Source organism: Lepidothrix coronata, unplaced genomic scaffold (assembly GCF_001604755.1).
Source record: "Lepidothrix coronata isolate B3197 unplaced genomic scaffold, Lepidothrix_coronata-1.0 Scaffold45, whole genome shotgun sequence".
In the NCBI taxonomy this organism is placed as follows: Eukaryota; Metazoa; Chordata; class Aves; order Passeriformes; family Pipridae; genus Lepidothrix; species Lepidothrix coronata.
The window spans coordinates 717,447-789,535 of NW_016690225.1; the positions used below are offsets into that span (position 1 = coordinate 717,447).

The 72,089-nt window shown below is 38.1% G+C and overlaps 2 protein-coding genes across 5 annotated transcripts in view; one reads left to right on the plus strand and one right to left on the minus strand.

Annotated features, from left to right (window-relative positions):
• The first annotated feature begins 11,509 nt into the window (after positions 1–11,509).
• On the plus strand, positions 11,510–41,087 carry FBXO25 (F-box protein 25). 3 transcript variants are annotated; one of them, XM_017814563.1, is made up of 11 exons: positions 11,510–11,586; positions 14,407–14,550; positions 20,584–20,690; positions 21,153–21,202; positions 24,175–24,267; positions 28,344–28,437; positions 29,103–29,287; positions 31,126–31,308; positions 33,435–33,578; positions 37,338–37,364; positions 39,839–41,087. In XM_017814563.1, exons 1-11 carry the CDS (start codon positions 11,516–11,518, stop codon positions 39,926–39,928), a joined length of 1,188 nt encoding a protein of 395 aa, XP_017670052.1. In that variant the 5' UTR covers positions 11,510–11,515; the 3' UTR covers positions 39,929–41,087. The 3 variants fall into 3 exon arrangements, with proteins under 3 accessions (XP_017670052.1, XP_017670053.1, XP_017670055.1); XM_017814564.1 differs by lacking the exon at positions 37,338–37,364; XM_017814566.1 differs by lacking the exons at positions 33,435–33,578; positions 37,338–37,364.
• Positions 41,088–50,939: 9,852 nt separating this feature from the next.
• TDRP (testis development related protein) overlaps positions 50,940–72,089 on the minus strand; it is a 27,461-nt gene continuing 6,311 nt past the window's right edge. Inside the window, exons 2-4 of one of the 2 annotated variants that reach the window (XM_017814591.1) lie at positions 65,746–65,805; positions 54,313–54,416; positions 50,940–52,029 (exon numbers count right to left, since the gene is read on the minus strand). In XM_017814591.1, the coding sequence (XP_017670080.1) occupies positions 51,684–52,029; positions 54,313–54,416; positions 65,746–65,805 (510 nt within the window). In that variant the 3' untranslated portion in view covers positions 50,940–51,683. The remainder of the gene's footprint in view (positions 52,030–54,312; positions 54,417–65,745; positions 65,806–72,089) is intronic. The other variant, XM_017814590.1, reaches the window with a different exon arrangement.

Consider the following 72,089-nt stretch of genomic DNA (forward strand, 5'->3'; position numbering starts at 1 on the left):
TGTGGGGCCCATTTCTCCCCTGTAGTGTTGGAAGCCATGAAGGTTTTGTTCTCTATCTCCTGAGGTATGTTATGCCTAAAGCATGTACATACTACATAAAATTGTAAAAAATAATAATAAATAAATCAGATTCAGTATCTGGTACTGCATTAAATTAAATGCATGTCCTCAAGTAAGGTTTAATAATTTCAAGTTGGTTTTAATTGAGTAACTTTTCTGACATGAAAATAAAATTAATTCTCCAGATTGGCACAGACAGCATCCCGGGGCCAGTTTCCACTCTGTCAAATCCCAGCTGAAGTTACTGAGCCTCATTCATCTTGCAGATGTAACCTCTGCAGCACCACTTTATTACACTTTATTACTGCCATGGGATTAACACTCCTTAAAACCGGTAGCTTCCACAACAAGTATGGAACTGACTACCAAAGGAATAAACATTCAAAATGGTAGTAATAGCCAGGTGAAACTTCATCTGTCACTATAGTGATTCAACCTAGTCCAGTTTTAAAGGTTGAAAAAACACTTTTCCCCTTATCTCTACTATAGCGAAAAAAATTTGTACTGATCCCAACTCTGCAACTGAAAGATCTAGTATTGAAGTAATAAATTACTCATATTTTGTATTTAATTAAATGAATAAAATATAACCATGCTATAAAATAAAGACACAAAAATAGTACATGCTATGCATTTACATTTTAGAACTGTCAGCAAATTCTATCAGGAAATGATCTCCTTAATATAAATGAACACAGGAAAGCAATTAACTCTTTTTAATTTAGCAACAACAAATTGTAATATCTTTCACACAAGTAAATCAGAATCATGTCCTAACTTTAATGACCAATAGGTAGCTGCTCCATCCTCCCAAAGCTGAAGAATTAATACAAGGGCAGAGATTAACAGCAGCAATTAATTTTTAGTACAATCATAAATATGTTCTTTTAAGCATATTGATTTAAATGTGATAAAGATCCCATTGGACAGAATTCTACAGAGTGCAAGCCTGCTGCCATTACCTAGACCAAACTCCTTTGTGTCAGCAGTTTTGACAACTGGTGACATCTGAGAACTGGAGCTTTATAGAAATCATAGAATATAAAGGAACTGACTTGGCCATCCTTAAACAAATTACCTGCATCTTTAAACAGATTGGCTACATGTTTACTGTACTTTACAGTGCTCTAAATTCCAGTTTATCCCAAAGATCTACTGCTAGTGATTAGCAGTGACTGCTAACCTCCTGCACTACAGGACAGTGTGAATGCACTTATTAGATACTGATTTGTTTTCTCAAAAAGTCCACAGGAAGATTCAGATGCTAAACACCACCAATAGAGCTGAGAATGCGCACAATGTGGAGAGACACCACCTGTCCAGGGCACCCCTTTTCTCAGGTCAAAACTGGAAAGAACAAAGCCTCCACAGAACCCACAAACCAACTGAAAGGAAATAGGCCACTAGACCTCAGCTGTCTGCTATATGAGTGCAAGTCCTTTGGTTTTCTGACGAAGAGCAGTGTGGGATGTGCGCTGTCTGAGACCTAGAAAGTCAAAGTAGGAAAGAAGTAGAAGAAATGGAAGGAAAAAAAAAATCTGTGAAATGTGGTTCCTGTTCCATTCTCAGAGTTTTAAAGACATTTAGTCATCCTTTGAGTATGGATAGACAACCACTGCTGCAGTAAATGCTATGTTCTTTTAACCAGGGTGCTTGCAGGAGAAACACATCTAGTGATTCTTGCCTCCAGTTGGTAGGATAACTGTACACCTGGCTATGCAATGTCAGCCTAAATAGTATTTCCAATGATAACAGCAAAACTATTCACATTTTTAATTGGTATTTGTTAGCATAAATTTCTAACTTGAAAGGCACATTGCTCACTTGCTGTTTCTCTAGTCTGTGTGTTAATGAGGCAGTGTGATCTTAATAGGTTTTAAAAATTATTTAATTCTTTGCATATTGTTTGTGTTCCAATAATATATGAATGAAATCTTTGTGTCTTCCAGCCCTATGTGCTTAGTTTAATGGTAATCCTCCTTCTCCTATCAAAATACACCAGGAAAAAGAATTTTGCCATGCACAAGGCCTTTAAATGTTTTCTAAAAATTTCTACCCATGTCCATGGATTTTATATTTAAGATATCTATAAAATCATAATAAAAATTTCCAAAAACCATGTGAAAAAATGTACACTCAGAATTAATAGTTCTAAACCTTGCTGAGAATTGGATAAATGGACTGCCATGGAGTTCTCCTTTGTGTAACAGAATGGTCGCAAGAACCATGCAGAAATCTAGTAGTGACTTTGAATAAAATGTTGCTTTTATTTCTTCCTCCTTATCAGGAAAAAAAACCCAAAACAACACAGCAACAACAAACACCAAGAAAATGAACCTGAAATTTGCACAGCTTTTTCAGGACTGCTTTTAGTAGTAGACTGGCACTGAATTTAACTATAAAGTGTAAAACTTCAATTGCATATACGCAGTTGCTTTTCCTCCATACAAACAAGCTTGATTCATTTCCTTTGAAATAAAGGTCAAAATCCTCCTTTACTCCCCTGGGGGTTGGATGGCACTTAAGGAAGGCTGTCACACAAAGTGGTGTTCATATTAATACAGTAAGCAGAGAACAAATAACCAAATGCAGAAAGTTTAACCCTCAAACCTTACTGGACAAACTCACAAAGAAAAAAAAAGACTGATTCTTCAGTAGGAAATGTGAATTTAGGGATTATAATTACATGGTGAGCAAGACTATAAATAACAATCCCAGAAGTATATTGTCCTGTTTTTTCACAAAATACATTATTTTTTAAGACTTCCTCTGTTTAGTGCTTTCAAAGTGAAGTCTTTACTACCACAGATCACACTGGATTACAAATCATGAGGATTATTAATGATGAGGCATAGAATTACTGATCATGTATTAATCTCTGATATACTTTAGAATAGTTAAATTAGTTGTAAACATGCAATGGATGGACCATATATTATAGAGTAACCTCTGTAACAGTCAACCTTCAGGTTTTTGTTTTCTTCATTAGAATCACTTAAATTTGCACCTTTCCAAGAAAGGATAAAATTATTCTGAACCCATCATTCCAATACCTTAACAACTAAAGGCTTTGGCAGCTTCCTTGCTGTTTCATCTCTGGGTCAGATTCGCTGTCCATTGGTGTCACTGTCATTCAGCAGCACTGCAAATTACTTTATTGAAAACAAACAGTATTATGTTACTTATAACCAAAATTTATATCTCAAAAAAAGTCTAGTAGACAAGCTTACATGTGCACAAAAACTAGATAAAAACACTAATTTCCAGCTGCTGAAGGTGGTTCATTTTAAATATGACAGTGACTCCCTCTGGCCAAAGCCATGAAAAGCCTCAGCTCAGGAGTGAACAAGGGCTTTGAAGCAAAAGCCATCACAACTCAGAACCTCCTGGGAAAGGAGATTCTGTTTTTATTTCAGCATCTCCTCTACCTCCTTGTGCCACTATCTCATTCCAGCCTCTTTCTTGTCTTCACGTTGTCATAAATTGCTTGAACACAAGATGTGGAAACTGAAAACTACAAAACCTCGAAAAATTAAACATTCAGTTAAACATGCAAAATTTACTGGAGAAAAATTACCAAGAGGAGTGGAAGATTTTCCAGTTCTGAAAATAACATATGCATAGTATCAAAGTAGTTGAAGTAAGAAATTGGTTAGCTTGTTTTAGAAATTTCTCTGGGGTCTCTTATGCCAGTGGAAAGACACTTGGTCTTTAACAAACTTCCATCAGAATTTTTATTGTACAAGACCTTTTCTTTTTTCTTACTATGCAGCTTCAGTTCTCTTTAGAAAACAAAGCTGGAACAGGACATTTAGTAAGCCAGAAACACATTTCTTTGACACCACTGAGCTAAAGTGCAGTAACTGAGTGCAACTGTAAAACAAAAATATAATTATTTTTAACTTGAATTAATAAAGTTACGATTCTGCATCCCATGTAGATGAAAAACTTAGATTAAAATGTGTTTGTTGGCTTCCATTAAGATTTTGATAAATCAGAAAGCCTGATTTGATTCTCACACTTCCATAAACCCCAATATAAATTGACTAACACAATTATTATTTATGGGTGTTTCATCTGTATAAAAAAGTATATATAAAAGCTAAGTAAGCTTCAGTCTTGTTTTTTTTTTCTTTCAGCATACTTTCTTTTTTTATTTCCTCACTGGTCAGCTATATCCAAATAATGCTGCTATGATATCAGATACAGCTTCTGCTGTTGAGATAAAAACAGTTACTGATCACACTAGTAATTGAGTTTGTTTTATGCAACTCCATTAAGTCACGGTTATATCATAGGCACAGCTAAATGAGATAGAAGCACACTATGGACAGATGTTTTAATTATGAGTAGATACAAAAAAGGTCTCTAGGGAATTCCATTCTGTTTTTCAGACCACTTCTCCAAGGTCATTTTTAATTCTTAGCATATTTTTCCACATTCTTCCAGTTTCCTACCAGCTATCAATTTGACATTCATATTCTTTATTCTTTATTCCAGCTCACTTAAGAGATTATGTTAGTATCAAATTTTTCCACCAGAAGCTATTTAAATTTACAAATTATAATTGATTGTGTGTATTTTTCCTTTTTTTTTTTTAAATAGTTGCTGTATTTGGCCTTCTGCAGTTCTGTCACACTTGTCCAATCCTCTATATGTTTTCCAACAGAACTGCTGGTAACTCAATTTATCAGGTCCAGCCAAACTGATTAAGATCTAATTTCTCTAAACGGTCCAGCTATCATTCTCTTTCTCTTTCAACCCATATTTGTCTCTGGAAACTTACCCTTTGCATCTAGCACTTCTGTCAGCCATCTCCTTTAGCTGAGCATTTTAGTAAACAGCAGGGCATTTAATTTTGTATCACAGCATACTAATAGTTTAGTTATTTTCTTATTCTTCTCAGTATCTCTAGTAGTTTGCATTCAGTTCCCTGCAGTCAGATTCAACTATATCAAATAGTTGAATCTTCCTCTACTGATTAAGTTTCTCTGTAAAATTAGATTTCTTTGTTCCAATTCTCACTCTGAGAAAAGCTGAGAGAAACAAGAGAGAAAAAGAAGAATCTTTCTCCTTTAACAGTTAGATATCTTCTCATTTACAGATTAATTTTATCTCTATTTTAATTATCACAACATTGTCTTCAGTTTCAATCCATTTTTAACTTGAGCTGTATGTCCCCAGCTTTTGCTGCAGTAATCACTTTCTCTTAGAAACATATTTGAAACCACTAATCCAAATGAATTTATAGGTTCTATGGATGCATAACAAATATAGTGAAAACAGATGGTAACTTAACAATATGGGAAAATAAATCCCAAATTGGTGTTTGTTCTGATTAAAGGTTTCAAAAAGACTAGAAAACCTGTCACCATCCCTCAGCAGCAAAAAAGCCGTGAACCTCACTTTGGTAATACCAGTTTCTGTAGCTTGGATTGCCACGAAATTCCACCCCATACTGCAAATTCCTAAACTAATTAATTTTCTTTCTTAGTTATCTTTCTCTAATATAAGCCAGACCATATTTCTTGAAAAATGAAAATCTCTTCTCCAAACCGTAGTTTTGACCTCACATTTCCCCTGTTGTGAATGAGTTAGTTGCCATATCCAACTTGTCATTGATCAAATGGTGTAATTTCTGTTGGTGTCCCAGCACTTTCAATTAAAGATTTGTTTCAAGATACGGTACCTGCTGTTTTTCAGATCGTTTCTCTGGAGTTATCTAAAATCATGTTTTTTACTACCGCTCTGAAACTGCTTCTATTTCTCCCTTAACATTATTTCCCAGCAAACTGTTACTGATCTTTTCTCTAGAATAATTGTTTTCAAAATTCTTTGCCCTATGCTACATACTGTTTGTTCCAACCAAAATAAACCTGGTTTTACTTTCAACAGAAAATTATTATAGAAGAAAACACCTTTCACACTAAAATTCTGCAACCAGCACTGATTTGCTGAAAACAATTACTTCTCTGAATGTAGTTGTTAATAACCCACTGTATATCTGTGAATTCCTTTTTCACAAAGCTCCTATACAATGTTTCTCTTCATAAAGTCTTTCCATTCCCCATGGTCTTTGTAGAGCAATTTGTTTGATGACATTACATCCCTGCAGACTGGGGAGCTGAGAGGGATGGCAGGGCTTCTCTGGATAAGGCAAGTAGACGGGGCCCAGATTCAGCCAAGAGTCCAGATCATCAGGTAAGTGGTAAGGCTGGTCCAAGGTCAAGCTGGGAAGCCAGTCTGCACATCTAGGCAGGGTCCGAGTTCAGCAGGCTACATGGATAGAACATCTGGTTCCCCTGGCGCTGTCAGGGGCCTCTCTCCACTGTTCCTAGGAGGAAAGGGGCTGCCCTGAGCTCCATCACTGCTGAGCTGGTCCTCATTCCCAGCAGCCAAGTCTTTAGGAAAGGGGATGCTGTCTTACACAACTCTAGTTTCCCTAACACACTTAAATATTTATCTTCTCATATTGAGGAGAGTAATAAACCTAATGAAGGAAGAGGAGCAGTATTACCTCGTTTTGACAGCGCTGATGATAAATATTTAGAAAAAAAACTATGCCAACCACAAAAGAAACTTCTGAAGAACTGTGTAATACACTGAAAATCACACATTAAGTAATATTTAGGACACTGAGGCTTTTCTCCAAGGGTTGTTGGGGTTTTTTTACAGGTTGTGAGTTTTTTCCTGAAAAAATGAAACTATAAGCAACTGGCTCCTTGGGAAAAGGCCAACTGTTTGGATTATGTGTTCTTTTCCATTTTTATTTTACTTATTAAATGAGTTTTGTCTTCACTATTACCATGCTATCTACCCTTCTGCTATCTAATGATTTTATTGCTGCTGCATCACTTTCCTGTTTCTTTTTGTTAGCATTAAATGTTGCTAAGTAACTGAATCTGGATGTGGTATTCTTTGGCAGAACTGTTCTGTTCTTTGAAATATGTATAGAGATTACTCAGCAAAATGAAAACTACTCTCCCAAAGGAAAGAAGGCCATTTGCATGTACCATAACCTTCATTTTCAGATGATTTTTCAGAAAAAATTGAAAGTGATTCCTATAAAAATAATGCATATTTCCAAACCAGGTAGTTAAGGAAATATGAATATTCATGAAAAATTGCTTTTCCTTCTCCATGAGGTTATCCTTAGCTACACCAAATAACACCATTCATTTTGCTTTTTAATAATGTGTCTCAGCTCTTACAAGCTAAGTAACTTAAAGGCAAAATAGCTTGGCTTCCCAACAGTGCAAGCTCATTTAGAGAACTCACCTTTGCTGTGAATTATTAAATAGAAATCCTATTAAGTAATTTAGTAGCAAAGAAATGGGAAAGATGGAATTTACCATTTTATCTAGGTATCCTAATTTCATGTTAACGTGGCAGTGACCTTGTGTCTCATCTGTGCCACTCACATGGACCTGCAATCAGCAGTAAGGGTAACTATCCCAGCTCATCAAGGTTTAATGCAATTTTCACTTTACATCTTTCTAAAACAATCAAAAACACTAACAGTCACACTGCAGACCAGTTTGTTCGATTTCCGCTGTAAAGGTTTAAACCATTTTAGTACTAAATAAAACATAATAGACGACTGTGACACCAGAATAAGAAAATTACCATAGAACTTTATGAAGAATGTCTGAAACAGAACAGTGTCAATCATTATTAAATTATTCAAGAACTGCTCGATCTGCTCTGTGTTGAGTAGAATAGTCTTAAAAGCTTCCACATTCTATTTTGCTATTTTAGAGTTTTAAATCCCCCCAAAGTGAACAACATGTTTTCTTTTGTACATTTTTAACAAATACATCTTCGAATACCTAACAAATACTTGGAATGAATAAAAATATTTTAAAATAAATTTCACAGTCATAGATGAATTTTTTATAGGTCAGAGCTTGGACTATCAAGATAGCAAATATACATGGGAAATATGTCTAAATTTGCTCATTTGAAAATTTATCATATTTTGTTAAAAAAAAGGCAGACGGACAGGCATGATAAACATCAAATAGAAAAATGACTTCATAAACATTAAATAGAAAAACTATTTTGGTTATGAAGTACAGAGACATAAAATTAGGCTTGCAAGAGAGGATGGCTCAGTACTAACTATGGGCAACAACCACTTTACATCTGCTTGTTGAATATCACAAGATTTTTAGACATTTGGAATGAAACCTCATATACAATAAGTCTTATAATAAGTGGGTCTGTACTAAAAAAAAAAATAAATTTAAAAAATCACATTCTTCCTGCTCCCTTTATTGTATAATTAATATAAATATGCTGAAGCCAGCAGGTGAAATATTGTAATAGCTAGGCATGAGTAGCAGTGAATATGCAGGAAAGAGAGTTGTCACAGAAAATCCAATTACTTACATACCTTAGCTATTAATAATTTTATTAAATTTGAAGCACAAGTCGAAAAGTGTGACTGCCCAAGCTGGGAAGGCACACTTGTCCTTGTCCTTCTAGAACCTTACCAGAAAAAAAGAAAAAAGCTACAGGAAATACATTACTTTCTCTGTGTCCTCCTTCCCTATTGTATCCTTCCTAAAGTGTGAGGTATTCACCCAGGGTAATATTCCCTAGATCGGCTTCATATCAGCAGGTATGACCAGCAGGTGGAGGGAGGTGATTCTGCCTCTCAGCTCCTCTCTCATGAGACCCCACCTGGAGAGCAGCATCCAGCTCTGGGGACCTCCAGAATAAGGACATGTAGCAAGTCCAGAGAAGGGCCACAAAGATGCTCTGAGGGCTGGAGCACCTCTCCCATGAAGACAGGCTGAGAGAATTGGGGTTGTTCAGCCAGGAGGAGGCTTCAGGGGGACTTTCTACACCTATCAATACTTGAAGGGAGCCTACAAGAAAACCAGAGAGGGGCTTTTTACTAGGGCATGTAGTGATAGGACAAGGGGGAATGGCCTTGAACTGAAGAAGGATAAGTTTAGGATACATATTAGGAAGAAATTCTTCCCTGTGAGGGTGGTGAGACAGTGGGACAGGCTGCCCAGAGAAGCTGTGGATTCCCCATCCCTGGAGGTGTTCAAGGCCAGGCTGGATGGAGGTTTGAGCAACTTGGTCTACTGGAAGGTGTCCCTGCCCATGGCAGTTGGGGTTGGAACTAGATGACCTTCAAAGATCCTTTTCAACCCAAACCATTCTATGATAATTAAGGAAGTGTGGTGGGTTGACCTTGGCTGGCTGCCATGTGTCCACCCTGCTGCTCTCTCACTCTTCCCCTTCAGTAGGATGGCGGGAAAAAAAAAGACAAAAAAGTTCATGGGTCCAGAAACGGACAGAGAGATTTTTTCACGAATTACCATCACAGGTAAAGCAGACTCTACTCAGGGAAAATTATTTTAATTTATTGTGAATTAAAAGTAGGGTATTTTTAAAATAGGAGAGAGAGAAACTAAAATAAAACAAAAACTACCTTTTCCTAAATCCCCTTCACAAACTCAACTCCGCTCTTTGTTCTTGACTTTTCTTCCACCCCCTGCCCTGCACAAGTGTCACAGGGATATGGGGAACAGGGCTTGGGGTCAGTTCGTAACAGTCTACGCCACTCCTTCCTTCTCGTGCTATTCCCCTGCTCCAGCATGGAGTCCCTGTCATAGGACAAAGTCCTCCGCAAACTGCTCCAATGCAAGTCCTTCTCAAAAGGCTGCACTTTTTCAAGAAGCAATCCCCTGGTTACTTTCTCTCAAGGTTTTAGTGCTGCTTAGTCCTCAGATAAACACAAGAGAACTGCATAACTTTTTCTGAACTGTATCACTTTTGGATTAGATGCCTCACTCATGATGTTTTTCTACTCAAATCCTACCTGCCCTAAAGGATCAACCCCACCAGAGCTATGAGGTAACATGTATGTCCATACATGACAGGATACCTCAAAGGCAGAAAGAAAGTATAGACAGAACCTAGAGACAAAAGGATTTTTGCCACATTACGAAGTAATTTTGTAGATTTCCATGCCAAAGAGTAAAAAAGACCCTTTCATGGGCTGGAAAAGGAGCTTTACAAGTTCCTGATAGTGTGATAGAACTATTAATATTGACTTATATCCTTTTCCAATGTGAGGCTGTGGCCTACAGCCTTTTGCTATGCAAAGGCAGCACCTTTGTCTTAGATGTCAGGACAACGGGGTCTTGAAAAAGATTATGGTACTGTATTTTTTTCTCTCTTCATTACAAGAAAGGAATCCAATTTGTAAAACAGTAGTTTAATTATTAAGTGACATACTGATAGCACAATGAATCTCAGGCAAAAAATAAGTACTCATGTAATTTTTTCAAGACCAAAGACTGAAAAGAAGCCCTTCCAATGCGAGCCTTCACCTAATTCTGTGCTCTTACAGAGCTGAAATTATTTTATAAGACCAAAACCTCCAGTTTCTTATGGCTAAGACTGGCAAAAGGATTAGGGAATGCTTTCTGAAGGAGACAAGTTTCAGTAATTGCAGTATCCTCAATACCAAGCATTCAGATAATTGAAAGTCTACAGCATATGTTCTACAGCATAAAATTTAAGACTGATTACCATGCTTGAAATCACAATTTTAATTTTCTTTTTAGCTCCTTGACCTTCTATTTTTTAATCTTCTCTACATTCATATGAGGGAAAATGACTGATTTTAAGTGAAATCTGAAATGTTTATACAATCACATATTAATGACTTAAAGTTTAAATAAGGCACTCCATGAGTTTGGTTTTCCGGGCACACCAGCACACCCAGGGCACAGAGGGACACACCGGTAGATCACCCGGGGGTACATGGGGCACACCAGAGCACACTGGGACACACTGGTCACACCGGGAGGGGGTCTCACTGGGAGGGTCACAGTGGGTCATACTGGTGGGGTCACATGGAGGAACCACATGAAGGGGGTCACACCAAGGCACACTGGTCACAGCAAGGGGTGTCACAGCGGGGAGGGGTCACACCAGGCATACCGGAGGGTCACACTGGAGAGATCACGCCAGAGGTGGAGTCACACTGGAGCAGATCGTGTCACGTCGGGTGGTCACACTGTAGGGAGTGGGAGGGGGTGTCACACCAGGCACACCGGTCAGCCTGGGGGGGTCACGCCGGTGTGGGATCATATTGGGGGGGGGAATCACACTAGTGGGGGAAGGGGTCAAACTGGGGTACATCAGGTTACACCGAGGGGTCACACTGGGGTGACGTCACACACTCAGGGGTCACCCGGGGGGAGTCACCCGAGGCACGCCCCGCCCCGCGCGCGCCACGCGACCCGCCCCCGCCGACCAAAACATTGGCACGTGCGCGCCGCGCCCGCCGGTCACGTGACGCTCCGGGCCAGCGGTGGGCGGGGCCAGAGCCGCCCCGCTCGGCCAATGGCGGCCCGTGCTGCCGGGTAGCAACAGGCGCGGCAGGAGGGGACCAATCAGCGCTGCGTGGGCGGGCCCGGCGCGGCCCATGGTACTTCCGGAAACAGCGCCGGGCCCGGTCCGAGCGCCGGGCGGGGAGAGGCGTTGCTGGGAGGGGAGGTGAGTGAGGGGATCCCGGCCGGGAATGGTGCTCGGCTCTGTGTGTGAGCCCCGCCGGCACGGGGCTTTGAGGCTGAGCGTGGACAGTCGTGGCTTGGGGGGTTGGGGACTCGCTCTTAGGGGCATGTGGAGCTGAAGGAGTTTGGGACTAGCTGTTGGAGTCAGGATGAGCTCATGGGCCTGGGGCAAGGGGCAGGACCGAAGGGTGTGGAGTCTGCCTAGAGGAGTGAGGTGTTGGGATCTCAATAGGGTGCGTGAGGACGGGAGCCGGCGTGGCTTTGCTAAGGGCAAATCCTGCCTGACAAATTTGGTGGCCTTCTACAGTGGGGTTACAGCGTTGGTGGATGAGGGAAGAGCAACTGATGTCATCTAACTGAACTTGTGAAAAGCATTTGATGCTGTCCCACACAACTTCCTTGTCTCTAAGCTGGAGAGACATGGATTTGATGAATGAATCACTCAGTGGGTAAGGAATTGACTGGATATTTGCACTCAAAGAGTTGAGGTCGATGGCTCAATGTCTAAGTGGAGATTCTTGATGAGCGATGTTCCTCAGGGTTTGATATTGGGACTGTTTAGCACCCTTGTCAGGGACATGAAGAATGGGATTGAGCGATGAAGAATGGGATTGAGTGCACGCTCAGCAAGTGGATGACAAGCTGTGTGGTGCAGCTGACATGCTAAAAGGAAGGGATGTGACCCAGAGGGACCTTGACAGGACAGAGGTGGGCCCGTGTGAATGTCATGAAGTTCAACAAGGCCAAGTGCAAGGTCCTGCAGCTGGGTGGGGCAGTCCCAAGCACAAATACAGGCTGGGTGGAGAATGGATTGAGAACAGCCCTGAGAATGACTCAAGGGTGTTGGTTGACAAGAAGCTCAACGAGCCAGCAATGTACACTTGCAGCTCAGAAAGCCAAATGTGTTCTGGGCTGCATCAAAAGAAGTGTGGCCAGTGGATCAGGGGAGGCGATTCTCCCCCTGTACTCCACTCTCCTGTTACCCTACCTGCAGTGCCGTATCCGGCTCTGGGACCCACAGCATAAGAAGAATGTCAGTCTGTTAGAGTAAGTCCAGAGGAGGGCCATGAAGATGCTCAGAGCACTGGAGCACCTCTGCTATGAACGCAGGCTGAGAGGTGGCATTGTTCATCCAGGAGAAGACAAGGCTCTGGGGAGACCTGTAGGGCAGGCTTCCAATACTTGAGGGGGGGCTACAAGAAAGCTGGAGAGGCACTTTTGAATGGCATCAAACTGAAAGAGGGTACGATTAGATTGGGTTTTAGTAAGAAATTCTTTACTGTGAGAGTGAAGAGGCACAGGTTGCCTAGAGAAGTAGTGGGTATCCCATCCCTGTCAGTGTTCAAGCCCAAGCTGGGTGAGGCTTTCAGCAACATGGTCTAGCCCAGGTATCTATACCCATGGCAGGGGGGTTGTAACTAGGTGATCTTTAAGGTTGCTTCCAACCCAAACCATTGTGTGATCAGTCAATGTGAGGGCAGTTGAAAACAACTTGGGAAAAAAGTATATTGTGTTCATATTACTCCTAGGAAGCAATACAAGGATTGGAAATGCAGATAGGCATGAACAGAGTTTGTAATAACTGGGGGAAAGGATGTGGTAAATTTTGGAGAAGGTTCTTGTTAGATGCAGAGGAAGGCTGAGTTATGAGTAGGAAGGGGACTTTAGTCAATGCTGAGGCCTAGACAATGCACTTTGTTTTGTGTAGTGAACAGATTTTTAATTAAAGAAAAACTCATTTGGCTCACTCAATTTGTATTTCTTCTGGCTTTTTATGTGTCTGTGCCCTCTCCTGTTGTAACTAATATATTGGGCAGATGCTGGTCAAGAGTGCAAATGGGTAAATAAATTCAAAGTGATGCTTGACTGATGTGGCCTAATATTTTTTTCAATTTGGAAAAGTATTAGAAAATGCATACTGGTTAGGACCAAAGCTGTTCGTATTATATATTAACATTGTTTCAAATATGATAATGTTACCTTTCCTCTATAGCCTGTATGTGAAATCCCTTGTTAAACTAAGGAGCAACATGTTTGTGTGACTAATGGGAAAAAGACAGCAAAAGCTGGCAAGGTCATACTCTTCAAAGTATAGAAAACTGCTTTGTTCACATTCTTAATGTGTCAGAAATGAATCTCACTTTTGAAAAAATGTAGCAGAACACTGTTTGAATGACATACCTTGCATCTGTTTGTAGAGATTTTTGGGAGACATGTCACAATGGACTTTATGTTGCAGTCTTCTTTTGTGCTGGTATCTGGTCAATAGCCTGGCGTGGGAGGTGACCTTCAACAACAAGTGAAAAAATGTTTGGAAAAATGAAAATTCCCTTACTGAAACATCACTACACAGTGTAGCACAAACTCAGTATATATAAGCCTTAGAAAAAATAAAAGGATCAACATTGAATTTGTGGGCTCTCAGTCTCTTTAACAACCATTTATTAGTCATGTATAAAAATCAGTAATCTGTTTGATCATGGCAGAGCAGATTACACAGGATACAAGTTTGCTTCTTTTGGAATATTTTTTTTCCTGGACTACCATTCTTTTCCTGTTCTCTAAAGAACTAGGTAGGAAACCTACCTTGATCTAATAAATGCTTAAAGACAAGAAGAATGAGGTTAGAGAATAAGAAATATACTTAAACCACTGAATCTGTTTCTTTAAAGGATACTCTACAGAGAACTTTCATCAAGGTATATTTTTTTTAAGGTTAAACAGAAAACTGAAATAATGGCAAGAAGTTTTGCAACTTTTATTAATAAATAATACACAAGGAATGTCTTCTTGCTGCTTATAGAGAAACCATGCCATTTTTGGGCCAAGACTGGAGATCCCCTGGATGGAGATGGGTTAAAACAGAAGATGGATGGAAACGATGTGAGCCCTTTACTCCTGCACTTGAGGATGGGAATAATCAGCTGAATGATATCAGCCACACTGTGTAAGTTAAAAAAAGAAGTCATTCTGTGTGAGTTAATGGCAGGTGGGAAGGCAACAGGGTGCAACTGTTTGTGGTAGCTGATATCGCCTGTATACAAATGCATCCATGTATTTTGTTTAGTTAGGCAGACAGGAGACCCTTATGGATATTGTCTGTCTTTTGTCATTGCTTCCTGAGTTGCTTATTGTAGGCAGCCAGATCCCTTCTTACCTTCTATGTCTTTAAAAATAACGAAATAAAAAATATGTAAAGAAACCCCAAAGCAAACCAACCGATCAAACAAACAATCAAAAAACCACCCCAAAACAACAACAAAAAACCCCCCAAAAAACAAATGAGAAAAACAAACCAGAAAAACAAGAAACCAAAAAACCCCACCACAACAACAACAAAATCCCAACAAAAAACCCCAAACCAAAACAAAAAAAGAAAAAAGCCTGTCTAGTAGTATTTGAAGGTAAAAGTAATACATATAAATTGCAAGTGCAGCAGGCATATTGAACTGTTACCAGGAAGTGAATGAAGACTTTCTGATGAGTGGGCGTTGGATTAGTTCTGTTTATAGCAGTCATATAAGACCTTTACTCCAAATATACAATCAGTAGTAGCTTAATGCTCATTGTCTTTTATACAATATATGACTGTATGTGCTCCTGTAAAACGGGTGAGAAAGAGATTAGATAAATAAAATAATACTTGTGGCAAATGCCCACAGACTGGTGTGATATAAATAGCTTTGTCAAAACAAATTTCTACTCGGTTTCTCCACAAAGAAGTAATTCTGAGGGATAGCATTCTTGGTCAAAAATTCCGTCATAATGTGCTCATAGTCCAATAAATGATAGGATAACTCATCTGATTTAGAGGGAATTTACTGACAAGCTGGGGCTTGCTGTAGTCATACACCTGTGTTTTCTATTTGTGAAATAATCCTCAAGGGAGTTATTAAGCAGTGAAGAATTATTATTAAGCTTGTCTCGACCTATTGTTTTCTTCATGCCCTTTTTCCTTTTGTGCTCATCTGTCACCGATCATATTCGGGCTTCTTTTTTCACACAGTCTGGCCATTGTGGATACCAAACACTGGAAGAATGTTCAGTAAGCCTCCAACATAAAAGTTGCCTTAAATACCTTCAAAAAAAAATCTTTTCTTTCCTCTTTCATACCTTTAATAATATACTTGGCAAATTAGAGGAAATCTAATTTATTTTTGAAGCTATTTACACAGTTGCTAAATAATTACATCTTGTGCGTTGCTTTAATTAATATTGCTTGACAAGTATGAAATAAATTATCATTGTCCTTGTGAATACCATTAAGACTTCTGCTCCTCTGCTTGTAATTGTATGTCTATATTTATATATCTTTTCTTCAGAGAGCAAGGTGAGGTATTTTTATTGCTTCTTTGAGCAAAAATACTGGATTTTTAAAGTTCAGGACTAAAATAAATACTTCAGTTTGAATGGACTGGCCATGAAATGCACTAAGGACGCAAATATTTTCCATGCAATCTGCAGTGTCTCATGATTTAGGTTTATTAGTCTAGCTTGCCAATTTGTCAGAATCTCAGACTTAGGGGCCAGCTTAGTCTGCAGCAGGCATCCTCATCTGCAATGGTTCCCCATCTTCATCTTAAACATCTCCTACTTAGCAAAGCCAAACTTTGCAGCTTTAATTTTTTTTTTTAATTCTACTTCTGTCTATTCAGTTAAAAATGCACGTTGTCCAAATTTAGACTAAGGAATTCAAGTTGATACTTCTTGGCATAGTAGCACTACTTTGGAATAATTTCACTACACCTTGAACTTTGAATCTGACTGCAGCTTGAACTATTTGTCTGTGAGTTAACTTCTGCTGCTAAGCAGCAATTAATGTCTATTTGCACAACTTTATAAAACAATTTAGGGTGTAAGTGACCTCTGGGCGCCATCTGGTCCAAACACATATCCAAAGCAAGGTCAACCTTTGCCCAGTTCAGCTTTGCCCAGTTCAGCTTTGTGTATTTCCAAGAATGGAAATTCTTCTCTGGGCTCCTGTTTTAAGTTCTGTTACTCTCAAAGTTATTTTTTTTGTTTGCTGTTGTCCTGTCCCAAGTTGTGTCATCCCTTCTTGCCCCCCCCTCAGTCTAGTAAGAATTTCTTATCACGGATTGTGTCCGTTACCACTTGACTTAGCACTGCCCCCTTCCCCATACCTTACAGTCCAGCTCTATCTTATTTATACCCTCAGATTAGAAATTGTCAGCAAGCAGATTTCCCTGCACCACCAGCTCTTAACACCGAACAAGGTCAGTTCTCTTACCCTCAGGCATCATGTGCTCCAGTACCTTGGTAACTCCCCACTGGACTTATTCCAGTATGACAATGTTTTTATTGCATTGGGGAGCCCCAAACTAGACAGTACTCCAGATGCAGTTTCTCATGCCAAATAAAGAGGGATGATTACTTCTTCCAGTCTGCAGGATACACTTTCGTTAACTCAAACCAGGGTGCAGTTGGCCTAATACAACACAAGGGCACACTGCTGACCTGTTTTCAGCTACTTAACCATAAGACTTCTGGCTCCTTTCCTGCAAAACTGCTTCCTATCCAGTCTGCACCCAGCATATACCCAGGCTTGGGGTTCTCCTATGGCATGTGCAGACCTTCATATTGTGGTACGCAGTGTAAAATATTTTGGCAGATACATTGTCATGTTATTTGGTGCAGACGCTTATTTCAGAATTTGCCATGCATGGTCAAGCTGTAACTGGCTTTGAGTCTCTTGTAAAGCACTTAGTGTGTCTCTGTATGTAATTGTGTGACTTGAGGGCCATGTGAAAAGAAGCAAGGGGATAAGGAAGAATAGCTGGAGCTCAGATAACCCTGTCATATGTTCCATCATTTAAGTGTCATACCCAAAAGGTTATTTAAATACTGATATGAAATTATTTTTTTTGAAAAAGCTGAAGTTCTTACATGCTTTATCTAAAATATTATAGTTCTAAGAACACCAGATACTTTGCTTTTAGAAGCTTTAGAATAATTTTTTTTTAAGTGCATCATCAAGACAAGAAAGTAAGAATAGCTGTAAATTGGCAGTATTATGTATGTATTTAAATCCTTCCAGGTGCAGGCAGATGTCACGTGCAGTATTATAATAAAAACATTTCATTAAGGCTTCTGTTACACCATATGGCACATGCAACTTTTGATTTGGTTTATTGGATCTTAGCTTGGTGTTTGAAGGGGGCAGGGGTTGCTTTTGTGACGGTAGAGCAGCTTTATTACTCGCCAAGCAGCTCTGCAGGTTTCTGGAAAGAATGGACGCTCGTAGTCACTGGGGAACTGCCTCTGTTTCTGTCCCATTCTTCTTAATGTCTGTGGGACTCTTGCTTTCATTCCTTGCTTTCAGACTTAAAGTTTGTCAAGAAGAGTGGTGGTGTTTACAGATAAGTAGGGAAAGACTCTCCACATGAAATGGGACAGAACATGAGGAAATAAACCATCATATCAGGAGATCCTCAGAAGGAACAGTCCAATTTGTCTTCTCTCTAAAAAGACGTGAAGAATTCCAGGAACGTCACAGGCAAATTTAAATGTTAGACAAAGGTGTTTGAAATATCCTCTTCATCTTCACAATTCCTTCCAGAGAGGTCCCAGCTGACTGGAAGCTGGTGAATGTTGTCCCGATTTTCAAGAAGGGCAAGAAGGAGGACCCTAGAAACTACAGGCCTGTCAGCCTCACTTCAGTGCCTGGTAAAGTTGCAGAGAAGATTATTTTGAAAGAGACTAAAAAACACCTGAAAGATAATGGAGTCACTGGTCACAGCCAGCAAGGCTTCATGAGAGGAAAGTCCTGCTTATCAAACCTGATTTCCTTATATGACAAGGTAACCCACCTAGCTGATCAGGGGAAGTTGACGTCATCTTTTTGGATTTCAGTAAAGCTTTGGATACTGTCTCTCACAGGATCATTCTGGACAAAATGTCCAGCACAGAGCTGGATAAACACATCATGTGGTGGGTGAGCAATTGGCTCACGGGTAGAGCACAGAGGTAATAGTGAATGGGAGATTATCAGACTGGTGACCTGTCACTAGTGGAGTTTCGTGGGGCTCCATCTTGGGCCCTGTGCTCTTCAACATCTTCATAAATTACTTGGACACGGGACTGGAAGGGATACTAAGCAAGTTTGCAGATGACACAAAACTAGGAGGAGCTGTTGACTCCCTTGAAGGCAGGGAGGCCCTGCAGAGAGACCTTGACAAATTAGAGGACTGGGCAATCACCAACCACATGAAATTCAATAAGGAGAAGCCAATATGTTGACACATAATGAAATTAATTTTTAGTGATCTTAAAAAGAGATTTCCTTTATGAAAGCTTTGGATAAAAACCTCAAACCTGATGGATTGGAGTGCTACATAATCAAATAACTTGGTGGCGATGTTGTGCTTTTGTCAGTTGCTTTGCTTTTGCCTGTTGGTGATTTCTTCTCTCTGAACTCTTGGTGTTTGACCAGAGGTGATATTTGGCACTGTTGCATAGAATACTGAAGGTGTTGAGTCTTTATCCTCTGCTTTAAAAATATTAAGGCATGAACTAAGGTCCTGACCTTGGATTGAGCAGTGTCTGAATGCAGGGATATGTTAGGTTTAAATCCCAAAAGAGGAAAGCTAATTTGAAACTAACTTTTGATTTCTGAGTCTTCTCAACTTGTGTATCTTTAAGCTGAACTAGCATTTACTGATAGGAGCAATCGAAAATCCAGAGCTTTTTTTACAGTGTTGTTTAGTTATCCTCCCTAACAGATGGTTCAGGCCTGAAAATTTTAACTGCATAAGCTAGTAGCAATAAACTAAAATAATTTAATTTTTGCCACTTAATGGCCAAATAGAGGTTATTTTTGAATAAACTGATGTCATTCATTTTATAGAGTTCATTTTTTTTAATTTGGAGTTCAAACTGACATTGATAAATAGCTTCATCTGGCAAACTGAGATTAAAAATAGTAACAAATGTGAGGGGTTTTGTATACAACTTTGTTGTCAAAGAACAGTAATGGGGAAATAAAACAGTCTTACAGTTAAACTTCACTACCACATATCCTTCATTATTCTGGTTATCTGGGCAAGACCATAGCCTTCATATGAAGTATCTTCCTTCTCAGTGCTAGAAAAATGAACACCCATTCTTATCTGTGTTGCTGGTCCTTACAGATATCTGCAAAAATGGAAAGAAAATTTTATGAAACTGTGTAGACTCCCTGTAGCATGGGCAGTTTTTAAATGTATGTAAATTTTAGAAAGGTTATTTTATCAAAGAACCCTATTTTAATAGTTTATTGTCCGTATATTTTTTCATGTATATTCACATTGTCTGTGCACTATATACATAATTATTTGGTATAGTCCTCAGTGTTGGGTTACATAGTTATCTGTCAGAAGTGACATAGATATAATTGAGTCTCTCTGGCAGAGACAGACCACTTGGTTCTTGATGCTGTACAAATCATGTACAGCATGACACCTATATTATGTACAGTGTTGTGGTTCAAGCATTTGTTAAAAGAAAGACTTTCCCTCAAAAGTGACAGCAGTAAGAGATGTCTTTCTTCGCTGGCTTTCTGCCTATGCAAGGGTGTGAAACAATTCTGCACTGACTTTTATACCTGTGTGCAGTTTTTCAAGATTCCATCCATTTCAAATAATGAGTTTTTGTACACCAGAGCTTTGGACAGCCTTGCAGTTGTCCAACTGGTACCAACTTCTTAGTAGTCCTTCCTAAATGTCAGTAATGACTTAGAAGATACCTATTAGGAAGATACTGTTGTGTACTTAATCACTTTGACACAAAATTCAACTGCACTGGGAAGAAAAGAATACGACAGCTTCTCTCAAGACACACATTGCTATAGACAATCAGGTAGAGGATCTTAATTAAGAATATGGTGGGTTTTTTTCAGCTGGTAGATTTTAATGCAGAAAACTGTAAGCTGTATGCATCTTAAATATTTAATCACTGCTGTTCTAATTAGATTTTTTTATTTCAGCATCATAACTGGGGATGATGAGAAAGAAGTATACAGTACTGAAGACTGTGAGTTTGCAGCCAAGAAAAGGAAAAAAGATCATTTTAGGAATAACACGGATTCACAATGTACGCCTGAGTTTTCTCATTTATTTTAGAAGACTCATGTAGCTTCAGAAAAATGTTGCTATAGTTGTTCATTTATATTCACCCATAGAATAGCCTTCCAAATTATGTTTACTTCTGTATTGGTAACAAATTCTCATGTCAAAAGTGATATGTCTCAATTGAAGCTGTGGTATTGATCACTTCTTGGGTTTTTTTTCAAAGATCCGAAGGTAATTCACTCCTGTGTTTTTTGTGGTTTTTTTTTTTTTTAATTATATAACTCTTCCCTTATTTTCTTGAAGTACGTAACTTGTAAAAAATTTTAGTCATCCTTTTCAGCCTTTATAAATTTTCTTCATTAAAACTGTTCTGCCATCTCTCCTATCTTATGAAGCATTTTATTGTCTGTTTAGTTCAATTTCTTTCTAGAAGGCATTAACTAATGTGGAAGCCTAAAATCCTTGTATTTTGATTTTATTTTAGGTTTTTATCGTGAAAAGTGGATTTATGTTCATAAAGAAAGCACCAAGGAAGTAAGTCTGCATGCTCTGGGTCAATTCCTGCGATATTTGTGCATCTTAATTGACAGACTGTATATTCAAAAACAGCGTTTGTGCTGTGTGTCTTAGGGGTTGTGTTTAACTCTTCACTGGCAACATAGCACACCTGTACGTGGTGAGGCAAAGGCAGCTGGCAAAGTGGGAACTTCAAGGATGGACATACAGTTCACTACTTATCCAAGCCCATCTGTCTTTGTACTGTCTGTCTTTGAACTAAAATTGAAAGTGCAAAACCAGATAATTGTCTCCAAAGAAGGTGCTTGCAGGCAGCTACCTGATATTTTTGAATTTTGGTGTACATTTGAATGTAAGTAAGTAAAAATTCAGTCTCAAACTTTACAAAGAGGACCTTTATATTCAGTGCTTTCCATTTGGAATATAAACTGTATCATGCAACTGTGAAAGGAACATGAAAGATCTTGGAATAAACCCTTGGAAAGCCATCCATTTTATGCAGAGATAAACTGTCTTGAAGTTTGAGATTCATTCCTATGTTGATTCCTATGGTTGTCTGGGATCGGTGGAACTTGAACACCAGTAAGGATGTTTTGCACCCACATAGTAATGCCATGGAGAGAAGGAAGCAGGTGAGTGTAATGACTGCAGTCATGCAGGCAAAATTTGGCTTTGCATTTATGAGCTAAGAGAGACCATACAGAACTTTGTACTCAGGAAGAGCGTGGTATTTTGGAGAGAGCTTAGGTAGAGGACACACCTGAAGACTTCACCTTGTAGTTCAGTGACCCAGAGACTGCCCTTCTACATCTGAAGGTAATTGTAAAGCCTTTCACCAGATTCAAAGCCCTCTTTCTGCTCTGTCTTCTAGATAAGGTTACTTACACTGGTCTACAAAAGTCTCAAGCATGCTCTTTCCCTTTGTGCCATCTCAAATTTAGGGTAAGAAGGAAGGAGAGATGACAGACTGTCACCAATCATTATGGTGTTTTGAATAATAAGGTTGTTAGGCTGAGTTTTCAGACTACATTCAGGCCAAACCACAAATTTCCTAAAATCTCTCACTGCTGTCCTTCATAACCTATATGTTGGGATTATTTTTTCTGCTACTCCTATAGAAGTTGGTGTACTAGTGATGTGTGGTATTTGCTTGGATTTCTTGTCCATTCAGAGAGTGAAAAAAATATTTTGATATTTGACCATTGACTTTCCTAGGGTTTGGGGTTTTTTTTAATAAAAAACTAACCAGAGATTGTTAGAATTAATCACTAATCTTTTCAAGAAATTCTTCATGTAAATTCAAAAGCTTAGACTAAAAAGTTAAAAAAAGTAGCAGAATCAAAAAGTAGCAATAGCAAGGAATAAGCACAGCTGAACAAAAGAATTCAGAACAACAATTTAAGCTAATCTAAAACATAATTTACAGAAGCTCTAGTTTTTCTTACAAGTTGTAATCTTACTTGATTTTGAAATTGCTGTCTCACAACCAGGAAACATTTTTTTCTAAACTGGATACAGCTTGTTAGGGCAAAATGACAAGAGTAGGAAGGTATTGATAAGAAACCTATGAAACATGCCATGGGAGAGCACTGAAAATAAAGAAAGCCAAAACAAGTGCAGGTGTGTAGCTGAAATGAAGCAGGGGATGCTTTTTGAGTAATTTTGTCATGATGGTGCATTGGGAAAGGCAGAGCTTTCGTAGAAATCCGTTTCCAGCTGTTCAAGGAAATGGGTCTCTCATGTTAATGTATTTAAGCTGACCTTTTGATAACTCTTTAGCCAGAGAATTATGTCTATCTCGTATTGGCCTCGTTAGCTACTAGCGTGCCTGTAATAAATGTGGATAGAGCCTTCCTTAATCTTCGTTCGCGAAGCCCAGCCATGATGATGATGAGGCAGAGAATAGACACAAATACTTAAATTTCAACAAAAGTTTTGTTGTCTGTAAGTGTTAATTTGCTGCAATTAGCCAGCAAAGGTGTGCACATTGGGAAGTGTGCAGCACACTTGGATCTGAGATGTATGAACTGGATTAGCAAGCAGTACAATCCCAAATTTGGTCACTAACCTATAGGCAATAATTACCACCACTCTGCAGCAAGTAGATAACTGTCCCCTGTCCCACTGGGATGCACCCAGGGTAAGCTTTGTTTGGGTCACAAAAAGGAATGTTAATTTGTACTGCCATCTTGTCACCATCACAAAATTCACCAAGGAAGTCTGTCTAGGAATGAATTTCAAATAATTATTTATCCTTCTCCTTCCTGGGCTAATAAACCATACTAGCACACTGCTCTGCAAAACTCTCTTTTCAGTTAGGGGGTTGGTTTTTTTCTAGTATCATTATATTTTGTTCTAGGCTCCCATGTGGCTTTGTGGTTCTAAATGTGCTCAGCCTATGTGATCACACGTCATTTTGGGCTGCTACTGACACATTAAGTAGTTCACAACACCCTCTGAAACTTCCATATTTACCTTAAGATACCTATGGGGAAATACCAAAAGAAAATGCAATTGCTCATGCTCTTGGGACATAAAAAAAAAGGTACCTAAGCTTCTAGCACCTGGAAAATAAATTTTAGATGTTGACACCATTTGTTCTTCCAATCCTAGGAGCAACTACCTGTGCTCTTACCCTCAGATGTGAATCAGATAATTCTGGTTGTAGGCTCAGACTGCTGTGCAACTTGTGCTGAGGCAAATGGGGAGTGTGATATCCATGAGAGGGTGCCAACATCATGGCCGTGCAAGAGTGGAGTAGATTCCCAGGGCACTCAAATACCAGTGATTCCAGACTGCATGATTAGTATGAATTGAAAGGCCTTGGTTATGTACCTGTTAGTTCCAAACAGCCTATCTGTTTTCGTTTGTTCTACAAGAAAGTAAATAACTCTTCAGTCCAGATACATTGTATTTTCAGGGAGCACGGCATCCATGCTCAATTTTGTCTGTTTGTTTCTTTCCACTTAAAGTGTGTTTTTTCTTCTCAGAGACACGGCTATTGCACCTTGGGAGAAGCTTTTAACCGCTTAGATTTTTCAAGTGCAATTCAGGACATCAGAAGGTTCAATTACGTGGTCAAAGTAAGCTCTTTATTTTATGTTCATATTATAAAAATGCATTTGCTGGTGTGCCTGTGTGTACAAAAGAAATACTTTTGCACTGAACAGATGATTTGTAACTGTATAAATATCGTGTTCCTATGTTATTTATACTGCATGAAGCAACCTTAAACTGCGTAATCTTTATTTGGTGAAAACTCATTATATTGCTGTATGAGCTGTATGCTCCTCTAGCTTGAGGAGGATGGTGATGGCCACTGTGTGCTGTGTATTTAGAGGGAAGCATTGATGGTAGTTTCAACTGCTGTTCATCAGTCTGGTTAGTGAACTTTCTTTAAAGGCAAAATAATTTCTATACAACCAAAACCAGCAAAGTGTAATTCATCACAAATATACTTGGCTATATCTTAAATATGCTTAAAATAGCAATTTCCAGAAGAATATTTGATGTGCAAATATTTTGCGGTTTCTGTTTCTTCTGCAACTTCTTAACAGTCCTGTGATTCATTGCACACTTTTTTTTTTTTTAATCTTGGACAAGATATCTATGCAATTATCTTTGTTAATAACCCTTAAAACTTGAGACTCCAGCCTTAATTTCCTTAATGACTAACCAGCTGCCCACTTGGAAATGCCTGTTCTGGGCGATACTGATCTTCTTTTAGCCTCAGGGTTTTTTTTTTTCATCTAACTTGAGATAGTGAAGTTCTTGTCCCCACTCCTAGGGAAGCTCAAAATGAGTCATATCAGGACTAGAGTTCAGCTCAGCGGTGAGGCTGTTCACAAATAATGTAGTGGTTGGAATGCACCCAGAACTTTAAAAGACACGAATCAAAATTAAATAAACATACCAGGAGAACACCCTTACCACAAGGCTGTGGAGTATTTGGAGAGAAAACATGTTCTATCCATCCTTGTGAAGTTGAGGCAATGTATTATACTCCCAGAAAAACAAGAGATGTGGAAACAAAGCAAAAAGGATTTGTTTCCAGGCGAGTGGTTAGGGTAGTTGCCTGGTTTATTCCCCTTGCAGCTTTGGGGGTTTTTTGTATGTGTGTGTTGTGGTTTAGAGCATTACTTTTTAGTGCTGTTTTGGGAGCAGAATCAGGAATCCTACCCAAGACTTTTCAGCCTTGAACAGTAGGAAGAAAAAAAAGCATCTAAAAAAGGTGATTTGTGTTATAAATGGTGTCAACCTTGAGTGCCTTACTTGAATGGAAAACAGGTAGAATGAATGCAAATCTAGAATTCTACGTGTTTTTTAAATGCTGCAGTGCCTAAGCTGGATTGCTCAAAACAGTTGATTGGAACAAAGTGCAAAGTCTAACATAAGCACAGTGACCAGTTTTTCTTCTGTTCACTAAAGAATATAAAATGCTGGTGTAGTTTTCCAGGCTTAAGATCATTGAGAAAGCACTACTTTAAAATTCAGAAATTTGGCTTTGCAATCCAAACCATTGCTCTAGTAATGGTAGATCCTAAACAATCAGGGTGAAATTAAAATAGTGGGCATTTTAACATTTTAGAATTTATTTGAAATTTTTAACATTTAGAATTGTTTTACAAATGCAAAGGTACAATTAAATTTTCGTATCAGTTCCTCTGAGGTGGTAGAGTCAAACTGACTTTTATCAACAGGTACATAAGACCTCAAAAGTTACCAAGACACTAATAAACATGATTGATATGAGTGACAGCTGCTGCTCATTCTTTAGCCATAGAACTTGTGGACTTGAGAAACATATGTGGTGTTCTGTCTAACAAATGAAAACATCTGAGCAGATCTCAGTAATATGTGAAGTTGCCACAGACTTTTAAGAACAATGTTTAATCTACTCTCTCAGATTTTAAACCAGCCTGCAACTCAGACCTAACAAAAGAAGCAGTTCATTCCATGCCTATCTGCTTTACATGAGTTCTCATTTACTTTCCTGAAATTTCTAATGGTGACAATACTTTGTGTAGAGCTCATTTAATGCAGTGTAGCCATTCCTATTTCTTCTTCTCTAAGGATTATTTCTAGTTATGCATGAACACAGTTATGATTACTTTTATGTGTGCTGTTCTGCCTCTTCCATTTAAAGATAGCAAAGTATAAATCAGGAATACTTTTTCTAAAGCCCTACTAGGTAGCTCTTCTTTGATCCCAGACCACCAGAATGATCCATTTTGATTCTCCAACTAACTAAAAATCTGCCAAGCATTATTTAAAATTAATATAGATGTCTGTCCAGGATCCTTTTGGTGTGGGCAGTGAGAAGGAGAAGGTAGGATAAGCTGTTCTTCTGTACTTGTTTGTGCTGTAGTAGATCGATAATTTTGTAGCTGTTAAATGCTGATACATTGAGTTTGATATGGGATTTTTCCACATATTTTCATTTGAGTAAACAGATGATCCATTCAAAGTTATAATCTCTAGTAGACAACATAAGCCATGGCTTTGCACACATCCATAAGACTGAACTTGTGTGTCAGATCCTTGTACTCATGCTACCTTACTTCTGCTAAAATTGCCTTAGTCCTTGCATATTAACTTTAACTGAAATTGGGAACTTCATTAAAATAAGTTAGGTGGAATCTGTTTGTTTGATTTGATCTCCAAACTGAGTAACGTAACTGAATTTTTTTAAATAAATCAAGAGAAATATACATACTTGCTCTAACTGGCAAACTGCCAGAGACCTCTAGGTGTGTTCTAAATTATTAATCAAACTAAAAGGCTTTGAAAACGCCAAGAAAGGGATCCTTTTTATACCGTTTTTGAGACTAGGTTGCTTGTATTTAAGTACATCAAGAAAATTATTTCCTCTTTTCATAGCACATAGTGTCTTGTCAGGGATCGTACAGAGAAGACAGAAGGAACATTATTAAATCAGGGAGAGAACAGGTGTAGTCCTTCTTTCCAAAAGAAAATTAATGTTGAGCGAAGTGCCAATTTGATGTTTTAGAAATGAAGATACAATATAATTTTTGGCAGGCTTAGTCTTTATTCTCCTTCTGTGCCAACACTTGATGCTATCCTATACCAGCAAGGCTCTGCAGGTTAGTCTTGAGAGTGCTCTGCAGGGAATGCTGGCTTCTGCTCCCTGCTTTCGCTTTCCAATGTGTTGAGAACACTTGTTCTGAACTAGTCATTATAAAGTGCAATTGAAAAGCTCAGGGCCACACTTCTATACATTGTAATACTGTCACAACATTAAAGTCATATTTCATACTGAGACCATTTTTGTTGAAAAGGCAATGGTTCTTACCAGCTACAAAACTGAATCTAAAGTGTAAAAGCAAGGGTGCCATAATGGAGCAAGGGCTGCCCCTAGTAGCTGTAGCTTGGCATTTACATGCACCAAGAATTTAAGCTGTTCTGATTACTTTGCCCTAAACCATTCCCACTGTTCTTGCCACTCTTCTGCTCACAGGGTTTTCAGAGAGAGATGTGTGAACAGCTAGGAGATCCTTGCTATTTAGTTAAGGGAAAGTTACCAATATGTTTTGTGCACTGCTCATTATTAGATCACCGTTGTTTATTCTAACAGGGACCTCAATGTAGGAGTAATGTAGAAATTTTTTTCCCCTAGTTTAGGTAAAATATGATATTTCTTCTCCATGAGTAGAAAGTATTGCACTAAATCCATCACAGTTCAGTTTGACCAGTACGATAATTTCACTCAGAAATTGGAACTCTGGTAAGCAGGTATCAGTTCAGAGTGATGTTCCTGGCCACCAAATCTCTCAGGAGTTTCAGGACCCAGCCACACTGACGTTCATGTTTGTATTTGTGAGCCTCCAAAATAGACTCTCTTCATTGTTTCACTACAACTCCTAAAGTCTATATGTCATGTGCTCTGTCAGAGATAAACACTACTATCCATATAGTATTTTGAAAATGTACATCCTTCAGGAGTTGTTCATGGTATGCTAGTGGGGATGCCTAAAGTTTTCCATGTTTGTCTTACTTTTTCTGAACTCTATACTTATATTTTCACAAAATGCCGTTGTGTGATCTAGGGTGTTGGAGGTGAGTGTATGCACTGAAAGTGTGTATTTAAAACCATCCTTTACTTCTGTCATTCTTCTGAATTTTATTTTTTTTGTCCTAGCTTTTGCAGCTAATTGCAAAATCCCAGTTAACTTCACTGAGTGGTGCAGCACAGAAGAACTACTTTAACATTTTGGATAAAATTGTGCGGAAGGGTAAGACCTAAGGTTTTGTGATCTGCTTCATCAGATTTAGTTGCTGTGACTAAGATATCAGTTGATTTATTGCAAGGTTTCATACCTCCCATCCCACAATTGCAATAAGTTGTTTTCTCTTGGTCCTCGAATAATGTCTGTTGAAGCAGGTTGGTGGAATTTAGACAATTAGATTCTATTCAGAAACTGTTGGTTACTACTAAATTATACTCTTCATGAAATGTGAATGCTTTTAGATTAATAAAGTGTTTGGTTTTAAGTTTTTGTGATGTACTGAAACTTGAAATACATATCTGTTCTCTTTATTTTGTTTAAAAGCTATTACATAATACTGATTTATTTTTCCTTCTGGTAATCCCACTAAATGGAGCTGTAATACTATCCACCTTGAAGAGAAGAAATTGGATTTATAACTTGTTTAGCATTAGGTTTATTAAATGTGTAGCATGAAATGTTGCATCAGATTTGCCTGTGGAATTGTTAATTATTGATCTTGCATGTATGGAACAACATTAGTGAATGTCATAGTGGGAATTAGGGCAGCTATTTGTACACAAACAGTTGAGTTTTAATTAGTTCATCTAAAAAAAGTGTTGATTACTTTGAGCTAACTGTTAGCTTGGTTAACTCAGCCACAATTGTATTTGGTTTGTTGTGTTTTCCAGTCATGGAAGACCAATATAATCCACGATTAATCAAAGATCTTCTACAGGATCTGAGTTCTACTCTCTGTATACTGATTAGGGGAGTAGGAAAATCTGTGTTGGTAGGGAACATCAATATTTGGATTTGCCGATTAGAAACTATCCTTCTGTGGCAGCAACAATTAAAAAACCTTCAGATGAACAAGGTATGTTATTAAATCATGTTAAATAAAATTGGGGGGAGGGAATTCCAAATACATTTTAAACAGTTTTACTTATTTTCTTTATTTTTAAAGAAGTAGTATGAAACTAATGAAATGGAATCAACTTACTTTTCTAATTTTTAATAGCTCTGTACTGCTGGTTTGTGTTAGAGATGTATAGATGTAATGGTTTTTCTCACTTAAATGAATTTCAAAATGTTTGTCTCTAGATTGTCAGATGGAAATGGAAAAAATACCAATTCTTAATTCCAAAGTAAATTTTCTACAACTGAAGAAATAAAAATATAAAAGGCATTTTAGAGGTGTATCAAGGAAGAAAATATTCAAGTAGCAATTTTGCAGAAGCACAGTTGCTTTTTGTAAAAAAAAAAAAAAAAAAAGGAAAGGAAAAAAAAGGAAGTATAATGACTTCAGCATCTGGATTCTCATCATGTTCAAAGCATGTTGTATGCAGTGGTCCAGGGTTTTATAGTGGAAACTTCTGATGATAAGCGGGCAATTTTTTTTAATCAGACTGGGTTACTCCTGGAGAAAGAAATGCTGCAAGATATTGCTCACAGTAAAATCATACTAGTGTTTCACCTATTGTCTGTCAGCTATGAAATCTTGAAGTAGTCCTTTTTGTGTGTGCTGGGTATCTGAATAAACCAGCTACTTTCGGAACAGAAAGGAGGAATGGGGAACCCGGTCTCAGCAGTTTTTATATGCCAGGCAACCACAGCACAGACACTGCAGTTACTGCTGCACTGGTTTCTTTCCAGTGCAACACGTCCCTCGGAGCTGTTTTACATTGGCTGGAAGCACCAGTGTGAAATCTTGCATCTGTAGTACTCACATTTTCCTCCACAGAATGATAGTCCCAAGGTGTTTATAACAGATGACACTATGGAAAGTCTAGTCTGTGAGATGGGTGGCTGTGAAATAAGCCGATAGAAGCGAGAGCCCGCTGAAGCACAGCTGCTCTGCTGCCAGTGCCCTCTCCTGGGGCAGCTCTGCTGGGTGGGGCCAGCACTGCCCACGCTCCCTCCCTCCCCAGCTGGGACACTGCCTCCAGCCTCTTGGGTTTTGTGCCACCTGGCACTGTGGGCTCCGGGGTTATTCGTACACGAGCTGTGCCGTAGGTTACCCCGTTCAAGTTCCCAGAGGTGTATAGTCCCAGTGAAAACTTTCTCAGTGCTTTATTCAAACACTCCTGCAGAACTTCTCATTTATGTATAAGGGGAACTATCTCCAGACTTCGGAAATTATCCTGCTTGCTCTCTTCTTCCTCTGACTTCCAAAATGCTTTTATTCCGTATTTCTGCATTCTGTATTCTCTTCTGTACTCCAGTTGTCTTAAGGCAAACTGACATGTGCTTTGTTTCTTAATAAAAATTGAGAAACTGTAGTGATCCTACAGATTAGAAAAAATTGGTTCATATCTTTATTATAGTTAGGGCTTTAGCACACTTATCTCAAAGGTGGAATTGAATATATCTATATACATATTGAAAATATGTAGTTTTCAAGATTGCATGCTATTATTTTGTAAGAAGTGTTTTAAAAATTATTTGAACTTTAAATAAATAATTTAGGATATGTTTATTTTAACTGTAGAAAAGCTATGTTATAAAGCTACAGTCTGTAGCTTCTTCTGTACCTCTAATCATTAAAGTTTTCAACAACAGCAGTTAGAGAATAATGGTAGGCAAGACTTAACCATAGATTTTACTCAGTGTTTTTGAACAACTAAGACCTGAGACACCTTTAAAGTAAGAATCTTATTTGCACCTTATACTGTCAAGGTTTTGTAGCTAAAAGTCTTCAACTCTTACTTCCAGCAAGTCAACAATGGTCTTACGCTTATGGATCTCCCTCTCCATATGCTGAATAACATCTTATACAGGTTCTCTGATGGCTGGGACATTATTACTCTGGGTCAAGTGACCCCAACTTTGTACATGCTTAGTGAAGACAGACAGTTGTGGAAAAAACTCTGCCAGTACCATTTTGCGGAAAAGCAGGTAATAAACTCTGACATTTGTATAAATGTAGCCTTTGTGATATGGTGTACCAATAATGAAGTGTGAACTCACAGTTTTTGAGGTAAGTGTGACATTGTGGAGTAATAGTGAAGGGGTTCTTTTTGGAGGCCTTGGTTGCTACTAACTATGGTATTCAGCATGTCTGTGAGTTTAGGATAACTATTGGGCTGTTTCCTTGCATTATTTTAAAAACTGTTTTTTCGAAAGATGTTTCTTTAAAAACTGGTTTTTCGAAATATGTTTCTTTAAAAACTGCACAATCCCCAGCAAGTACGGTAAAGGAGACCTCTAAGGTGTTCCTAATTTTAGTACCTAAAGTAGAACTTATTTTACTAACCAAGGTAGTCAGATTGCTTGAACTTTTAGGCTACATGAATAGTCTGGTGAAGCCAAAATTGGATTTCTGCAAAAAAGAATAGAACAAATGCTTGAGATTTTGAAATTAATAACAAAAAAAGAAATGGTGCTTTTCTGTCACTTCCTCATAAAGAGCATTAAATTAATCTAGGAATGACTTCAGAACTGTCTTAATTTTCTGGCAATAGTAAATGCTGTGATAAAATCAGTTTAGGTGAAAATAAACCTATGAAAGTAGTAGTTACGTCAGAACTGGAGGAAGAACTTTCAAATCCTGGTACATTCCAGAATGGAGGAAGCAAAAGTGCCCGTTCTTAAATCTGACAGGTTGAAGTGGCACCATTTGGTTGGTGATTACCAGATTAAGTTTCATTATAACAGAAAAGAAAGAAGTGAAGATCAATTAACCCAAATAAGAATTTTATGTGAGATAAAGGCTTTAAAATTAAGTTCCTGGAGAAAATAAACGGACAAAAGCAAACTGAAAAACCTTCCTTCAGAAGCTGAGAAGAATGCAATGTGAAGTTATGAGGATAAGAAATTTAAGCTTAGGTAGCAGTTGAGTGTATTTTGAGGGTAGATGAGCAAAGCTCTTTTGAACAGTGACAAAACTGGTAGGAGAGGAAGCTGTTTTACTAAGGTAATGCTGGAAGATCTCTTCAGTATTTCAGTAGAATTAACTATCCCTGTGCCTCATAAAGAACACTTGTACAGAGTGTTTCCAGTGTGTTCCTGAATGTTCACATTCAATTTCTTGCTAAGTAATTAATGATAGGAATCTAATGATTTTATTTATTTTCCCATATCTGCTGCTCGAAAATTCTGCTTCTTCTGTTTACAAGTATACTGCCTTAATAAGCTACAGAATCATGTTAGGTTGTTTTTTCTGTGCTCTTCAGTGTATTTGTTGAACCATTGAAACAACCACAAAAACATACTTGACATCTGAAGAGCACTTTTGGAAAAAACGAGATCTTCAAACAGGGAAGTTACTGTGAAACCAAGTGTAGCTGAAATCAGAAAGGCAGTGCTATTTGCCCCATCTAGGAGCTGTGTTCTGAAAGAAGAAAGCCCTCACTATATTAGCATTAGTCCACTCTGAGTGGAACAGAAGCCTTTTATAAATACATGCTTAATAAACCTTGGCTGTATTAAGCAGGGGAGAAATAGCTGTTGTGCATCAGCTAAGCTTTACATGGAGATTAGGTCCCCAAGAAGTACAACAATCACTGATTATTGCTATCCTTCTAGAAAGATCACCAAATGTGAAAAAAATCATGTATATGCTTTTAAAATTAAAAAAAAAGCATTATTTAAATCCATAGTTAATGTTTTAACAGAAAACCATGATCTGTAATGCATGATCATGTTTTTAAATCCCATTCCTCAGGTTTTTTTAAAAAGTATAAAATTAATTACTTACAGCTCTAAATACTGTTTTTGTTAAATGGTTCTTAACTATAATTATAATCATTTTGAGACAGTAGAGAGTTAGATCAGCTGTGTATGGCCTACTTTTTCTTGGCAAATATGCACCCTCCTATTTTTAGTACTTCCCATCCATCTTTTTTCTTTTTTTTTTATGGCCAGGTCTTTCTCACTGCTTTGCAGAGATGTATGATGTCAGAATATTGTCTTCAAAGAATTCTAGTTACAAAACTTCAGTTTAACTACCTTTTCCCCATCTTCCCCCATCCTTTACCTGATTTGATTACAATTTTAAAAGAAGGTATTAATTTTATGTCTAGTTTTGTAGGCATTTGATTCCATCAGAGAAAGGTCACATTGACTGGAAGTTGATGTACTTTGCACTTCAGAAATATTACCCAATAAAGGAACAGTACGGGGACACCTTGCATTTCTGTCGACACTGTAGTATTCTGTTTTGGAAGGTAAGAGCTTTGAAACAGATAATCAGAAATATGTTCTAGCAGCTAGTGGTCATCACCTGAAAAGAAAAATATCAAGATCATCTTCTTGGGTTTCTCATGAAAAATATGATTGGATAACTAGAATCTAACTTTAAAATAATATATAAAACTTCCATATAAAATCAGTATTCAATTCTAAAGTTGTTCTTTATCTTGTGTTCTTATCTCTTGATACCTGATAACCTCCGTACTTAGAATCACAATGAAAAGTGGCATGTGGAAAAGAGTTGCACTCTGTCTTCTTGTATCTATTTAATCTTACAGAAAGTCATTAGGGAGTAGTCTGAAGTTAGGATTCAGTGATGATGATGGTAGTCAATACGTCTCTAATGAGAACTAATTACTACAGTATTCCTACCACATTGGTGTAAAGCTCTGTATTTTTATAGTCCTGCTTCTGTCCCATATGAAGCTTGCAGGAGTGTTTGAAACTTCATTTAAAATGTGTTTTATATTGATTTTTATGTTTACAATGAAGCACATGCTGAGTTACAGGATAATTTTAACTTCAGTAGGGCATTTTCTTGTTTAACTTGTGTGTGATTTCACAGTCCCGCTTTTACTTTGGGTTGCACCATAACATTGCCTTCCAGTTAGTGAGACTTCTTTAATTTTGCAGCTGAAAGATCAGATATGGGTAGTGTTCAGTGGACAGCAAAGAGCAAGAAATGTTTGAGAAATCTTGGGAAAAAAATCATATTACTCATGTTTTAATTAACAGAAATTAGTTGTTCTTGTTTCGTCTTTCTGTGATGTTTAAGAGGAGTTGCATGTCAGTATGAGGCTTTTTTACTTAAAAAAACCGAAGTCATTTAACAGGATAAGCTGGCTTTCATAGAAATAGCATGTTACTTAATGATGTTATCCAGAATTTTAGTATTCTTGATATCATGGAGCCCTTCCAGGTACTAATGTTTTGCTAAATTAATAGTAGGAAAGCAGGTAGCCAGAATTGGCTTCTGCTGTGAAAAGCCTGGGCATTTATTGAAAGATCTGTGTCAAGAATGTCTAAGAACTTTCATTACAGTGGAATAATTCTTTGACATCTGGCCCAATATGCAGGGTAAAGTTTTCTCTTTGAAAGGGGAAGTTTCAAAGACTTTCATGCATGCAGGTGGGCATTTGTGGTATCAGATTTCTTTGGATTGTCTGCCTTGGCTGTGTAAAGGGTAAATGCTTTCTACAGTTAGTTTCTCTCATTCCGATCTTGGTATAATTGAATGTATAACTCTAATACTAGAAATTACTAAAATGTGTTTGGCATTAAATATTTAACTTCAGAGATGGTATGTGACAGTAAGGGGCAGTGAACCTATCCAGGCAGATGTCTTGTTACCTTGACTACTCCAATCTACTACCAGAATAATAGGTCTCATTTTGGGCTTTTATATTTTTAGTGAAACACAGCACAGTAAGTTCTAAAGATACTATGGATTAATGAGCAGTACCTACTACATCACCATTTCAGTGCTGACTGCCTCATTCTGGAGATTTGAGCAAGTCTTAAAGAGATGGTGCAGTTATAGATAAGTTGCATGCTTCTGCATTAAAACTCTATATCAAATGTTTGGGATCAGCTGTTTTAACAAGAGCACAGTCAGCAGGTTGAGGAAAGCCATTATCCCTTTCCATGCAGCACTCATTAGACTGCATCTGGGATACTGCATCCAGGACACTGCATCCAGCTGGGGTCCCAATACAAAAAAGATACTGATAAACTGGATGAAGTTCAGGTGAGACTCAAATAATCAGGGAGGCTTGAGGACTTGCCCTGTGAGGAGAGGCTAGAGAAGACTTCTTCAGAGGAACCTAAAAGCCTGCCACGAGGACAGCCAAGCAAGGGAACAGTTTACTGTAGGGTTGATGCAGTTTCCATCCTTGGATGTGTTCAGGACCTGACTGAAAAAAGCTCAGAGCAACCTGGTCTGATCCCACAGTTTACCCTGCTTTGAGCAGGAGGCTGAGCTGGAGACCTCCTGAGGTGCCTTCCAACCTGTGAGCTTGCATTGCAGTTTTCCTTCTCTAGGTCTTGGTATCTAAGCCTTGTCCCTGTCTTAAAATAAACATTTGATCAGGCCGAAAAAGATTAATTGAATTGATTTATGCACAATTGTCACCCTTATTTGCAGGGACACTGAGACCTTAATCTTTGGTCCGAAAAACCATCCCTCTCTTTACAGGGTAATGTGGGTCAAGTAGTGCTGATCACTGAGTTATGGGGGGCGGGGGGAAATAGTTCTGCTTTCTTGTTCAGGCACTTGTATCTATACCCTTTCCCAAGCTTTCTCAAGAGAGGTGAGAAGCAAAGCAGAGGTAGGGGGCAGAGGGAGAGGAGGTAGGTTATTAATTCTAGATAAATTCCATGCTAAGTGAAAATATTTCTTAATCAGAAGGAACTTTTATCAGGTTTTGGCAATTCATTCAAGCTTCAGCATCATACTTGATTAGACAAATTGATAAATTACATATGTATATCAATATATCATATTATACATTTTTGTTCTCAACTGAAGCTTTTACTCTGACTAATTCTATTGGGTGTATGGCAAAAAAAAAAGCCAACAAAAAAACCCACAACAAAACATCACCAAGCCCAAACTTTAAAAGAGAAATCACAGTTACTTTACAGAGGAAAATCATAGAATCATCAAGGTTGGAAGAGACCTTTAAGATCATTAAGTACAACTGTCAATGTAGCACTACCATTGAAAAGTACAAGTGTTTGAATGAAACAAGTAATTTTGGGTAAACACGCTGAGAGTTAAGAGCCACAAGGTTCTGAAATAGCCCCAAGGTACAGACCTAACTAGTGATGAGAAGAATTTTCATCAGTGTATGAAATTAGTGATCTAACATAATTGCTGGCAATGTGAGAGGCTTACACACAGGAATTATTGCAGTCCTGCATTTTGTGCCCTTTTCAAAGAAGGCCTTGCAGAAGAAGGGACTGATGGCTCCTGAGTTGAATTAGCAAACTGTTGAAGTAGGGAAATGACTTTTCACTCTTTCGGTATGCTATAATAATCACAGTGTTTCTTTTAACAAGCTTAAAGAGCTTTTTGAGAAGAGGCATTTGTATTCTTGTATTTGTCTAAAGCCTGTGACCAAAGTAATGTTAAATATAGTAAAAGACTCCTAAATCATTGTTAGAATTACAGTGACTCTAGTACTCTTCTGTGTTAGAGGAGGGAGTGATTACAAGAAACTTTTCATATTGAATGACTGTTTTCAGAAGTGACTTTTTGGTAAAAGATACGTATGTCCATGATGAAACTGAGAAAAATACATAATTTCAGTAGTGCAAAAGTAATGACAAACTAATTGTCGACTGATGCCTCTGTGACTGCTTTTTGTGTATATTATTTCTTCTGTTCAACTGGGGATCAATGCAGTTGTGACAGGTCTTTTCTTTAGCACACTATGTAGCACTTTTAATTATCCCAGACATGGCCACCGAAGCTGAAATACCTTTTCTTCTTTCAGTATCCAAGGCTTTATGAAAACAGTGCAAACATTTTGCAGAAGTGGTATGCTTCACACTTGATCTTAGTCTTCCTGGGTCTTGTGCTGGTATAGGTTCTCACAAACCTGCTTGTGATTTGCCACAAGAATAAAAGACTTTTTCTAAATGGCATATGAACCTTAGCTTAAATAAACCTTAACTCTGCTTCTTTTACTTTATTGCTCTCCTTCCTGCTTCCTTCTTCATGATCTCAAAAGGACTACCACCTTGCTTTGTTACTCCAGGTATTGCCTGTGTCTCATCTGTTTTCATTGGTAACTGTTCTGTAATGTTGAAGTGAATGGTGTGTTCATTTCTAATTGTCTGATACTCTTTGTTTTGATTTTTGCTTCCCCACATTAGTTTAGCAGCAGGAGTACTTCAGGTTTTTTCTCTGTTAAGTAAAGGTAGTGATGACTTTCCATCTCACTTTTTTGTCAGTTTTGTCTTTCATTATTGCCATATTCCCTGTTAATGCCATTTAAACTAGGGACTCTAATTCAAATTCTAACAAACATAGGGGCAATGGTTTTAGTGAGATCAGCCAGATTTTGCTAAGAAATAGGTTTCTCTGCACTCAGTGTTATAAACTATTCCTGCACTGCCTGATGTATTTAATTCAGTACTTAAATCTGAAAAGAATAACATGTACTTCAATAACTTTCCTTAATGCAAATAAAATTGATTTTACTCCTCTTGGAATGCTGTAGTCCTGTATACCTTTTTGAAAGGGAAATTCCCAGAACAGGCTGCATGTGACTTGGGAGAGTTGGGGGAGGCAATTATATAATTGTTTTCTGAATGAAGAAATGGTGAAAATACTTACACAGAGCTCCTTAATGTCCAGCTGTGATAAAGTTTGAGGAGAACAACTACATTTGACAGTAAATGCTCCTCCTGGGGAATTATCATTTTACCTTAAAAGAAATCTGTTTTAGCTTTGATACACTGAAAATCAATATGATTTGAACACATTAATAAATGTAGTTCCAATGAAAATATATTTCTCTTAGAGGGAGGAATACTCATTACAGGAAAGTTATGATTCTTCTTTTTTTCGCTGTAAAATTTCTGTCTGTGTTGGCTCAATAACTAAGAACTGACCTCTGAGATTATTATTGGACCTGTAATTCCTGACTAGGCAGTCAGGAAAACACAAAAGTGTTTTTATAACGATGTGCAGAGAAAGCAGATAGCATGTTACAAATTCTAAAATATTCAGGAGTATAAATAAGTACTAAAAGAGGACAAACCCTACCTTCTTTCCCAGAATTACAATTCTGATGGTGTGTTTTCCTGGAAGCATGACACTGACACAGCAAGGGGTAGAGAAGACAATAGGCCATCAGCAACTACCTTTGAGAGTGTTTTCTGATGTGGTGTAGCTCTTCCTTGTAGATGTCATCTCAAGATGAAGGTGTTAAGTTTAACACCTCTGGTTTTGGTCTTGGTTATCTGTTCTTGCTCATCTGCAGCCTCCCCCAGTAGGCAGTTCTACCTGGTCTCTTTGTTTGTTTTTCCCCTCTGTGTCATGATCTAACAACTGTTTCTAACCTGTTTCTTAGGTGATGTTAAAGCAATTATTAAAAAAGTGGGAGGATGAGGAGGTGATACCACATGGTATATTCATGTAGTCACCTATAGATGCAATGGGAAAACACAAACAATATATCAATAGAGTAACAAGTTTAATTGGAAAAGCTGCATAGTATTTAGAACATGAAGCTGAGTAGTATTCAGAATGTGTTTCACCTACTGCACTTTGGTGCTGCAAAGACTTTGGGTGGGAATGTGGCAGTGAGGAAAAAAATTCACTTACAGGTTTCCTTCTACTAACTGAATTGCACGTAACTTCACTTCTATGGAGACAAAAGCAATGGAGACCACAGTAGTCTCTGATCTACTTGCCATGTATTTATCTAGTTTTCTTGCCTCACATGGTGAATTCATCAACACTGGTAGAAAAGGGAGAGAAACCCCTTAAAACCTGGTGAGGGCAGGTTCTGAGCCTTACAACAGTATTGAACCAGGTGTTTTAACTTCTCCATTGAACTGTCTGGGGCCTTCTTCTCATTACACCTCTGCATTTCCTTCCCTTGGGGAGTTCTAATAAGGTGCAAAACAGAACTTTTAATTCAAAGAGCAATTTGAATCTTAAATAATCAGACAGTTCTGCTGAGGTAAAGTTTCAAGTAATGTGAAAGAAAACACTGCAGGCTTAGTGAATTTGTAATGGCAAAGCCTTTCCTGTCTGACTTAAATAGTCCTAACTTGCCTGGGTGCTCACTTCTGTTTTAAGGCAATGCTTTCAGGTGGGGAAAAGGTAGGAATGCAAGAGGAAAGAAGGATATTGGGTGAAAAATAGCAAAGTAGAAAAACTTTTAAGACTGGGATTTCAACCATGATGTTCAGGTTTTTTAAGGAAGTGTCTGCTGCCCTTCACTTTCAAAGAAAGGGGCTAATTTTTCCCTAGAGGAATAATTGACTTCAGCTTTTGATTAGACAGATAATTCAAGTTCAACAAAGCAGTTGCCTTTTTGCCTTTTTATTACATTTATCAAAAAATAATGGATAAGGAAGATGATACTTTTTCAAGAGCTCTAACTAAGGTTCTGGTTTTGCTAGGAGGAGAGAATTTTTCCCTTTTATTTTTTTTCCCTGAATTGGGGGTGAAGTATGGAAAGAGAACTTACTTTTTTTTTTCTCCTTCATTTTGCAGGATACAGGACATCCCTGCACAGCCAGTGATCCAAACACCTGTCTCATGCCAGTATCTCCTCAGCATTTCATTGATCTATTCAAATTTTGAGGTGTTCAGTAGCTGTTCTCCTGTGTTTGTGGCCATTTTTGTGAAGAGTCAGGCAGGATATGTTATGCTTTTTGTGCAATATATTTAAATGTAATGTTTTATTGTAGTTTAAAAAAATGTGTGGGGGAGATTATCAGACAGGTTTATTTGGTGTATTGCTTTTGTGCAGAAAAGACAGGAGGAGAGGGAGATGCGTTAAGAAAATTTCTTTGTCAGGAAATCTGCAGTGGACTTTTTTTTAAGTCCAAGAAAGACCACTTAAATCTCAACTTTAAATCCATGCTTTTGACGCCTTAATAGTTGGTTAAAATTATGTGGGGGAGTTTTGAAAATTTCATGGAAGAATTAAACTACTCTTGCAGGGACCAAAGGAGGGGTTTTTTTGTTAATCCTTCTTTCTTTAAGCCACAGTTTTCAAAACACCTCCATATAATTTGCACTATTATAAAGAATAGGCCAATATTCTCTTAGACTCTTACTACATCGTTACCAAGGTGACATTAATCATTGTGAGGTAGTGAATAAAATATAACTGTGGTTATATCTGCTGTTGAACCTATATGAATGAAGGAAATCAACCAATCTTTGTACATACATTATGCAAATATATTTATTTTTCTTAAGGACTTTATTAAACATATATAACCTATCTCAGCACATCCCGCAGAACTCGACACCAGTCTGGGGCTACTGGAAATCTCATTTTTCTGGTGGTAGCTACAGCCTTCATTTATACTGTTTGGAATGTCTACAAATGCAACCGCATTAATTCATCTTCTAAGAAGAAGAAATTATTAAAATTTAAGGAGAATGGAGTTGCTGGTTCTGGTACAGTGGCAGAAGCCTATGCTACCAACCGAGGTTCTAACCTCGGGGGTTTGAAGCTATGGGGAACACTGAAGGTCAGTTTGAGCTCAAGCACCTTCTGCCAAATTAATCAGATGATAAATTCTCAAGGAAGTTATTTTCATCTATCCTGTAGAACAAACTAAATTGCTTGGCTTAGGCAGGTAAAGGAAAAATTAGGGAAGTTTTGGGTTTGTCAGTGAAATTTAAAAATATGTAATGTACAGAAAAAATAAATTATGTATCATATTCTGCACTTGCCTGTTCTGAATCTAGTTTTGTACAGTGTAATAAATCATGGTTTTATCTGTTATTTCTAGAAGTCTCCAGTGCACAGAGATTAATCAATTTGTATTTTGTAAGATCTTTCTATAACCTGTTCTCTGTAGTAATTGGTCATGGAATGAGAAGCTTACAACCAGTCCAAGTGACACTGCTTTACAGTAACTGGTTGTATTAGCACTTTTTTTTAATAGGGATAGTTGGGCTGTTAATAGGCTGCACAAGAAGAGGAGAATATTTATTTCCTCAAAAGATAGTTTAACTTGAATCTTGGTAATATACCAACCTTATCCATTGATTTTGCTGATAGGTGGATTTTTCAATACAGGGTTTTGTGGATTTCTTTTCTTTCTTTCAATTCAGGTGTTGACCATGGCTATGGTAGTGATCAGGTGTGGAGCCAAGGACATCCATTCTTATTCCTCTTCATTCAGAACATTGCTGCAAGCCCTGCTTTCCCAGCCCAAGCACTGCTGTAGCCACTGGATTTGTTAAGGAACCGGCAGCCCTTCTTTAACAACATTTTGCACCCCATTATTTAACTCATGTAAGAGTTGCTGATGTGCTTTCCCATGTATGTGACCTGGGTAACCTTGACAGAGGTTGCTGATGGCTGACATCCATTAATCACTCCCTTTTGCTACCCTTCATGAAACTGCGTCTAAATACATGGATGCTACCTGCTTTTTCTGAGAGCTTGAAAGAAAGGTTTTAGTACTGCTGCAAGCTCTTCCCCCACTGTGCTGACCAAAGGTTTCTGATCAGGGACTGCGTGGAACCATCTCCTACAGACAGAATGTAAGCTTGTAAGGGACCCATTGTTACCTGGAAGCTGCCCATCACTGAAGAGACAAATGTGACAACTGAGGAAAGGTATTAAGAGAGCTGTAAGAGACCTCCCCTAGCCACTGAATTGAGGAGGGAGAGAAATTACTTAAAATGGCTTGTAAGAATTTAAAGATAGGTTTGGAAAAATCAGTATCGGTAATAATTAATTTTCAGTTCTCTTAGAAATGTCAAGTGACAGCACTTTCTCTTTCCCCACTTGCTGTCTTGCTCTACCTTCTGTAGCAAAAAGCCTTTGACAGGCTGAATGTTTTGTTCTGAGACATGTTCCTGTGCAGGCCATTCAGGATAACCAGGCCACCCCACAGGTCTGGGTGGCAGTAGACAAGATGACAACAACCAGGATTCTGCCTTGTATTCTTCATTCTACATTCACAGGTTGGTTGAGGGTGGAAGGGACCCTGTTAAGCAGGGCTAACAAGCTGATTGTCCAGGACTTTATCGAGAACCATGGCCAGATGGCTTTTGAGTATCTCCAAGGAAGGAGACTCTACAGCCTCTTTGGGCACCCTGTGCCAATGCTTGGTTACCCTCACAGTAACAAAGTGTTTCCTGATGTTCAGATGGCACTTCCCGTGTTACAACTTGTGCCCCTTGCCTCTGGTCCTTTCAGTGGTTTCCAGTGACAAGAACTTGGCTGCCTTCTCCTCCCACCCTCCCTTCAGGTATTTATAGACATTGATGAGATCCCCCTGAGCCTTCTCTTCTCCAGACTGAACAGTTCCAGCTCTCTCAGCTTTTCCTCACAGAACAGATGCTCCAGTCCCTTCATGATCTGTATGACCCTTCACTTGGCTCCCTTCAGCAGGTCCATGCAGCCCATTAACCTTATCTGTGTTGCAGCCCATTAACCTTATTGTGTCAAGGGCACACTTCTTGGCTCATGTTCAGCTTGGTGCCCACCAGGATGCTCAGGTCCAAAAACCAGCAGCCTTTTAAACCTTTCTTTCAGGTTAACAAAAAAAAAGGGGGGGGGAGAAAAGACGTGCATACATGCTCTGAGAAGCATTTCAGTGCAGGGCTATTAATTATTTTTTATATCTTAAAGACCTTGAGTGCAGAATCACACTGTCATGAGCAGTGTTACAAGCTTTTAACACTCAGCAAAACTGACCTTTGGGAATAGTTCCCCTAGCTAGTTAAATATTTAGTGAATGCATTTCTTAGACTAGGCAAATACTAGAGCTTCATTAAGAGTGACTACATGATGTGAAGCCATTGGCTGCATAAGAAGATAGCTTTTAATTGTGTCACCTACCAAAAAAGCTAAGGCAGTGATTATGATCAATATGGTTTGTGTTGTCTTGTTTGGTTTTGGTTGGGGTTTTTTTTATATCTCAAAGAGATGGAAAGGGGAGAGAATTTCACCGTTAGGATAACAATCATGTTAATACCTCACCTGAAGTAAAGAATGTATTTTGACAGCCTGAATTCATCTCATTTTCCTTTACATCAGTACTTACTCATGTAACCTAAAGTGTTGTAACCCAGGAGAAAGTCATTCCTTAAAAGTAAAACATCTGCTCTCTGGCCTCCTGTGTGCTGACTGACCCATGCATGGAAAGGCAGCTGCTGTTCCCTAAAAGCAGAAAAAGTGCCTTGAAATGTGTATTAAATCTCTACAGCACACATTTCTTTTGCTCCCCAGCTTTTGTCCCCAGACCTGGATCTGTTTACAGATTTTGCAGTGGCAATGGTAAGAAATCATGTTCTAACTGTGGCTCCTACATGATCACATCACAAGTTCAGGTGATCTGGGTTTTATTGAATTCTAGTCCTGAAAAAACAATACTGATTCAAAGGCAATCACAATGTTCTCTGCCACAGTGCAAAATGAGCTTGAAATTACAATTTTGAAAAACAGGATCTTCTTTCCCCCTCCCCAACACCTGCCCCAGTCACTACCTCCTGTCTCTGAGAGACTCCTTGCTTGTTTTGTTACATTCTCTCCCAATAGTTTTATTCACCTTTTTCTGGGAGAAGACATTGTGCCATGGACCTATTCCAAAGGCACTGAGTGAGCCTTTCTCTTTGGATGTCAGACAGGATTGAGGCAGAGTAGCAGAGGAGCTGGACCTTCCTCTTTTCCTTCCCCTGCTCCCCATCCCTGGGTAATGCATAAACTTGATTTTGGAGAAGGAAGAAGCTGAAGTTCAAGAAAACATTTAGCTCAAACCAAAACATATCCACTAGGAATAGGACTGAAAGACTAGTGGCATTTTTGTGGTCTAGAAGGCAGCAGCAATGAGGGCTAGCAGAAAGGAGAGGGTGGAATAGGGAACAGTAGCACAAAATTTTGGATCTCCTGATGTACAAATTAGCATATTTACAGATCAATCATTGGCAAAGAAGTTAGAGGAAGGCTAGACGCTTAATATCCAACTAAGGTTGCTTGAATTGGCATAGAGCTAGAGAGATACCAGCATTAAATAAATCAAACAATATCAAATGTTTGGATACAGTTGCTAAATTACAGTTCAGAACATTGAAGCATTAGCTAATTATGCTATTCATTTGTACTGTTTCTATGCTTTCAGCTCCAAGGCTCAGTTCCAACCCCTTGAAAGACATTGGAACGTAATTCCCAGCAAAATTCCTATGAAGTTCAGTAGGATAAGGGTTACCTTTAATTCTTAAAATGTCTGTATGGAAGGACATGATAGATAAGTGGATTCAGAACATGAGAAGTGAGAGAAAAGCTGGGTGTCTTTTCTTTCAATTCCCATGGGCTGTTCTCTGTGCCACACACGGATCTCTCCCTCTGCCTGTCAGACATGCTGGTAATGCTTAATGAACCTGCTGCAGGTTTATGTGTACATTCTTCTACAAATATGAATAAAACATGTTCAGCTTTATATTTGTTGCTCTTTACAGTCATTGCACCTTCAGCTGAAAGTTCTAATAATTTTCAAGGCACACACAAACAGCTGCCACTTAGTTCTACATTTACTTATTTAATTTTTATATGCTCTTTCCATTTGAATGCTGTTTTTTTGTAGTATTTATAGCAGACCAATAATGGAAGAATAATTTATTTGCTGAAATCAGTTGTCATCCCCACACAATGCTCAGATTATGGAACAAAGTTCTGCATGCTGGGAGCACCTCTTCACAGTGTTTTGGTCCCCGTTATTCTTCAGAAATAGCAGTTATTTTTAGCTTTTTTCCTACTGTTGACTTTTAAAGCTGTAAACCTGTACTTGCCTTCTTAACTCAATGGTATCCCTTTAGAACTTGGTGAATTTATAAAAGCAATACTTTTCATTACGTTTTCATGACCATAATGCAGCAGCTCCAGCAGTAGCATTTCCCACTCTGTACCTCTGAACCCCATCTCAGGTAGACCAAATACATTCATCCACTAAAAAGGGAAAAAAGTATCCTGATACTAAAGTGGAATCATCAGGGATCTCAGAGAAGAAAGGGATGGATGGAGAAAGCTCTTAAGAGATCTCAGAAATCTGGTAAAAGAGCAGAGAATGGGAGGAGGCTGAAAGTACAGTATTTGAAGAATCAGGATAGTAGATGGAGCTGTTCAGTTCAACCAAAACTTCAATAAATTAATCACACCACCACTTAAGTTCCTGCTGCAAGCTGGCCATATGCCTTCGGCTGATCCTTTGTTTAAGGGTACAGTCTTCTACCACCTGCACTCACCTTCTACATTTTTGGTCAATTAAGCTAAATTTATAGGCATAGTAGTATGATATAGATCTGGAGAAGTGTCTGCTGCAAGTTAGAGCACTGATGTTACAAGCATCCAGAACTTTCTGTCTGTACCTGTGCACATGGAACATTCTTTTTAATTGCTCATCACAGCCAAAAATACTGGTCTTGAATAGGATAACGAGGAAAAAACACCAGGAAAGAGGACTGTCTGTGTGTTAGTTCTGATTCTCCAACACTAAAACCCTGGCTTATTAGTAAATATTGATACTAACACCCCTAGGAACATTCTCAGATGTTCTGGACTTCTCTTTATAGTGTGCTTCATCCCTTGCTGCTCCTTTATATGTCTTGAAAACCTTCCCCCATCCCCAGTGCAGCCAGTTCTCACAGCACAGGTCAGGAACTCAGACTTTCCACCGTGTCTTCAGCTGCCAACAGGCCCATCCACCTTGGCTACAACAGTTTGGTCAACTCACACGCGCTCTCCTGCAGGGCACAGCAGGACAGCCACGCTCTGCAGACAGGTTGATACTCTTCAGGAGACACATGAGTTTATAAAATGGGAAAAAAAAAGAGCAAGTATATATTTCATTAAGTCTCTTAATTTTCAAAATAACCCTAAAGTGCAGCATTACTCTGTCTGTAGTAGGACTTCTGGGAATCTTGTACTCCATCCTATCAAACAATGGTTTACTTCCTAATGGGAAATGATGCTTGACTTGTTTTCCTTTGTTTTTCCTATCAAATGTTGGTTGCCAAGTTTCTGTCCAAATGTTCAAAAGATAAACTGTTTACAGGCACTAACTGAGGCAAGTCAGACTAAAAGGGGGGTGTCAGTCATGCAAGAAATAGCTGAGAGTAGGTCTTCATGTAATCAGGATGTTTTTGCATGTGTGACTCCCCGTCCCCCAAGAAAAGCTAATATGGGACAAGTACTAAAATAAAATGAATCAAAGAATAATTAATATTAATCATCTTGCACATTAGAAAACTTTGGCAGAAAAAAATAATATGCCAAGTGCAGTACTTGGTCTCATGATACATTGGTCTCCCTTTCTCCAGCACAAACACATGCACCAGTGTTTCCTCTGTCCCTCAAATACCAGAAGCATTTAGCAGTGTGGAGAATCCATGACTCCTGGACAAAGAAGATGGTCAAGTCAATAGCATTCGGGGGTTTCAAGGAAAAAGGTAGAAGACAAGAAAGGCCAAAAGACATTGGCAACTTAAAGGAATTAATCTGACCTGTTTTGCCACACAAACTCAAATAATTAAACCAGCCAATTCTCTGAAAAATTACTTAGCTGTTCAGGTGGTCTCCTCAGTACAAGAGCTTGGAGCAACTGGAAAGCAAAACATCACATGGTTATTTTCAGCAGTGGACAAACCCATCTTAGAAAATACAGCTGTGAGTTTTTCTCTGCAGAGCGTAATTCTTTTTCAATAGCAAACTCACAGTTCAAAATGTGTTATTAAGCTTCCACTACTGTTATTTGGGTCTCAACAGCATAAAAATTTAAGTGCCAGCCAAGCTTTTACCAGATTATTATGGACTTGAAAAGAATATACCCACTTTCTTGCATCTTTTAGTAAATACTAGACACAGAATAGGAAGAATTTCTTCCCAAATATAGAGCAGGTATTTCTTTTTTCATTACCTGTGATAACTGTTGGTAAATATCATTTGAAAAACCATCTTCTCCCTACACTTTGTTTGCTATTATATATTCCATAAAATTTTCTATTATTTATATCCCTATTTTCTGATTGTTTTCATATTCTTTATTGCTTTGTAACTACAGAAGAAGCATTATTTTCTGCTATTTTACTGGTTGCACTTACAATAAATGTAATTCTCTTCTTTCAATTTCTAAACTGGATTTTTTGCCTATATATCTGATTTCCTATCTTGTACAGTACAAAGCAGTCACTCCATAACAAATTTTTGAGAGTCTGACAGACATCTAATGATACACATCTTTGCAAACTATCACCAGTGACTAAGCCTTTTTGGAAATTATTTTTCTTCTTCTCAGTAGTGGTTTCATTTCCCTGATACATCAGAAACAAACTAACAGGCACTCAGGAAAAAAAAATAAATTTAGCAAGAACAGTTTAGATATGCAAGAAACAGCTAAATAACATGCACATTCATGTTTTCAAATTGCACAGAGATAGGACCTACAGTTTTGTCATCCAACATCCCCATACATTAACAAGCATTTCAAAAAGTTTTGGAAATGAGACAGATGCCAGGCTGAATTCACCTGATCTGTGGGAACATCTGTGCTCAAAATCTGGCAGGGTCCTTGTCTACCCCAGGTCTGGAAATGCAGGTCCCTCCACTCCCTTTCACCTGCCTTGATGTGCACCTGACCCACCTGGGTCATCAGAGCCATCTCGATACAGGATTTCCTTCCCGTAAGAATGCAACTTTTATGAATAAAATTTTCTGTTCTGCCTAGTCCCCACACTACAACATGAGACATCTTGCCTAAATGTTCCCTGCTAAGTCTATGTAGGCAACCACAAAGCCAGCAAAGAGTGGAAGAATGAGAGGCTGACAATACACTTCCCTCTGTAGCTGATCCACTGCTATCAGTGGCTGCACCTCACGTGTCGCAGTCCAGGACGTGCAGGTCTCACCTCGTTATGGGGCCAGTGTGTGCAAAAGCATTCCAGGTCCTCCAGTTTACATGTAGCTGGTGAAATGTTTAGGGAAAGAATGCTGCTCTGCCCAAGCTTTCGTAACAGCCAATAAATTAAAAACCAAACCAAAACAAAAAGTTTAAATCAAATACCAGTAAAGCAAAATATTTGTAGTTTGCTAAAACCAGTTAATTCTTCCCACTGTGAAAGCAATGTGTGATGCTTTAAATCTAGGATGCTGCAGCTTCCGAGATGGCATGATTCAGAGTTTGGACAAACATCACTGTCACTTCCTCGGCCACCCTCTACAATGATACAAGTAACATCCACAAAGATGGAAACAAATTCACATGACAAATAAAATGGAACCAAAAAAATGTCAAGAGAACGAGGTATTTCAGTTCAAACTAAATCTTTATTCATATGGAAAATACTACTTTTCTTTTTTTGCAAATGATGCTAATAAATAAAAATACTCAGAAAGAACTTTGCTCAGTTAAGTGACTAGTAACAGCCACAGGAAGCTTTTAATTCCCATTAAAACCACGCCAACAATCATGCAGATTGGCTATGAGAAAGCAATATAAACTATATTTTATTTTGTGCAATCTTATCGTACAATCTTAATGCTACCTTCTTCTAAACCATTTCACACAATTTGAAATGCAATTTCAAAACAAATTTTAAGGAACATATTCTACATTTATTCCACATATGGAGCTGTGGGTAGCTTAAGCCCATAAATGTATAATGTAGTTAAGCATCTAATGAAGGTAAAAGAAGAAAGGACCCCATTCTGAAAATTCAGACACATTTATAAACATAAGATAAGGAAAGCTCACACCGTGAGTTCTTAACAGACAAATAGATTATTAAAGCATAACAATAAATTATATTAAATTTGATAACATTGATCCTTAGAATGGTTATTTCTGAGGAAATATCACTTAAAAAGCACACCAAAACTTTCATCACTAGGAATGAAACTGAAATTTTACATATCTCAATTTCCCACTTGGATGCAATTTTGTTTTATAATAGGCTTCAGATTTGTGAGCATATTCTTTATCATACATCTAAAAACAAATTGAAAAAGGTTGCAGTTAAGCTGTGCATCAAACACGTCATCAAGGTGAGAAACAGGCACTTGACAGTATAATGTGCAAGGCAAAATCTTTACTGGTCACAGTATAAATAGTTTCTTCAGGAGTGAAATTAAAAGTTCTCAGCCCATCTTTAAGAGCTGCTAACAGATCTTTTTCTGTTCTTTTAAGTCAGCACCAACAACCAAACTAAATACTAGCTCATGCCTTAAAGGGTATTCCATAAACTATAAAATGCAGCATACTTTACCCAAGAATACTAACTCTTTCCTATAATTAACCTCAGTGTATGTATTTGCCCAAGGCAAATACAGAGTTTACTCACAGACTAAATGATGCAATATAAATGCTAACCTTTTCTCTATTAGTATTTTTTCAATAACTAATGCCAGTTTTACAAATATATTTGCCAGTTGTTGCAAGATCCGGTTTTGTAGCAGAAAAAAATCAATGTTCTTTTATATAAACTTAAGAACAATGTCTTTTAATATCCTATTAATAGCAGGAAAAAAAAACCCAACCCAAACCATTTTGTTACAGTTTCCCTTCAGGCACATCTCAGCAGGAATCTCCAAAAAATAGCTATGTAGGAACTGTAAGCCAGAAAACTCTACATGAATTGGAGGGAGGAGAAAGAGAGAGCTAAGGAAGGAGTAATGTGGCAGTAACAGAAACAAGGTACAAGCTTAGAAAAAAATGGCATGCATCCCTTTCCATCAGCATAAGCTTCTTGCAAAAATATGTTTACAAGACATCTGTTATATAAAGGTATATACTTTCTTGTAAAAATGCTGATTTTCTCTGACATGCTAGCTTGATCTTCCAACTGTACTGGCCATATCGCTAGGCAGTCAAGTTTTCAGTTCAGTTGAACAATCAGGAGAGAAAAGGCCTACTGTTCATTTCCTATGAAACTTTTGGTTTGATTTTTACCCATGAATGTTAAAGTAGCATTTATGTGGATCATATAAACAAAATAGAAACCAACTTTGGATCTGGCATCAGCTGCACCGCTAATGAGAGACAATAAGCTAAAAAGAGGCACTTTTATTAGTCATATATACATTTCAAATCTCAAGTTTAACACTTCACCTACTTTTACCAAAAAAATCAAAATATCAGTAGCTAATAAAGCGGAGCTTTATAACAAAAATGCTTCAGAAGTTGTGTGTATGCACACACTTGCAATGGCTCAGTTACTCTGCTACCCTGAAAATGCCAGAGTATAATTCGGTCATTGCTTATGGGGTAGGGGGGAAAGAACAACACAGCAAAAAACCAAAAAAGTTGTGTCTAGAACAAGGATCAGCTATTGTAAAAAAATGAGAACATATGCCCTTCCATAAGAAGCAACTTATACATAGATCCAGATGCAATATCCCCCCAGAATATCAAGATCATCTTATGCTCTACTCACTGCCGCTTTCCAAATTTTCAATCATTTTTATTTTTGGCATAACATGCATCTTAAAAACTGAAAAACTTAGAATTGTCAAAAAAAATTAATTCAATATTAAAAGAAAAGCAAAAATCAAACCAAAAACACCCCAAAAACAAACAAAAACCCCACCAAAAACCAACGCAAAAAAACCCCAAAACCAAACCAAACCAAACCAAAAACAAACAAAAAACCCAAAAACAAACAAACCAGAAAAAAAAACCCAAATGCTCACTCCCCCCCCCCAAACAAACAGCAAAAAAAACCACCAAAATCCCTCCCCAAATTCTGGAAGACCCATTTGACCTGACTATTGGTGACAATATTCTAATGGAAGGAACTACATTAGAATAGTATTTTCCCACTTCATACACAGTATAGCACATTGTGACAGTAAGCATCTTGTGTGCACAAGCTGAAGCATATGCTGAGGCTGAAGATTTGGAAAACAGTCTACTAAGTACAAGCATTCTCCCTGCAAGCGACAGGTCAGTATTCTTGGTTAAAAAGGGACAGCATCAAAACTAAAATTTTGAGTCACCCTCAAACATCAGAAAAGAAACAGGACTCGAGCTAGTGGAACTTCCTACATAAGGCAGTCAAATTTACAACCAGTGTATACATTCACTAAGGAATTACTTTTTTTTTGGTAAAACCAACAATCCAACATACTGCAAAGTCTGAATGTGAAATATAGGCACAAAATAGATTCTCTACTTTTTTTTTCAGAGTGGAAAACATAGCTATTTAACAATGTAATAAGAAAATTTACCATCAGGTGAGCAAAAATTTGTAACAATCTGAATAAAACAAAGTACTGTATAAAGGTGCAAGATCGAGCAGATTTGATTTTGGTTTAAACATATGAGTAAATCATGGAATCTTTCTCTTCTTATCTATAAAGTATTTCACGTTACCAGTATCATTCTAGCTCTTCCCAGTTGTCAGTAAGGTTACCTTTGCTTTGACGTCTAATACTAACCAGCTTTCCAGCTGATTTGATACTCCACCGGGAACTGTTTCCTGAGCTGGCCAGGTTTGTGTATTTTGTGGAGCCTTTGGTTTCATCTTCCCAGCCTGACCAGGCTGCATAGTCACTTAAAGGAGTTGCTGCATTGCTGGTAGAGTCAGCAGTGCTAATCTGCGGTGGTTCCCATCCCTCAATCTCATCTGGTTTCCTAGGTGGAACATTCTGCTTTATCACCAAACTGTCCCAAAAACCTGGCTTCTTTTCAGACTTCATCTCTTCCTTTAACTTTAGATTTGTTCTACAAAAAAACAACATTGCGGTGATAAATTTCTTCATTTTACAATGTATGTAGTAGTTATTAATAAGCATTCAATTAATTTATGTATTTTACAGTCAGGGATGCTAATGAGTTGTCTAATCATCCATTACTGTCAACTTCAGGAAAAACACCATCATATGCATGTAAGCCTAAACACAGCAGAATCTTGCAGTGATAAATCAGAGGAGGACTGAGTATGGTCATTTCCTATTATAAAAGAACTTACATACATACCATCACCCCCACCAACACCCCCCAGGGGTGAATTACACAGAACTGCCTTTGGAAATGTACCAACTATTTTAGGATGCATTATAACTATTTAGGACTTTAACAAAAAAACAGTACAAAACAAATAAACAAAAAACAAACCAAACCAAAAAAAATCTCCAGAGGTAGGCTAATAGAAGGAATATGAAAATGTCCTTTCTAACACCAGCTTTAACACTCACTCACTATGTCCCTCAGTTTCATATTCCTGTCTCCCCCTTGCCAGTTAAACCTTATACCCTAAAATAGTTGATGTACTGTTAGGACAGTATTAGGACTTTAAAGATAGCAGCTTTATCTACACAATATTGTGAAAACAGCTGTTTTGTACTTCTGGTAAGAACTCCCAAAATTCGCCTCCCAAACCCAAGAAATAACAACCTTTACTGTAACTTCTCTCTCAAAGAGACATTTGTAAGGCTACTCATATTACTTTTCTTATCCCATTAAGAATCTTCAGTCTTAATAATTTCATATTTGCAGCTGGAATATTTAAATTACAGAAATGTCAAATGTTTACAGTTAATTTTCTGTGCAGGGTTGTGTATGTAATCATATAATGGGCCACAAGGATAGGCTGAACACCAGTGGTGAAACACACAACCTTCAGGGTTCAACGAGCTAAACAGCAAATTGAAAACATTATACACTAGTAGCATATAAATTCCTTAGCCACAACTAAACCCACCACTAAATCTTTTTCTAATATTTCTATTAAAAGAGCTTTTTTCCATCCATGAAATCTTTGCTCCCTCATATTTAAATAGAAGCAACTCAATCAATACCTTTAAAATTACTTTTCGTTTACTGAATTTTGAATTTATGATTACTCAGAATTTTCATCATGCTAAAACCAGTCACATACTCCAAACACTTTTCTTGTATTTCATAAGCAGTGCACTTGAAAAGTTCCATTTTTCTTTAAAAGTAAAGTAAAAATTGTGGTATACAGTTAAAGAAAAATATCCTAAACTTAAAAAACAGGCAGTTTTCATAATAATACCAAAATAGCTTTCCACATCTGTGGTAACTCTGTTTAAATACTTTTGCTCTCTTCACTGTGTTACTTGATTCTTATATTCAGCATCAATTGCAAGCATCATTAGAGGAGCCTAGCATCTTAGTAACACCCGTAAAAGTGTACACGGATAGCTGGGAACTTTTGTGAAGTTTTATTGAACAGGCTCAAATGGAAATGGAAATATATGCTTTTATATTCTATGTTGTTTATTTATATGCAAACACCCCCTACATGCAGGTATATACCCTTGCATTCTGAAACACATGTTCCAAAGTAAACTGGAAATAAAGCATACTACAGAAAGTCTTATCAAAGCTAATATTTGGCTGGAACAGATCTACTGATATGTGGCACACTTGGTTTGTACCCAGTGTAGTTAGGTAGCACATGAAGGTAAAACCTACATATATTTGTAACAGTAAAATAGTCTGTTCTGGGAAGAGATCTGTTCTGTTCAGAGAACAGCTCCAATCATGTCAGCAGCAGAACTGCGCCAAGTACCTCAGCTCCGACAAGGAAGACTTGCAGATCCTAGTACAGCTACCCCACTTAACCTTTCTAGGTGTAGTAAGACTTCAAAAGAGAAAGTAGGGCATGTAAAAAAAGGAATTTGTAAACTCAACCATAATTAATCTTTAAGAGGAAAGACAGAGGGTAAGAATGACCCTTTTACTCAGAAGCCTTTACTCCTTTTCTACAGTAAAAAAATTATTATGCGGCTAAATTCCCTTTTCTTCCTGACAAACCTAAAAATGTTAATAACATCTGTCCTTTCCAAATGCAGCATGCCTTATTCATTGTAAGCCTAACATATACATAACTCTGAAATGCACCTAAACCTTCCTTTGCTGATTTGACTTCCAGGAGTTGAACACTACTGTTCTCAGTGTCTAGCTTCATTACTTTGCACAGCTATTTTCTGTTACAGTGAGTGCATTTTAATAGCAGATAGACCACTTGGTTTTACTTACCCTTTGGATTTTGGAGACTTGCATCCTGCTAGCAATTGCTGTTCATCATCTTTATTGAACATAGACGTCACTTCCTTCCAACCCCGGAAACTTGCACCTTGAACCTACATAGAGAAGTAAACATTCTCATAAATGTGAATCAGACCTACAAGCACAGAGTACGACCAACACTGCTGGCTCTGGGTGGCTGATGGGCAGCAGCAGCCCCATCTCCTGTCTCCGTGTGGTGCTGCTGGGAGCACAGCAGCTCAGTACAGCTGCAGAGAATGGCCATGCTTTGGAAAAGAGCTGGTTGGGTTACTGCAGCAAGAGCTCCTTCCTGCTAAGAAGAGAATATAAAACATTGATGATTTTGTGATGTCAGTGAGTACAGCTGGGCTACTGAATGTTCTGCCGGCAGGAGCTGTTTGGCTCCATTTTAGTATATCACGGTAAGGAGGGAATCTAGGAAGCTTCAAAGACAGTCTAAAGAGATTCAGTAGACAGAAATGAAATAAACTGTCACTGCTAGAAGGGGTCACAACAGACAGGACAGCCACATGAATTATGAAATTCTTAAGATTTAACCCCAAAACTACAGCTTCTGGACCTGCAAGCAAAAAGGGTAAGAGCATTAGCTCACCAGTGACACGTAACATGTGACAACAGTGCACTACAGTGTGTTCCCTAAATTTCCTGTGACCGTTAAGCATGCAGCATAAATTACTTTTTCAACTTTATTAAAGGTTTGAACCTCTCTCCCCAGTGTGAAATAAAGAGGTATAGGTTATTTTTACTTTGATAGCATGCTTATAAAAAATGCATGCACAGAATTTGAAAGCCGCTGTTCTTCCTCACAGAGTCCAGTAAGAATGGTAGTGCCAGTCAGTCAGTGTTACTTGATTACATTGAAATAGTTGTCAACACAAGCAAAGGCTAATTCATCACCTATTATTATGCTTCATATTGCTTCATCCTTTTTGCAGAACTCAGAGGTGCAAATTAGTATCAATTTGCCATTTAGGTTTTAATTGATTATAGTTTAACTAGTATGTCCACATAGGCCTTAAAACATGTAAGATGTCACCTACCAGTTGAGCACAAAAATCAGACAGGAAAATACTGGTGCTGCCAACTCCTCACCTTTCAGAAACCCACAGGCTCTGCCATTTACAGGAGTAACACAGCACCCTTGTTACCACATGCTAGTCATGGAGTATTTCCATACCTTGTTCTCCTGTTTTACTGTGTCCTGTGCTTTCACTTCTCACCCACCTTCCCTACTCACATCTGAACTGCTTCATCTACTCCAACTCAGAGGCATAGCAGGTCTGTTTTAGGATCAGGAGGAAGGTCTAGCCTAGCCTCAGTGTCACTTTGGAAAGATACAAACATGGATCCAGCTATGGGCAAAGCACTGGAGAACTCTGAAGAGGGAAGGCTGAGCAAGCCCAGAGCAGTTTCAAGCTCTTGTTTATGGGATATGGACAGACCTGGTACACAAGAGCCAGGTTCACCACAACTCACCTCTTCCTATATCCATGCCTAATCTTACTGTAAACCACAGCATTCCTCATGGCTTCATAAAATAAAACAACAGCTTCTACATATATTTTTTTCCCACTCTGACAATAAAATTAATAAAGCTTATAATAAGCAAACCCTCATGTTTAATTTAAACATACACTTTTATTTTTAATTAAGTTAAAAATATGTAGATACTACATAAAAATATGTAGCATAAAATAAAACCAGCCAAGCTACAGATGATACCTTCAGATACCTTGCTATTCAAAATCCTCCTGTTTAACTATCAGCCTCCTCAAGCAGTACTCAACATTTAATGCTTCTGTGGTGCAAATGATGGTCTAAGCATTCAATTTTAGTCAATGAAGGCCTAATACTCTTACTTGTTTTAGTTGTTCAGGTAAGTTCTCTAAAAATTTTCACATGAGGATTTGTTACTCTGACTGGGCTTCCTCTCACTGCACAGTACTTCATCCACAACAAACTTCCATAAAAAGGAAGAATTTCAGGAAGTCGACTGTAGAAGGAAGTAATCCATTTTAAAACAAGAAAGAACAAAACAAAACAAAATAAAACAAAAATTTAAAAGACAGAAAAACTTGAGAAAGCACTTAGCTTTTCGTAGGTTAAAAATATCCTTCATCTTCCTTGAGTCCGTAGGTCCCGAGGGAACTGGCAGAGGAAGTAGCTAAGACACTATTCATCATATTTGAAAAGTTGTGACAGTCCAGTGAAGTTCCCACTAAGTGGAAAAGGGGAAATATAACCCCCAATTTTAAAAAACAGAAATAAGGAAGACTGGGGAACTACAAGCCAGTCAGTCTCACCTCTTTGCCCACTAAGATCATGAAGCAGATCCTCCTGGAAAGTATGCTACAGCACATGGAAAATAAGGAGGGAATTGGTGACAGCCAATATGGCTTCACTAAGGGCAAATTCTGCCTTTCAAATCTGATGGCCTTCTATGAGTTGGGTTACAGCAGTGCTGGCTGAGGGGAGAGCAAATGGTGTCCTCTACACAGACTTCAGCAAAGTGTTTGACACAGTCCTGCACAATATTCTTGTCTCTAAACTGGAGACACATGGATTTGATGGATGAATCACTCAGTGGATAAGGAATTGACCGGATGTTTGCACTCGAAGAGTTGCGGTCAATGGCTCAATGTCCAAGAGGAGACCATTGATGAGTGACATTCCTCAGGGGTTGGTACTGGGACTGGCACTCTCTAATATCTTTGTCAGGGACATGAACAGGGGGATTGAGTGCACTCTCAGCAAGTTTGTGGATGACACCAGGTGTGGTGTAGTTGACACGCTGGAGGGAAGGGATGTCATTCAGAGGGACCTTGACAGGACAGAGGTGGGCCCGTGTGAACCTCATGAAGTTCAACAAGGCCAAGTGCAAGGTCCTGCAGCTGGGTGGGGCAATCCTAATCACAAATACAGGATGGGTGGAGAACGGATTGTGAACAGCCTTGAGGAGAAGGACTCAGGGGTGTTGGCTGACAGCAAGCTCAACATGACTTGGCAATGTGTGCTGGCAACTCAAAAAGCCAACGGCATCCTGGGCTGTATCAAAAGCAGCGTGGCCAGCAGGTCAGGGGAGGTGATTCTCCTCCTCTACTCTGCTCTCATGACACCCCACCTGGAGTGCTGTGCCCAGCTCTGGGGCCCTCGACATAATAAGGATGTGAACCTACTGGAACAGGTCCAGAGGAGGCCACAAAGATGCTCAGAGGGCTGGAGCACCTCTGCCATGAACACAGGTTAAGAGAGCTAGGGCTGTTCAGCATAGAGAAGAGAAGGCTCCAGGGAGACCTTAGAACACCTTCCAGTACCTAAAGGGGGGCTATAAAAAAACCAAAGAGGGACTTTTGATAAGGGCATGTAGAGAGAGGACAAGGAGGAATGGCCTTAAGCTGAAGGAGGGTAGGTTTAGATTAAATATTAGGAAGAAATTCTTTACTGTGAGAGCCATGAGGCACTGGAACAGGTTGCCCAAAGAAGGTGTGGATGCCCCATCCCTGGAATCATTCAAAGCGAGGTTGGATGGGGCTTTGACCAGCAACCTGATCTAGTGGAACGTGTCACTGCCCAGGGCAGGAGGGTTGTAACTACATGAACTTTAAGGTCTCTCCCAACCAAAACCATTCTGTGATTCTATCATCTTCTGTTATCTTACTCAAACTCTGCTATTTCATGCCTTTTTGGGAGGAACCTTTGCTACCATAGGCAAATTCACTACGTTTGTTGCACTTAAAAACTCTCACTGCCCTTTAAATTGGAAAAAGACGCAAATATATCTCAGTGACGTAATTTGTATATGTTTGTCTTTTTTCATTAATGATGTTTCATCAAGCCATTTCCACTTAATAAATTTGATGATTAAGAAAAAATAAACTCACCTCGTTTCCAGTTTTCAGATAGCAATTTAATACTTAGAACTCGGTTAACTTAAATTATATGTACCTTTAAAAAACAACATTGATGAAAGACTACTTGGAGAGAAGCATTTATATGCATAGGTTCAATGTAAAAAAAAGCATATACCTATACATACACCTTCTTCAATCTAGAACATTATACATACTCCACCGAAGAATGCCAACCCTTGCTACCCTGTTTGGATACTCAAGCAATCCTATAGCCAAAAAAAAACAAAAGTACCAATATCCAGACCAAAGCTTTCCATATTTTTTAACTATATTTTTTAAAATTTAATTTCATTAGTCCAATTCTGATTTACACATATCTTTAAGAATAATTATGAGAAAAGTTCTATTCAGTGTCAATCAGATGGCATGTGCAGGCCTTCAGGTAAAAGCTCTGCACTCTTTCCACCTGTATGTAAATCACTGTCTATGTACACATTCCTTCAATATTTTCATATCCATGGCATTTGGTAGGTACAAACAAGGCTAATAACCATGCAGCAGATTGTAACTAATTTATTCTTCTCTCAGCTAGGCCTTAGGAGAAACATACACAAAACATTTAAGATATATTTCCAGCACTTACTTATTTGATGTTTCCAAAGGAAACACTGCCAGGATAATCTACATAAGAGTACCAATGTCCAAGTAGACCATATTTTGCGAGTACATGATAAAAGTAATTGCAAAAGCCTGCTATACATTAAACAGACTAGGCTGAAAGAAACCACATAAATGCAAGAGAAAAACCAGAACCTCTGCCTACAACACCTAAGCCTCCTCTTCTACACCTGCCTGCACCACCACTGACCTCCTGACACATCTTTTCTCCCAACTGAACAGGAGTCAACAGCTCAATCTTGATTGTCTTCTCAGTGGCAGCATACTGAAGAATTTAAACCTTAGCAAAGGAGGAGGTCAAATACTTATTTCATACTTTCAGAAGCTTCTTTGTAACTACTGAACTGTTTTTAAGACTACAATTCTGTTTTTTGACTACTGCTGTCATGTAGCTGTCACATACTAAAGAAATCCCTCAGGACAGCCTGCTGCATTTCTGTATATCTTTCCCAAGTTCTTTAATGACTTTAAACCTACTGACAAGTGCCACCACCAATGCAGCTGGAACAGTTACAGCTGCATCTGCTGGCAGGTACAGCTCAGGAAGGAGGATCTTGAAGTCAGCATTCTCTGGAACCATCAGTTTGACATTCAGCAGCTCTATAGCCAAAAATCCTGGGAACCATCAAAATTCAGAAAGGAGATCCATAAATCAATACCCCCTATTTAGAGAGATGCACCCTCTAATACTCAAAACAATGATTCTTGATGTTAGGGGTAAAGGCCCTAGACACTAGCCAAGTTATGTTCTCCCTGAACACCATCTCCTGTTGCTACAGGCACAGACAGACTGCCAGAATACATGGGCCACTCTCTGAATCAGCTGGGAATTTCTTACAATTTAACAGAGCACCTGGAAAACGACCCAGATCCCAGAACAATTGACTTCCTTGCAATGGATGTCAAAGGAAGGTCAGTAAGCAAGATGACACTTCAGTAAGCTGACTCCTCACCACACTGGAGACATATTTTATGTAAAACTATTGAAGTTATGCAAAGTATGAAAACACAGTACTGATATGGTCTTAAAGCATCAATCCTCTTGTGAAGCTCTGTATCTCATTTTTATGATGTAATTGTCTACACAAAACTCAAAAGTGTACTACTAAAAAATTTTCAAAAAGGTTTATAAATGTAACTAAGTAGTTTATATTCTCAAACCTTTAAAGTATTTTTCCATGTGTCAGTGGAAAAAGAAATAACTCAACATCCAGAGTTCACAGAATCACACAGCTTTTACAGCTGGAAGGGACCTCTGGAGACCATCCGGTGCAACCACACTGCTCAAAAGAGGGTCAGCTTCAGCAGATTGCCAAGGATCATGTACAGCCAGGTTTTGAATATCTCCACAGCTGGAGAATCCACAACCTCCTGGGGTAATCTGTTCCAGGGTTTGACTGCCCTCATGGTGAAAACATTTTTTTCTTACATTTAAATTCTATTTCTTTTATTTCAGTTTATGTCCATTGCCTCTTGCCCATTCACTAAGCACCCTGAGAAGAGTCAGACTCTTTACACTCTCTCTGTTGCTGGTGTACATGCAAAAGCCTTTCTTGTTGCTCTTCATTTTTCTCACCAGATTTAACTCTCGGTAGGTTTAACCCTTCCTAACCCCATCCCTGCATGCTCATATTCTCCTCAGGTCACTTGACCCTGCTTCCAACTCTTGTATGCTTCCCCTTTATGTTTGAGGTTTTTCAGGAACATCTTGTTCATGCCTCCTGCCACCTTCACTTCTTTCTCTGCTTGCTAAGCTGGGCTATTCTTGAGCTTGGAGAAGTTCATCTTTGAAAATCAAAGTTAACTGATACTACTGGAATAGAACCAGGTGTACAGTCAAAACTGTAGTAAAAAAAAAAAAATCAGTGAAATGCTTATGGGATTGCTAAAAAAAGATAGCACTATTAAGAACTACAATTGTAACATCAGATGTTAGAAAGTTAAAAGCTTTAGAAACCAGGTTGGATGCCGCAGTCTACTATGTTTCAAAAATGTCAATGAAAAACAAAGAAGAAACTTCTCAAGATGCCATTTCAGTGTTTTCTGAAGTAAGAATACAGACTGGTCTCATACCAGTTTGGCTATGAAAGCACAGAGTATGCCTATCAGAACAGCAATTAATAAAGTTTCTCCCATATCTTCCACTTTAGGTTGTGAAAGCCTTTGCAGAAATCCCCTGTGCAGTCACCTGAAATGTAAAAAGTGGCAGACTACTGAAAGCCATCATCATCATCTGTCCCAACAGGCATCTAAAGTGCTCAAGCCAGAGCACAGATTCTTTTCCTTCAGTAGAGGAAACTCCAGCTAATGAAGTACTCTTTTTTCCCCATGAGAAAGATGTTTTTTAATTAGAGTATCATCTGGAACCGAGAGTACAAGCAGTCACTTCTAGAACATCATGTAAAGGATGCAGTCTGTATCCCTACTCAAACTGTCTGCCATTTCTCTCCCCCAGTCCCCTCCCCTCTGCTTTGCCAATGCTTCAGTATCAGTGCCCATCTGTCAGACAGATTCCCAGAGAAAAGTCTCACAAGGTGACAAATCTGGTTTATCAGATACTGCTGCTGAAAAGGGTCAACCCAGTCCACTGCCTGTGTGATGCTGTGGAAAACCAGTTCAACTCACTAAGCCAGCAGAAATCTAAATCACTCATTTTTTTACAGTCTTTTAGGTTAATGCTATGAATCAGCTCATTAAAAGATGTCTCCAAAGCACGTGGAATTTAGGGGCAAAAGCACCTTTTTTTGCAGCAGCAACTATTATAACAGCTGAAGCACCCTCTGAAAATTGCAGTCATCTATCAACTTTCTTGCATACATACAGCTTTGTACATACAGTATGGCTTCCCCAAACTCACCCCCTAAGCTTCACTCTGTAAACTCAATCTTCACAGTAAGGCTTCTGTTTTGTTACCTGTATTGATTCAAGTGAATCAACTGTACATAAATTGTACATGTTGACTACAATTTTTCTTTCTTTAGATAAAACAGGGAGCAAATGTTTACTGATAGTTAACTTTATAAAATGCCCCAGAATGGAACAGGTCCTCTTAAATTGGAAGTCTCCTACAAAATTGATAAGTATTATTACCAAAAATTAGTTTAAGGACACCATTTTTCACCACATCAACAAATTCTGATGTTTAAATGATTCTTCATCTCATAATTGGTAAACAAGCAATGAGTAATAAATGAACAATCAAAGAATCCACTGGGAAACAGTAAAGCATCACAAAGAAGACACTTCAGTTAATTTTACTGTGAAAGATAAACAGTTGATAATTAGAACTCTGTTAGAGGGCAAGAAGGTTCATGAAAAATTGGGCTAAAATGCAACAAACCAGGAATGCTAACAGCTGGGTATAAACTAAATAAGTAGTTCAGGCCTTAAAGCAATTTTTAAAAGTAAATTACACAAAAAGTATGCAGATATAGATGAACATATACTAAAGAGGACAATTGTGTAAATTTAACTGAAAACAGGTAAATTCAGGCATCAGTTGGATGGGTTTAATATATGTGAACATCTTATTCACACAGAATTCAATCAATTCAAAGAATAACAAGATTTGGGACACCGGGTTAGATGTACAAGACAAGCAGTTTACAGTTCAAAGCAAGAAATTCAAGTATGTTTGAATACTACTCTGACTGCACTATGAGTGGGTACCCGTACTTTCAATATATTCCTGTTAAGACTTTTCTACTTCCCAACTGCCTGGCCAGCAGGGCTCTGAAGCACAGAAGTCATTCTCTGCAGGCTAGAACAAGCCACATGACAGTCTTAGCAACCAAAAAGAGCAATTACAAGGGATTCTTGCTGTATACCTGCGGTGAGAATCAGCATGTTCAATGCCATTGTGTAGTTAAGCAGCTAATCCCTAAAAAGTCACTGCTCAGCAGGTACAAAATGAGATTTACAGAAATTTATATTTGGGCAATGTTTTAGCAGACCTCCACAAGTATTTTCACAGAGGATTGACAACTGGTGAATCAAAACTCTCCAGCAAAGTAGAGGCACTCTACGAAATGCTTGCAGATTTTTTTTATAAATACAAACAGAAAGAACAGATTTTCCTCTTGACCTTGACTGAGGAGAAACAATTGTTTGTTCTACAGCTCCCCTCACTCCTCCCCTTGCAAAAAAAAAAAAACCTAAAATAAAAAAGCTAGAGATGAAATTTTCTGTATAAGTACCTTACAGTTCAATAAAGTTACAACTAAGTGTTTAAAAAAAAAATAAATCAGCTTGAACTAAAGTGTTGTTCCCACATTACAGGAAACCCATTCATAACATACAAGAAGCCAAATAAGAGAAATGTAAAAAACCACTCCTCTCCAAATTTGTCTTACAGATATTAAAGCCTTGGGTGGCAGGAGGGGAAGGGGGGTGTTTCAAGTCAGCCAGTCTCTGGTGTGCAGATCAGCGGTTACTCTATCCTGTGGCACGCAAAAAATGAAACTCCAGGATCTAGCCCCATCAGGGTCGACAGTGACCGGCCTGCAATTCCTTATTTCCCTTTCTTAAATTGAGAGTTATGCTTCCTCTTTTCCAGTCAGTGGGAACTTCCCCAGACTGCCACAACTTCTCAAGAATGATGGATAGTGACTTAGCCACTACCTCCACCTCAGGACCCACAGATGTATCTCATCAGGTTCCATGGATTTGTGCACATTCAGGTTCCTTAGATGGTTTCAAACATGATCTACTTTGTTACTCAAAACTCTTTGTCTCTTTTCAAAATCTGGCCTAAAACCAACTGTAGATGAAGTCTCTGCTGTACTTTTAACTCAGAAGCTCAGCACATAGGTGAGACCCCCCAAGATTAGTTTTGCAGAGGCCAAATCATACAATCATTAAGTTTGGAAAAGACCTCCCAGATCATCAAGTCCAGCGTTGACTGAACACCACTATGTCAAATAAACCATAGCACTAATTTCCATGTCCAGTGATTTCTTGAACACTTCCAGGGATGGTGACTCCACCACCCTCCCTGAGCAGCTCATTCCAATGCTTAGCCACGCTTCCTGATGTCCAATCTGAACCTCTCCTGGTGCAGCTTGAGGCCACTTCCTCTTGTCCTATTACTAATGCCTGGGAGAAGAGGCCAACCTCCACCTGGCTACAACCTCCTTTGAAGTAGTTGTAGAGAGTCATGAGGTCTCCTTTGAACCTCTTTTTCCCCAGGCTAAACACCCCCAGCTCCCTCAGCTGCTCCTCATGATTTGCTCTTTAAGTCATATGTCCAGGCACAGTGTGAACACAAGTTCCAGATTTCTGCATTTTGCAGAGCACCACTAGAGGGTTCACAGTTCCTCACTTTCAGATGTCACAAGGCTTTTTAATCAGCTATACCTGCCTTTCAAGAGAGCTGTTGAGAGGGAACTAGAGAAATTCAGCATTGCAATTAGCCTGTCCTCACTGCTCAGTGGGCAGCCTCCTGCAACAGCAGGATCTAAGACTGTTTTCCAACTCCATCTGTAGCCATTAGGACTAGCTCCTACTTTAAACCTCCAAACCTAGGTCAAAGACTTTCCTCTGCAAACGGGCATCAGCACTGTCTTAAAATTCAGGCTTTAAGAGACCAGGAAGGCTGTTGATACATTTTTTATCCACTACCTTCTTCTTCCAGAACTTTGTTGTTCTTCACCATAATGCTTCAACACAGAGACTATTTTATTCATGATATGTGCATACCAAAAAGGCCACACATGTAATTCATCAGCCTTTTACTAACGTATTAAAGATTTTAGAACTTCTCGAGTATCACTGTACTGAGTGCTTCTAAGACAACAAAACAAGCAAATAAAATACAGAATCAAAATTTCAGAAAGGGAAGATAAGGATAAGGTGCTTTCTTGTGAATACATTTTTAAGACAAGAGGGTTTTATTTTAAAACAAAGAGTACTGCAGCTCAGTAGTTTGCCTGGTGACATATTTGTTGGGATTTTTTTTAAGTCAAAGCACACACTTATCAAGCCTTCCTGAAAGAAGGAGCAAAAAAGTTTCAATATAAAACAGTTTTAGGAGTCTCTCCCTAAACATTTATCATCTGGTATAAAATATATGGCATTATATGTTTTCATTAAAAAATTATATTTTTTCAAAAGGGTAGGAAAAGGTATAATACAATCTAACTACTATTTTCAATGAAAATCATGCTGCATCTGAAGTAGAAAAAAAGAAGTAACAGAGACAGATGTTCAGTTTATACATATTAATGTTAAGTATCCTGTTACGCTAATGAACCTATTTTAAAATACTTTTCTCTATACCTATGGAATTTCAAAACAAGCTCTAGCATATCATAATAACTTCCAGTTCTTTCATCTTCCACTAATGTATTTTAAGAACATTAAAGAAGATTCTTGGACACATATCAAGGTAAAAAAAAAATTAACTTGCATGCCTACTTCTCTTTCCTGAAAGAGATATGGAATAAAATTCTTAACCTCTTGTGGTCATAGAGGCAGCTGAGCTACATATAATGGAATAAGTAACAGAGATCTCTTCTACTTTTCATGTTGTCTTTGGCAGTTGCAGCTAGATTTTAGTGCTTCTTTAGACTTCAGTTATTCCTGTGTCTTTTTATTTTCATTTTGTGCTCTAATATCTATCATGTGGAAGAAAAAAAAATTAAGATACCTTTCCCTCCCCATTAATAAAAGAAAATAAGGCAGCTTTCCAACTAATACTGCACTGCTAATATTACTTCAATGAGAACCCCATGACCAAGGATCATACAGAATTATAAAACCATCAATGAAGTATATAAATATCCTACTTAATCAGACATCCATGAAAAACCGGTAACTAGCATACAGTGACTGAAATATATATAAAATGTTACACTTTCAAAGAACAGGTATTTACCTTTGTTGCAAGATGTGACACTGAAGATGACAGTTCATCATGAAGAAACTGGTCTTTATTCTCAAAAAATGATAAAGATAAAAAAGGCCAATAGTCAGTTTTGGTTTGACAATCAGCACTGACACATTTTAGACTATTCATAAATGCTTTTATTTTATTCAGGCCATCATAAAATTGACAAAATATGATCACAATGCAAAATTAAGTGAACACCATGTGAACAAAACTACTTATAATGATGAAAAATATTGTACCAGATGTAAAAAACCAGATCAAACCCTTAAAAAACCAAAAACCCCGTACCGCAAAGAGAGATCAAGAACACCCTTCTATCATAACAAATTTAGTACAATTAAAAATAAAAATTTATTTTGATCTTAATGATTGTTTCTCTATTTTTTTGGATCACCACTGATTTTCTAAATATCATACTAGGTGATGGTCTATGCAGCGTCTGTGGCCTGGAGGAAGAGCAATGTCCCAAGACTTTTTCCTCCTTCACATTAAAAAGTTCTACATTTCTCTGACTCAAGGACAGACTTTCACCCACATTCCCCTCCATTTGTAACTGTTGATTTCAGAAGAAAATTAGAGTGCTAAAAATGCTTGTGAAGGTTATTCAGTAGGGAAGCATTTCTGTCCATCTCCGAATTAAACTCCTGTCTTAGGATTGTCAGGCCATCCTGTTACTATCAATGCTCTCTTCAAGACAAGGTAAGTAAGATCACTGTTGGGAGTACTTTAGAAGCCAAATATACAGGAAGTGCGATATAGAATTCAGGAAATATGCAATTTTCATTTTCTTCACTCTGTTTTAATGAGAAATTTATTACTTTTTTTTTCTCTACATATGACTCCAAATACAAACAGTCACAAGTACAAAACCAGAACAGCTGTGTATAACTGTAAATATTTAACTCCAGTTTCAAAAAAACCCTTAGAATTAAACCAGAACACATCTTTTATGGAAAGTGTCTTCAAAGTGGCAGTTTCACATAACCTGCAGTGTTCACTTTGGTCCATATTTTGCTTACATCAGACACTCACTGTTTCAAAAATCAAAGTTATCACTCCTTCCTTTTCAACTAAAGTAAATGCTAAGGAGTTGATACACTCTTTGCTCTATAAGCTTAATTTTTGTTTTTGGTAACTCCACACAAACATATCCCAAGACACCCAAAACACTCAGTATCCCAGCTTCTATACATTACCAAAGACCTCCTTCACTTTGCTAACAGCATCAGAAAGAGGTGAGAAAGCCAGCATAAAAGTGCTACGTACTTCTAGTCATGTGGGGGCCCAGATGTATCAGCTTCATTTTGAGAGACCAGCTTCAAATCCCAGGCATTTTTATTTATTTATTTATTTGCATACTACTGTTTCTATTTACTTTACAGGCAATACTTTATATTATACAAGGGACAAGGATGGAGCATTTCTAGAATTGAGTATGAAGACCATAACGCTATAGTTCAATAGTAATTGTGTGTTGGAACAGAGCAAGTTGTAGATAGCCAGTTTTAGTTGTTGGGGCAAAACACAAAGTCAGGAACTTGTATTATCATTCAAAATGAGAATATTACTTCCTGTGGATCTCAACAAGTTATTTAACTTCCAGGTTTCAGTTGGCTGTCTAACACAGGAGGACATTATTGCAGATGGGATACCAAAAAATTACAAAGTTAAGATTTGTCTAGTACTCTCAAATTAAATTTAATTACTTCCCCCCCTTTTGGGTTTTTCTTTTCCCTCCTTTAAAGAAAAACATTAGCAATATTTTAAATGGAAATGCCTCACACATACCATTTCAGAAGTCTACCTGTTTCCTCTCAGCACTCCCAGCTCTCAAGCTTTTGGATGAGGTCTTAGACTTAACATGATGGCATCTCTCCTTGGACACGGTACAAGCTAGAGAATACCTCAGCTGATTTGTCCAAATTTTTCCCAAGAAGAAAAAAAAATTAACAAGAACTAGGAAAGCCCCAAGGGGACATACAGTAAGAGAAAAAATTATTTCAGACATCCAGGGCTGGCAGAGCTACCAGTTTCAACAACCAACAATACTGTCTCCAGAACTAACAGGACACTCTTAGTACCTTCCAAAGAAATAAAACCTCTTATTTTAATTCTTTCAGCTCTCCAGGTATCTTAGGAAGGATAATAAAAATATGAAAGTGCATACAGAGACATCATGTTCTACTAGAGAAGAGAAAAAACAGAAGTGTGAAGGCATACACCCTCTAGCAAGCCTGAGCACAAGGAAGCAAGGGTGCAAGGCATTTTCACAGTGAAAGTTTTTAGGGGAAAACCATGAGATGCAACGAGCACCTCATAGAGCCAGGGAGTCAGCATAATAAAATGTGAATACCATTGTCAACCAACGATGTAATTCACAATAAACAGTAGACAAAAGGATGCATTTGCTTTTCTAAATGAGGGACAGCTAGGACTGTGTTGCTGTGTTAATACAGTGTTACTACTCACAGATATACAGAGTGCTATCTCATACGGAATGAGACACAAGTTTGCAGCAACTATACTCATGCAGCGGAGGCTGATGGTTAGAGGACAACACCAAGTTTAAAGATACGAAATACAAAGATTAAAAGATATGAAACCCTCAAGAAAAAGAATGGTGAGAATCTAATCCCTAAAACACATTTTTGGGGGTGGAAGACCTAACAAGTATCCAAAGCATTCTTTTAAGATACACTGCTGAAGGAAAGGAGACTTGGACAATTGGCAGTGTGGTTGTGACATCCATCCATATATCTCATGGATTGATCGAAAACAGCCTGTAAATTTGAGTTCAGCAGTCTCCAGCAAACTAGATTTCAAAATGTTTTGTGGAAAATCCATCCTTATGAAAAGCAGAGGGGAGACTAATGCTGCATGGTGGGAAGAAGAGTGCAAGAGGAGCAAGTTTAGGAGTTCAGAACCATCCATGGCCCACATTGCAGGGAGGGACCTGCACACTGTACAGTAGGAATGGGTTGTGTATAAAAAAAAAATAAAATAAAATAAAAATAAACAGAGGGAAAGAGTAGAGGGAGGGAGGGGACCTGTGCCACCACTGGGAAGAACCGAGGAAAAAAGATGAGAAGCCACATACAACCCATCTTCACTTCTTACCCACAGAATAATTTGTATTTTTTAAGTGATACACATTAGTATACCCTTCTTTTGATACATATTCTCTACTTGCATTACCATTCTGAGATCAGAGAGCTTATGATTTGTTTTTTCAAGTTTTCTTTAGAGGACAATCTACTGTGCCGCTACATGTAAAGAGTGAAGATGAGCTTTCTTTATCATGCTGCATAACACACATTGATGCTGAACGCTTAGAAACTATTTTATCTGCACAGCTTAGAGTTATGACAATTCACTTTTTACTTCAATTTAAAAGAAAAACATAGACCCCCAATTACAGTATTTAGATACTAATAGGTGACTAAATGCTAATGATAGTGAGAAATGCTGATCAGCAACTTGAACAGCCCTCCAGTTCTGGCAGGGGAAGGTTGGTATGTGCAGTGTGTTTTCACAAGGAAACAAGTGCCCTTTTGTTGGACATACTGCAAACCATAAGGTACTCAAGGGACTAATTCAACTTGCACACAAACCTTTTTGTACAGAGATCAAAATCATAATCTACTTCCCTCAGCTTCCTTTGTGGTAAAGTAATTAATTAGTCTCTTTAGATCATTCACTTTCATAATTCAGGCCAAGATGAGGAATGCTGGACACTGAAGAGTTAAGGTAAATAACAGCATCATCTGACTTTGTATGCCCTTCTTTTGCTCTAGCACATAAAATGGTAGATTATTGATTTTCTCTACCCATTTGTGGAACCTTCCTATGGTACACACACACACACTCACTGTCAGAGCTGAGCACAGATAAGAGTAAACAACATACTGTTAACAGAGTAGGTCCTTTTGTGTAAATTCTCACCCTTCTACTGACTTACTGAATCCCCTCTGCCTATCATCACACCTCACCAAGGACTGAGCATAATATAAAGTCTAGATTATCATGCCTGTGAGTGTGAATTCGATTAGGTACCACAGAAGTACCATTTAAGTGGAAAAAAAAAACCCAAACAAAGAGATACACCTCAAGAGATACGTTCCAGAGAAGAATTTAACATAATCTCCAGTACTCCACAAACCCTACTAAATAAGTCAGTGATAGGAGAGGGTAAGGTTAAAAAAAATAGTTAAAAAAAATCACTCAGGAAATCACAAACCTGAAAGTTAACCTCTGAAGCTGGAAAGATTCCAAAAACACTGATTACAAACCAAACAATTGAACAACTGTATATACACAGCCTAACCAGAAACAGCACAGATTGGGAAGAGGAGATCACCATCTTAAAATACAGCTAACAAAAGAAAATATTTCCTTGGGTTTGAGAAGGATCTTCCTATTATAGTGTAAAATGAAACGAACTGATTATTAATGTGAAAGTCACTCTGCTTATCTGAGTTTAGAACTGAATAAAATCCAAAGCAAAATACACTCAAACATAAGTAAGAAGAAAGTTATCAGCAGAAGATCAGTGGTATTTGGCCTCATTTTCCTTGCTGCACCTATAACATACACCTGGAAAAATTCAATGGATGGATATATGCTTTGTGTCAGGAAACTGATGCAACAGTGATCAAATGTAAATGGGCACTGAAACAACTACACATATTCCTTTAACACAGCTGAAAACCAAAGCTGAACTGTACCTGAATACCCACACAAAACTAAACATGCCTTTAAAGAAATATAAGGCTTGCAATTTTAACAAATAGAGACTGCAATACCCAGTCATACACAGCTTTCTTCTCGGACATGAGGCTATGTGTTCAGACGTTCCCCCAGTGCTGAACCATGAACTGCCTCTGCTCCTTTCTGGCAGAGATAGCCTAGACTGAGATCAAGATAATTTGATCAGCCTTGCCCATATTTCATCTACTGCTAGATCTCAATCTTCCATTTGTATGGCCCTAAGGCAAGTGAGTGAATCAAACAAGCCATCTGGGCAGGTGATATAAACTGAAAATTGCCTGTTAATGTCACCGAGGAAAAGTATTCACCTAGGCATTTCTAAAGTCTTGCTCAAGAGTAATTTGGCATTTTAAATTAATTTTTCTCTTCTATAAACAATACTTTTCCACTCCAGAGTGCTCACTACACTTAGAAAAACCATCTACATTATGACAATAAATCATTTAATATGCCACTGTAACTAGTGTAAATAGTGACAGTGTAAATAGTGTAAATAGTGTAAATCACTGTAAATAGTGACAGTGATTCCTATCCTGCAAATCTCCTCTGACAGTGTTCAGCAAAACTGAAAATTAAAAAAACGAAAATGTAAAAATTAAGTATGTTAAAGAATTATACTTGATTTTATGAATATATTTACTAGACAACACTAATCTGGAAATATGCTTTTAAAATATAATTCATCAGACCAATTATAAAATAACTTATTTCACTCCACTTACTTTAAAGTCTGGGTAACTACTTCATATAAAGAAGACAACCCATAAAACATACTTAAAACTGCTTCCATCTTCTAGTCTTTCATAAACACCTATGAGTCCCCAGACCAACTGGAAGGCGAAAGCATAGGAAAACTGGTTTCCATATTTCAAATAATTTTAATTTAGTCAGTATTAATAATAAAGATGATGCTCCTTTCTTCAGCATCCAGCTGTTAAGAACTTGTTTAGCATTTTCACAAACTCTGTTTCATTTAATGACTTCAGTTATTGTTTCACATTCCATTACATTTTACAACAGAATATCTAAATTATTTCTATACTTTTACTGCCAATTGATATAAATGGCCAAAGGTACCAGAGAAGATTAATCTCAGAATGTAAGTATTTACATAAGAATACTTCTGTAGCTCTGCATTTTATTGGCATTACAAACAGAAACATTGGAACACCAGATTCCTATTCTCTCTATTCTTACATCAATACACAAGGTTATTCTATTAATTGTTCAGATTACTGCACATCTCTGTAGTAAGTGATTATAACACATCTTACTCAAACTTTGCTTCTCTGAAATATTTTGGAAGAATATTAAAGAGTGAGCACCTTGAAAATATTAGAAAAGCTTATATGTCATTAAGAATTTAGTTTTGCCTAATTTAAAATATTTCAAATATGTTTCACAAAATTAAAACAGCTGTATGAAGATCAAAATACCATCAGTGTCAAAGCTGAAACAAGGAAGGTCAGATAATCAATTTTAATTCAATTTCTGCGGCAATTCAAAAACGTCAGTGAAGTTTTCAATTTTGCTGAAATTTCCGACTAAAAATTCGTCAATTA

Bases quoted from the DNA above. Each gene is read 5' to 3' on its own strand.
- FBXO25 (XM_017814563.1), top strand. From the start codon at position 11,516: ATGGTACTTCCGGAAACAGCGCCGGGCCCGGTCCGAGCGCCGGGCGGG. The intron at 28,438-29,102 runs GTAAGACCTAAG...TGTGTTTTCCAG, and splicing joins GGATAAAATTGTGCGGAAGG to TCATGGAAGACCAATATAAT. The intron at 37,365-39,838 runs GTATTGCCTGTG...TTCATTTTGCAG, and splicing joins ACCTTGCTTTGTTACTCCAG to GATACAGGACATCCCTGCAC.